Source organism: Haliotis asinina, chromosome 2 (genome assembly GCF_037392515.1).
Source record: "Haliotis asinina isolate JCU_RB_2024 chromosome 2, JCU_Hal_asi_v2, whole genome shotgun sequence".
NCBI classification, from domain to species: Eukaryota; Metazoa; Mollusca; class Gastropoda; order Lepetellida; family Haliotidae; genus Haliotis; species Haliotis asinina.
In genome coordinates, this window is record NC_090281.1 from 5,456,241 (window position 1) to 5,527,423 (window position 71,183).

Below are 71,183 nucleotides of genomic sequence, written 5' to 3' on the forward strand. Positions count from 1 at the left end.
CATTTGGGGGATGATGAAGGAATGTGTGAATCAAAAGGGGTTGACAAAAATTGAAGACGTGAAGAGAGAAGTGGTCCGATACTGGGACAGCATAACTCACGAGACACTAACCTCTCTGATAGGAAGTATGCCTAGCCGTCTTAGACTGTGCCGTGAAGCTCAAGGAGACTTGATAAAATATTAAATTGTTACCTACACAACATGAAAAGGTCAGTTCACTTTTACAATACATTCAATTTTATCTGATTTGTTCTCGTTTAATAATATGAAATGCTTTAGCTATTCTCAATAATTTTGAACCATACTGTATATCTGTTTTGTTTTTGCTGAAGATACATTTATAACTCGCCCCTGGAAGAAACTCCAGTGTAATATTTTTACAGCAATATTACACTAGTGTATTGCGGCTAGACGTATGACGTCACAATGATTCAGTTTTTACATAACGCTAATGCAGCTGTCGCAGTGGTACTAGACCTGGCTTGATTCGCGGAAAGCTGAGAGTCCTCACACTGTAGGCAGAGTAGCCTTAGTTTCTATCAGTGGATGTTGGAGACTAATACACAATACTAAACTCGCTTCCGTGAAATACCAGTTTTATTAAACTCCTGAAAGATTTACCTCTCAAACTCGCTTCACTCGTTTGATACTAGATGATTAACTCGTTTGATAAAAATGGTATTACACGGAAGGTCGTTTAGTATCCTTTATGAGTCCGATACGTTTTTGGAACAGTGTAAAAACTTAAGTCTTTTTGACGTCAATCTGCAGTGTTCAATGTCGACAGTATTCGCTGAATGCATCGAGTTGTTGCTGCAGAGATTCCTTTGTCTGAGCTAGCATAACGGTGTCGTCTGCGTACAGTGGTGCAAACTGAATGAGGTGTTCATTTCTTTATCTTCGTTTATAATCATTCCATCGCAGGACATACTGGGGATATATACTTCGAGGTCATTCGAGGTTTTCAAATGCGCAATATCATTTAGAATGACGAGAGAGTACATCCGCTACCAGCTGAATATCAACGTATGCCAAGCACGAGCAAGCTAGCTGTGCTCACATACTCAACTGATTTTAATTTCGAATGGTAACAAGAGGTAGATGTGTAGCAGTAGTGCCGTTTGTGAATGGCAGCGATTGAACTGAGACAACCGTAGCCTTTGTCTACTTTTGGTCATAGTCAGTCGCAGAATCAGTTCCGGAACTGGCAATTTTTGGACAGATTCTGTGAGGTAGTATTTCCAGAAAACTCTACAATGGGGATAAGCCCGACTTGAGAAGACACTGTCGATGACGGCTTGAAACAAGAAGTGTGGTAGATGAATGCTGTGTTTGAAGCCGGGCTCAGCATCAATGAAGACATCGTATATTCCTGCAGTTTTGTGTAGTATCATTTTGTACAATGAAGCTTGACTCGAATTACACCGCTATCTTACAAATGCCCTGCACCTATAGTACATCATGATAAAAGTATACGCAGCAAAAGGGAGGAGGTTCTAAATATACTTTAATATTCTGACACAAAACAAACGAACAAACTGAAATTATAAAGCATAACAAGGCGACGTCGGTGTATCTGTGAGTGTTGACGTCCACATCTGAATGTGGCGGCGTTGTACTGTGCTGGCGATGTTGTCGTAGTTGAGGAACAGCGTCCTTTCCACTCTAAACCTGTCTGAAGCGAGTCCTTGGGGTAACACTCCTCGGTGTATCCTCACAGATGTGTAGACTTGTGGGGAGATGTCTCTAAAACATGATGCAAAGGACATCACATCCACCTGAACCGGGTTACATATTATTGTTTGCGAATATATGCCGACACGCTGTCGGGTGTATTGTCGATGTATTCAGCAAGCACTTTAAGACAATGTTTAACTTTTAACGATATGCGTTTCTGTCTGAGAGCTAATTCTTGCTCTACACCATTCATCACCCGGCTGCTGAAGGAGCAGGAAGTAACTCTGAATAAAAAGAGGATGTTGTCCACAATAACGCGTCATGTATTAATGACGAAGAAGGCGCCTCAGATGAGGAGATACTATAGCGAATTATTGAAATATAACTACACGAGCTACAACTACCGCGCATAGTGATGAACGTTATAGTTTTCTACTGTGTCAGAGGCTATGAACTAAACTCCAGATTCAACCTGGACACATTCCACAGCAATACTTAGGGATAAACTGAAACAGAGAAATATAACATGAATACTTGGGATATTTCTCTGAATTTCTAGAAGTGGCACAGCAAACATAATATTTTCCAATAATGCTATAGCTACTACCAGCTTGTGACAACACTATATCTCTCTCGTTGTAATTCCATTTAGACTAATGTTACACCCGATAGACTATTTTCACAAATATGACACATGTAACTTAAGTTTTTTTCTTACAGCTGATTTTCTCATAGTAGTTGTACGTTAAAGCATATTTAGTATGTAGTTCAAGACTATTCCTGGTTGATAGGAGTATATGTAGGTAAAGATTTCACCCAACTGTCATCATGGTTTGTATCGATGCTGTTGATGAAGCTTTCTTTGGTTTGCATAAACTGTTAACGCTTGAAAAAAAAATCAATCAAACATCAGTCTCCAATGTATCTGTTAATGTGTTTTAATACCGGCATAGCAGAACACGCACACTCTTAAACATATTTTTACGAACAGTTTGTCTTTTACACTCAGCGGAAAGTGTCGAGGCAGTTTTATGTATAGTTTCTAGCATAGATATCATTTTTGAGTATGTCAAATTACTGGGAGACCAGGAATGCACAAAATTAGGACCGTGTATTAAAACATCCTGATACAAAACGAAATCTGCGAGACCATTATCTAGTAGGATATGTTAAGGTCACAGCTGACGATGGGGTTGCTTTGAACCCCAACATCGCAGAGTTTCTCTGAGACCCTCTTTAGAAGCATCTTTCATGCTGTATGGGAGGAAGTGATGCGCGGTCATGGAACTGCTGCTGTTATAGACGATCTGCTTGTCCGCTTTTGCCGCCATTCCCAAAGCCGAATGAAACGATCCTTGGGAACCATTGTAACACAACAATTCGACCTGGGTTGGTCGCTTCACGTTCGTAACGCGTGGTTGTTGGATGTTTAAGGCCGCAAGCAACAACATTCCAGAAATATGATGGCGGTTTTCAGAAGTCGATCGTGGACCAGACAACTAAATATTTGACCTCAGCAACATCGATCTCCGCATTTAACATGCATCAACCACGTTAGCGAGACTGACTACCCGACTCCTTTAGTAGAAAGATATGTAAGGACCACAGTACCCAATACCAGTGTTTAGCGAGGGTGCTCTGACAGGCACTGAACTCTTGACAGAGCCCATCTTCCATTGTGAGTTGGCCCGTGAACATCCGGGTTAGAAATCCACTTTAGTAACACATGCTTATGGTATGAGGTGACTAACAGGATCGAGTGGTCAGGCCCAGTGACTAAGTTGGCACATGTCACCGTATACCAATTGCGTAGATCGATGTTCATGCTGCTGATCACTGAATTATCCGATAAGAGTCGATTATTTACAGACCGCCGCTATATAGTTGGAATATTAGTTAAAACTGAACTCATTAATCCCTTTATGATTCAGTTATTCGTAATGGGTATACTGTCTGGCACTGAATCTGGTTTCTCGTTTGCTGAGTGCTAAACTAAACTCACTCTGGGGACGTAGCTGAATACTGCACGAAACGGCGTAAACCACGACTCACTTATAAAGAAACTGGTTTAAAATGATGAACGGGTGATGAATATTAACACCATTTACAAAGTAAATAGTGTGATGAACACCCAAGACATTTCCATGGATACAAAACTATTTCATTCAACGAATGCGGCGTAGATGCAGATACTAGCACCGTTTTCAAGCAAGTGATCTGAAACTTTCAAAATAAAGGCGTAAGTATCTAAAACGAAACGTCACGTTCATTATAATATAGAAGTTCTATAGTCACAGAATCATCTCTGTTGAATTGATGATGAAACTCGGTAACCATAGCTACGCATTCCCATGGTGCCTACCTTACTGCTTTATCGTGAAACTTGACATTGCGCCATTTCTCCACCGCCGAAGGGTCGCGGAAGATAACCAAGTTGGCCCAGTCTCCCCCGGGGTTTCTTTCACCACTGCACACTGCTACGATGTCCTCGTGGTTCCTCAGCTGACCCAATAAGCAGTCGTCCATCTCCCACAGATCCCTCAAACTACTCTCAGTAACGTCTTTCCAGCGGTTTCCGATGAAACCGACAAAATACAGGACGTCTTCTCCAGAACGAGAATCCTCCCGCAACTGTTGCACAGCTCTTACTCCTTGCGGCAAGATGAGCTTCGCCTCACAGCCGTTCTGCAGACGCGACAAGTACCCGGGCACGCATCTGCTGTCATAGTGATTCACGTCATCAACTTTCTCTACTTCCTGGTTCAAGAAGTCAAGGCAGAGCTTGAGAAAGCTGAAATCCTCTCTATAAACTTGTACACTGCTCGTCTCAGTCATGGTGTCCAGGAACGGTTCAGTCATCTTCCCCGTGTGTTTATATACCGCTCCGTGCGTGAGAAGGCGCAACGTGTTCTCCTAATAATGTGTAAGAATGGTAATAGCCCGTGGTACCAACAAAGTACAGTGCCAGCTGGTGCCACACATAAATCGAGATGTAATCGAGATGACACCGTGGTTGAAAAATTACTATAGCCATAAACCACATCGATACGGCATACATTACGTTTCGTAATCTATCTATCTATCTATCTATCTATCTATCTATCTATCTATCTATCTATCTATCTATATATATATATATATATAGAGAGAGAGAGAGAGAGAGAGAGAGAGTGAGCGTTGTCAGTCGCGCGGACCAATATTCAGACCAACTCTTACACAATACTAACAAATACTTCCTAATACTTGTATTGCACTTTACCAAAATGATTTGTTGGTTTGACTATGTAATGGGATGCAATTTTCTTGTTGACGTGGTTACAGAAAACGAATGTCACACTGTAGCTTTTGAAAGAAGATCGAATTCCATATGCTTGTTAGAACCTGAGAGTAAGCAGTTGTAATGCAAGTCATCCTTAAATCATCATTTGCAGGACCGGATGCAGAGTGATCCCCTTCTCTCCCGACTATAATTCTCTGAGGAACGTCTCCCCCTGCCTTGGACTTCATGATTTACGTGCAACTACTTTTCCAACATCTTGCGTCCACCCTCATTTTGGGATTATTGGCATGTTTCATACAATCACTACGTTTTCACCGAACCTCTTGCATCATCATGTAGTTTGTGCCAGATCAAGACGACCATGGAGGTCAGTGAGAATGAGGTCAGCTTAAAGTGTCTTTCATCATACGATCTGGAGATGATGAAATCAGACACACTTCTAGTTTCCATGTACTTTCTGGCTATGTGAGTACCACCACAGATGGTGCACCATGTACAAACGATAGTGTAAGGATGGCCCCACTATAGGCTGGACCGGGTGTTTAAATAGCTAACTCGAATATTCCACATCCGGGAGTATTGCATAATATAATGTAGGTGACAGAGTTTACGCACTATGAATGACCTAGGTGTTAAATGATGATAGCGTCAAGTAGGGGGAATGCAGGACGAGTGGTGGAAGTCTGCTTGTGCTCCAAACGTTTACTACGTGCGTCTCCTACCACCCCTCCCACAGAAAGATACAATACAATCGCTTGTCGTAACGAGTCCGTGTAAGATGGTTCAGGTGGTCAGGCTTGGTTCACTGGTTGTCATCGTATTTCAATTGCTTGGACTGAAACTCATGATGTCAATCACTGGATTTGTCGGGCCCCGACTAGACACTTAGAGACCAACTCGATATATTTTGAATATTGACAATTGCGGCGTTAAACAACAATCAAACAAATAAAGAAATACAGCTGTGGACGTATTCTCCGTTGATATGAATGTGCTTCTTGGGAAGGGTAGGTTCAGCTGTTAAGGGTTTTAAAGCGTTCGGTGGTCTTCCGAGAGAACAGGTCCGATTTCAACATGTGGCAATCCATAAACATCCAGTTGTTGGGCCTCCTTCGGTAGTGATGCAATAGTAATAAAATACTTGACCTACAACAAGCTATGAATGGAAAAGACGTGTCAAGGTGTTCGTGTAGTGTTTCATCATCTTGGGTCGAACAGCGGAGGGCGAGCTCACACGCCGAAGTCGCATAAATTAATCTATTGACCTACTGCCCTTCATGCTGTCACGTTCAGGCATATGTATAACAGAACAAGTCAAATGAGGGCTACCATTTACGTGACATCAGAATTAGTCTAGGTATGAATACTGTTCTAACAGGAGTTTAATACAGAGTTGTGTTGCAGGGCAAAATTTAACGCGTGTATTCAGTTTGTATGAAATTGAAGCCACGTACCATTTCGAGTTGAATGTTTACGAGTGAGTGAGTGAATTGTAGTTTTAGTCTGACCACCCGATCCCGAATGTTTACCAAATGCATAGACTGGCAGCAACATATACAGCTCAGTATTTGCTAAGAATTAAGTTTTGTATAATAAACATCAGGCAGCATCACAGAAGAAAACAGTATAGTTTTCATACTTGTGTGTTTATTGCACTATATTAGACCAAACTGACCACGTGATAATATCACATGTGCTATATACACGTTATATACATCTGTTCATGATACACATCATTACACAAGATTTGCTATATACAAGCTATATACACGACAACATACAACACATACATTGTACACGTTAGGTTGCCAATAACAACTGATCATTAACAAACAGACACTCATCACGATATCAACAACAATCTTCATATCTATGGTTCATGGCCGGACATTGAAACATAAGCAATAAAATACGACAAAGACTTAAATATATTATGATTCAAATGACTAGATGGATAAATTGCACTTCTTCGCGTGTTTTACACTTGACTTATGTCCATTTCAACATGGCTTTCTTGACCGACATTTCGCCGCCATGACATGAACCTTGACTCCAACAACGCATGCGCAGTCAAACTCAACAACATTGTCTGCACTATTGGTCACAACCACAATGTGAGTTGTTTTTTCTCTCAAGATGTTTTAACTTGACTTGAACATATCACACAAAAGTCTCTCGATGGGAATACTGCCGATAGTTCGGCGGAAGAATATCTCCTCGATTGTTCTGGAACTAATTGTTCTCAGCGCCGGAAGGAGAAGAAGCAGTTTACCGAACCTCATCTTACTGGCGGGGTGTTGCGTGAAAGTGTACTCGCTCAGCATGAGTGTGGCCTGGTCCTGTAGTGTTTCAACCTGCATGGAATCTCGCAAACCACGAGTCTCTGGAACAGGAAACACGTATAGTTAGTTTCTTGCAAATATAAGAGTGGATTGCTGGTTGAGGTTTATATTTATAAACAATTATACAACAGGTTTCGGTAAAAACTATACATTTTGTCCAGGGGCCCCTTTCAAGAAGCAACCTTTTCAAAGTTTAACTTCAACTCCCATTCTGTAACGTTGTTCTAAGCTTACCTTAGTGACTTACGATCACTTTAGTGCTTTGTGAAAGGATTCCGTGTTCTATATATTCATGACTAGGTATGATTTTACAGCGCTATTGGGAAAAACTTACAGCAATATCACGGGGTAACCAGAATGGAATTCACACATTGTACCTATGTCGGAAGTCGCACTCTGACTTCATCTTTCATGAAAACGCCATATTTAACATAATGCAACTGTGATAACTCTGTGAATTTAATGCATTATATGTTGTCACACATATAAGATGGTGGTAAAATAAAATACGAAACAAAACACTACTCACCACTCTTAAAAAGGACGATTGCTTTAAGACAGGCATATTCTGTAGCATCTACTCGGATGTTGTTGAATCTCGCGATGACGTCCTGTAACAGCCGAATCTGCGCGTACACTGTCGACGACTTGTCCGACGTCTGTGTCTCTGTCGTCATGCCACCGGCAGACAGGAGAGAGGCTGGAAACAAGAACAAGAAACTTGATAATTTCCAATCTCACTTCGGCAATAACATTCTTTCGTCGGATTTGTGATTCTGTATAACTGTCCAAAAGTACTGATAACAAGATTTTGCGAAACAGTGAGTTAGTCCTATTGAAGAAGTATTTGTTGTATTCACCTGCATCTATTGGCAAAGCCCACTGAGCTGCGCTGAGAACAAACAGTTCATTCCATGACTCCTCTAGTAGGATGGCTTGATCCCGGAACGGAAGGTGCAGGAATGATGGGATATTTCGCGCCCACTTTACGGACATGAACAACAGACGAGCGGCAGTTTCGTATGTATTCTCAGCAGCCGCATTAACGTACGCTCCGTGATCAGCGTTCGTTTGAAGAAGATGGAGATGGGAGGGGAACTGTGGTGGAGGGGGAGGGACGGAGCCCCCTGGTGTAGAGGTCTTCATGCTGTAGGGGGCGTGGAAAGAGGAGTTTGACGATGTAGATGAGTTTGGAGTTACCATGGAGACAGAGGGCATGGATGTATCGGATGAACGGTTGGATGATGGTGAATCTGAAATGACAAAAAATCATTGGAGTGCATGCCTAAATCTTATGTAGTCGAAACAAATAAATAGAATTTAAGGTAGCAGTTTTTTTATATTCATATGTGTCCTTCGGGCATCCTTTATGAAATTCACGACTATCGTGGGACTTCATTAGCACAAGCACACCATGACGTGGGTACCAAAGCGTTATATTTGGATATATCATAACGTTTTACAGATTTAAACAGATGAATGTAGCAAAGATGGTTCGGATGATCCTGGCACATGAACGACCGATAAGCGCATATTATTAATACCATTATCATAGTTATTGTTTTATTACCTTTCATACTGTCATCAGAACTTGACTTATTGGGACTGGGTGACCTCCCTTTGCTTATCACGGGTGAAGATGTGTCCTTGACCTTCGAAGACGTTTTCTTGACGTCGTCGTCACTCTCTGTGTGACTGCTGTTACTGCTGCTGATGCTCTCGTTCATGGATGGCATTGGAGGAATGTGTGGAGGAATCCCACTGGCTAGTCCGGTCATGTGTACCATGTTGCCTGGCAGTGTAGGTGGCGTCAGTCCGGCGCCGGCTAATAGGCTGTTCCTTCTCTGCTGTTCTGCCATTTGGAGATGAAGCTGGGAAAAGGCTGGGTAACCATACTCCGGAGCCATTGCAACGGGGGAGCTGTATTGAGGATACTGGGGGTACTCGAATCTGTGAACAATCAATTCTATAGTTAATACACATAATTATGTTTGTTTGGGAGCGGTAATGTATAAAAAAACTGAGGTAGAATGAGGTAGAAAATGACAGAATGAGCTGACAAATTATGAACAACCGAAAGAGGCTCAGGTAAGGGATTCTTCTTGTCATGCCGAGTTCGATTTTCAACTTGGTGTCATGGTTTTCTTCTTAGAGACGTACACCAGTAATAATTAAATCATTTCACAAACTAATTAATTTTTCAGATGAGTGAGTCAAGTACCTGCTGCGGTCCATGAAGTCAGTTAGCGGGGTGTATGCTTGCTTCTCGTCTAATCTGATATTGTCGGGGCTGTCTCTCTTGTACTGATAACATCGGGGGGCACGTTCATGCTGGACAGCTGGAACATAGCCACAATAAGATAACAATACCACAACACAGCTGCGGACACATCTCCATGCATGGCATCGATCTCATACATTCCATTATAACTTTTAAAAAATAATTTAAAAAATCATGCGTTTTAACTCGATGTATTTGCGTTTCGTCCCTGATGGTTGAGCACGGGAAAATGATAGGGCAAGAATATAAGCTGGTTCCAGTCTGGTTTTCTCGAGCTACCGCCGATCAATATCAGCCACAGCCTGTTTAACCGATTAATTATTTATACTCTCATAGACTGTCTTGTTGGTTTTGATTGAGTCTAATTGACTTACAAACGAAATGCAAATGTTCAATATATCAGGTAGCCTAGGAGTTGAAGCAAAAGTTGGAGTGGCCTTTGAGGCGGCTCTGATTTCATATGTTCTTGCGCTATAGTCAGGAAGCTGGCAAGAGAATCAATAGGTTCTTTACAAAACTTGGATCGGGTAGAGAGCGCGGAGTGAGATGAATTGAAAGCAAACAAGACACGCTGTCATGTTCCCAGCTCACAACGACAGGAATGGCGGTCATATGAACGCTGCTCCATGCCTCGATGCAAACATTTCTCTCAGATAAATATCAAACCACCTCTTCATATAATAAACAGCCAAAGGTAATTGACGACGATAATATTCAATAAAATTGAATCATAGTCATTGACGGCCCTTGAAGTTCTCACATAGTTCGTTTCGCTTGCCCCAATCTCTAATTTTCGATATCTGACGGAAGTCACGTGCTGTAAACGCGGTGACAGGAGACTACTCCAAGTATCGTTAGTGAGCGCCGCCTTTGAATCGGAGTAACAGTCCGGATTGATCGACGGGCCGGGAGGAAAAGAGGGCGGGGAGGGGGACTCTTGAGTCCTGCGGCATTTGCCTCTTAACGCCGAGTGTTTGTCTCTCAATTATCCATATTGCCGGTACACGCGACTCCTTTGAATGTGACCGTCTGCAGGTGCGACTCTAAGCCTGAAGAAGGCTACCGTTATAATTTCATCCCAACTCAGTTTAGATGCACAAAGGGAGGTAACTTTAGACGCTAAGTGAATCGACTGAGTTTACCTGTGGGTTGAGGGAAAGTGGTTATGATGCATTAATCTGTCTGGTAAATACAAACGCGTGTAAGTCTCGCATCGGGCGAGAGCAGAACGTGGATGCGCGCGCATGGACGTGTCATATGATTACTGAGTTAAGCGATGAGTTTTGAGACAGGCATAAGCTCCTGACAGGTGTATTTAACACAACAAAGGGAATTACTGGCTTATTCACTTAATCATATTTCCATCATACTTAGAATCAACCAACCGCCGTCTGGAAATTATTCCTAGGTTATGGATGCGAGGTCAATAGTCTAATGATGTTTATTCTGTTTTGAATATAATTATTTGTTTGAATTTCTAATTCATCCACAGACGATAATCGTATAGTGAGAACGAACAGCTATTTGACGTGACTTCACGGAGATCCCGCGAGAGTGTCAAGTCACGTGCAAGATCGAATGGCTCGTGCAAGAGAAATCGGAAACCGGGCCTCCTGAGAATGATCAGGTGACAAAACCGGGGAACTTCATCAAAACTGATACAAAATCGAAAACCAGAACTTGCATTCATATCCAAGAAATGAAAGCAGATGTTTGCATTCCAATTCGTGGTTTTGACCCTCCCAAACATGATTACTGAACTTTGTGACTGAAACCAATCCTCTGTGTTTGGGGCGGCTCAGAAAGACGGACGTGACAATTGTTTAATTGGGATAATGGCTCTCTTAGTTAGATGAACACATAACGTGGAAGTGATTGTTGAAACACAATCATCGATATATTGAACGACGGGCTATTTCCTTAAGATATTGCTATCTCGAGTATCTCTGAACGTCCCGACCGCACGCTCCTCATCGACACATCAGATCTCACGGTGTATCAGCACAACACTTGGAGGAGACATGGTGTCGTCACATTTGAGTTCAAACACAGTGATGTATACATGCACGGCATATAAACACATGCATGCGTGCGTGCGTACATACATACATACATACATACATACATACATACATACATACATACATACATACATACATACATACATACATACATACATACATACATACATACATACATACATACATACATACATACATACATACATACATGTGCAATAAATACCAATTCCTTCAACTGTTACTGTCCATTTTACATAATCCCTCTGTATTACGGGATTTCTAGTTTGAACGTTTGAAAGATAATTACACATAATCCTGTAACCGTTAAGCCACCCAATAAGACGCGAGAATGTGATAATATATTATAAACCAGACGCTTCTTTCCACCTGTGTATTTGAAAGAAGTTTCAGAACAAATCTTCCTCGTTAAATGGACACTGTACCAAACCGGTACATGGGCTATAGAATGTGATATGCATGTTTTCGTAGAAGTTAACGTAATATAAACCCATTAATTTCTCCGAAAAATCACTTTTTTTCGATCAAAACTATTTTAAAGCTCAATTGTCAAAGTTATTTACCATCTCTGTTCATCTTGACCTCCAAGCACTTCTTGAAGCGGCATGCTTGACACTGGTTCCTGCGAGCGACATCTACGATGCAGTTGCCATTTTCTTTGCAGACATAGTCGAGGTTTCTGCGGATGCTGCGTTTGAAGAAACCACGGCAACCGTCGCAACTTTGTACTCCATAGTGTTTACCAGAGGCCTTGTCACCACACACAAGGCACAGGGCGTCGGGCTTCTTCATGCTTAGGCTACTGCTGTCCACTGGTTGAAAAATGATATACATATATGTACGCGATTGTATTTGCTTGGGCGCGGTCTTCAGATTTGTATAGCGTATTTGCTAAAAATATCATGAGATTTTGTGGAAAATGCAGTGAGATTCTACATTAATAAAGGCTATGCTACTGGCACAAAGTTGATAAACATGCAGGCATGATAACTAATAGTCAGCAGAATGTATTTACACTGGACATTTTACTCATGACTCCTTTGTGCGTTACTTCTTCAAAATCAAAACAACCAATCCTCATTCCATACCTCCACAAACATACACGCGCACACGCACACGCACACATAAATCCAGAAACAGAGTCAAAACTTAAGCTAATATTGAAATAGCATCAAAATCAAGACATAGCGTTGAATTTGAATTTGTTTTACAAATTTTACCAAACCGATCCCAGTTACAGCTTTCTCTTCCACCTGTCACCCCTTGGACTGACCCGAGCGGGTCTCAGCTATCCACAAAAGGTTTTGCCTTAATCTCCGTGGGCAGCAGAACGCTGAACAATACCCTTAACTTGCTGTAATCTAGCTATCCTTAGCTAACATTGCGTTCTATTGAGGGCTGATGACTTACATTGTTATAATAAACTGAACCAGTTATTTCTTTTCGTGTCTTGCCGTAACTGATTACTTCAATACAATGTAGAGAAGCCAGACCGGCCGGTACTTAACTTTATCTCATTACGGATTAAGCTGTACCAATTGATTAGTATTCATATTTTTCAATATATGTATAGTAATCTTTGACAACGTGATCCTTTGCTTTTTGAGAGCTGGCCTCATGGGCTTGTAAATACCAATTTATATGTCAAGTCTTTAATCTTGACTACCTGTGTTCTAACACTGTCGCATTCTTACCAGAATTGTCATGTTGAAATACAGATGTGTACATTTTGATATACGTATTCATATACACAGATCAGTTTTCTATGAGGATAAATGTTAAATGCTGTAACGGTTTCAAAAATATATTCAAATCGTATCGTTACTGGATTTCTATAATCATCATTCTGTTACGTGACTATACATATCCTGAAACCTTAAAGCAATTATTAAACTAATTTTTAAAGGCAGATGGTTTGAAATATATTCCATGGACCTAGTTCACAGTTATTGTGCAACCGAATCATACAGAGGTGTAAAGTTTCGCTGAAACGCTAGCCATTTGCTATGTGAATGGACAGTTTAAGTGAAAAGGCACCTGATCGTCATCACAATGTGGAGGATTAAACTTATCACGCCAGGTATCATAAGTACTTGATAGTCACACCTGCACTCACAACATCAAAGACAACGCCGATGTGTTTTCTACCTGAACGCAAGGTGTAAGAGACCTAAATGAAGTAGGTAGCTGTTCTATACCTACATCTGCGGTAAGCCCCCTCGCTTCTTGGGGATATGATGATCTAATCCCGCGGCAATTTACTCAAACAAACACACGTTGCATCCAAAGACTGTTTGATGGAGAGAGTCACTTTCGCTGCTCGGCTGATCGTCAGCTTACATTTCAATTAAGGTTTCAGGGCAGGCTATTGTTTCTCAAGTGGACGTGTGTTTTTTTCTTAATTCGGTTTGTTAATTCGTCGAGCTTATCAACCCCGACCGGGAAAGGGGCGAGAGTGTTTTATTAACTCAACGTTTAGAGAAGCGATTAACCCATTGTTTTAATGATTTTAGTTTCAGGTGTGATAGTAAACACATATGTGCTGATGTTGTTGTACGAGGAGTTGCCTGGTTTTAACAGGTTTAAGGTAGTTAATTATGTCCCAAGTCTACAGAAGCTTTTCCTCAAAACTTTAGACTTAGGACTAAGCATTTAAACATTTTAAAGACACGTATTGTACAAATATAGACCGTATATATTTCATGACACTTTTTTACCATTTCATATTTTACAAAATTCATACTGCATGTACAAGTAGTGGAATACTGACATTTTGAAGTGATTCCCATTACTTCTTACATAAAAATACCGCCTCCCCTAAAAGATATATCGTCTGCATTTGTAGATATAGATTTATAATATACTTCACTGAATTGTCTATGAATATTCAAATAACGTTAGGTTCGGGGAAACATTTCATGCTGACGCCAGAGATTAATCAGTGCCTTTTATCAGACGAAATAAAATAAAATAAAATAAAATAAAATAAAATAAAATAAATAAAAGGTGGTGGTTATTTGGATATATCTGTGGCACTTATTGATGACTAAAAGATATCTGCGAAAACGATGAGTAAACTCTGACTTAAAAGTACTGTATGTTTGATATCACTTAGGAATATCATTTTTGAAAGATTAGTTTTAGAAATTGCATTTTGCAAAATGGTTATGCTTTAAGCCAAATCAAATTAAGGAAACGTATAATTATTCAGCAAATTTCATTTTAAATTAAACTGGAGAAATACCTGCAAACCTAAAAGTATTGCGGGGGGAATATTTTGGGAACAAATTAATTCAGTGGAAATTAAACAGCCCACCTATCTATTAGAATATTCAAAAGTAAAATATCTAACGTTGACATTTACCCATACGTCATTCATAAACGATTTAAGAATATTTAGAAGAGAAGCTAGTTTACGCGCCAACTTAAAAATTGTTATTATTTGAAAAAAAGTGTTAACTTTCTAAATAGCTTGTATTTTTACATTTCCATCACATAAATGATTTTGGTTCATATAGGCCATTAATATGTACAGATTTTAAAAATTAGTTGGTATTTTCTAACCAATAAAATTGAAGTATAAAAGTAAGATGTATTTTGCAGATGAATTGTTTATGAATCAATTAAATGAATAATGCATTCATTTCGCCAACGAATTAAACTTTATAAATTCGTGAAACTATAAGCATCCTTGATATTTTTCAAAGGATATATTAATCAACTTACCTAAACTCTCCGTACCAACAATTGCGCTCATTGCTCAACTTCTCAATCGGTTGGGAAAAAGACGGACAGATTCCGAGCGGATTGTATTTCAGTTTGAATATATCTTTGATCCCAGTAGTAATGTCTTGTCAAGACGCTGACGTTCCAGCCTAGGTTAAGAATGACTGATCATCGCTTCAACCCACCCTTATACCACCAACTCCTGGGAATTTGCAGATGGGGACGACAAAGAAATGGAGCGATCTGATTGGTCGACACGCCCCCAGCAAAGCGGTTTCATTCAGAACCAATTTAAGTTCTTCGCCGTACCACCGGTGTCCAATTGAGGTTCTGTTGGTATAATGCGCAATACCCCGTGACCAAACATCTAGAATGCTCAGTTCACTAACAATAGCACCCTGATTGATAAAGCTGGCCTCGCTTGATCGGCAAGCGAACAATACAATTGGGTATTCGCCGCTATTTTGTGGTCATCAACTCCAAAGCGGGCTTTCAGCTTTTACCCTGTTGTACTTTTAACGCTGATCTTTGTACGGGGATAATGCACAAAAAATATTGCTCTACGGGGTGTTCATTACGGACCAGAAACGCTTGCAGGCGTTAAGGGGTGGGCTTACCGTGCACAAGCGTCAACAAAGTTTTAGAACTTGGCCAAATATTTCATGTCTCATTATTTTGAATTTGAGGGTATACTATGGAAGGTGATTCTAAACAAATCTATTTAATGCCGTTGTGTTTTCCTAAAGCGTGGTCATTGTAATGGGTATATGGCAATAGATTTTTAAAAGGTTTTATGCATTTTATAAGGGTAGGCTGTATTAGCGTTTAGAATTTCGCTTAGTGTACAGAATATTTCACACAAACGATGACTATACGAGATGAAATGCAGTGCTATATTTGAATGGAACTAACATACAAAATGAACAATAGGACAGAGCTGTTATTTGCGCTGTATAAAGACAGTGTACATTTTGTTCATCTCATATCAATTAACGCAATATACTAGCGTCTTTTTATGTAATAAATATAATATTTATTATTCGTCAAACAGTCAAAATACATTCTAGTAATATGAAAAAAGACTATCGCTTATCTTTTTTTCTGATTAGATACATACATAGCGATTCAGAGGGCCACAAACCTATCCACAAGGTTATGTGAAAAGTGTGACAAGTTTCCTTTTATTATGTGTCCTGGACCTTACGTGCAGCGGTCTGGTTGTTGGTGTCTAACTGTGACGTATAGTCGAGCATGCTGTCAGAGAGGTTTATGTCACCATTGCTAAAAATGTGTTTGATGTGTTGATAGGCGTTTTAAAAGTCAGTTGGTAACATTATACATGTACTTTAAGGCATGATGCTTTATCGACGTATCATAAAGAACGTTTCACCAAGATGTATGTTGGTTTTTGGTTGTTTTGATGTGTTGTAAAGTGACAAAAATCACGTCTGATGCAATCTCCCATTTTCATTGTTCATGTGAACAATTTCTTATGACCCTGAAGAGAATCGTGTCGATTTTATCGTTAAGACATACGCACTCTAAATGAGCGACTGGTGTGAAACAGACTTGCCATACTATACCACTGGATCGTAAGTTTAGTGTTTATCCCCGTTTTCTACTATATAACAACATAATACCAGAAATAAATGTATCCTACGAAACTGCTCACAGTCATTCAAACCTGTATCCATGTTGATAGAATTTAATGTTGATATGCACTCAGCAGCGGACTGGAAATACAACTTATACGTCACACCCTACCCATGGAGACATGAATCTGTATCATCAAATGATTTGATTTCTCACTTCTTTATCAGTTGAAATGATGCAAATCGAGGAATACACTTTAGATGCGTACATTTCACCTCATGAGGACCCGTGAAGGTCCCGGGGTAGAATAGGCCTTCAGCAAGCCATGCTTGCCATAAAAGGTGACTATGCTTGTCGTAAGAGGCGACTAACGGGATCGGGTGGTCCGACTAGCTGACTTGGTTGACACATGTCATCGGTTCCCTATTGCGCAGATCGATGCTCATGTTGTTGATCACTGGATTATCTGGTCCAGACTCGATTATTTACAGACCGTCGCCATATAGCTGGAATACTGCTAGGTGCGACGTAAAACTAAACTCACTCACTCACTCACCTCATGAGTGAGTGTAGCAAAACACCATCAGTACGACATTGGGGGACTCAAGAAATGATCTTCATGACATAACAACCATACGGGCATTGAGTAGTTGTGATAATGACAACCCATCAGAGTGGTCACATTGTTTCTAATTCTCAATTATAATTTGCTTAGCGGGACCACAGCACTGGGATATTGTCGGTCATCCGACATGATGGCGTATATTGTAGACCCATTCCTATTCAAGTTCATGCGTACCAGTACATCAGTGAAATAATTAAACAATCTTACTACTACTACTACTACTACTACTACTACTACTACTACTACTACTACTACTACTACTACTACTACTACTACTACTATCAACGCATCGTCACTGACACAAGTACTGTGTACGTGCATCTTGAAGCAGCCACTTAAGCAATCTAAAATAAATGCCCAACGCCCTTTCATAAAACTACCCTAGACATTTGACTTGCCATTCTGCAGACAAAGACGACATTTTGCCGCATTTTCAGCACAGCCTGAACACAGCCTTGACTCGCGGCCGATATGTTTTGACTTCTCTTAGGATCCGATCTGCACTAACGACATTATACTGTTGTCAACATGTAGATAATGATGTACTATGGACAGCTGCTAAATGAAGTGTTGCTGTATCTAACATTGTATATAGAAACATATTTGTAGAAATAGTGGCATCACGTAGAAGTCGATAATACAGGTCCAAAGGGAAATAAAAAATAGCAAATATGTTGATAATAAAACAATGTTGAATTCAACATATATATTTTAACGATGACGCCTCTGGAGTAAGATGACAATGCAGTCATTATTAGCATAGCCATAGAAATTGAAGCACGGTAATGGTGATTAGTATATATTTCATCGCTGAAGTTTTCACACACGAAAGCCGCGAAACCCTACTGTACTTAGTTTCTTGTTTGTTCGTGTTTCCGTGCAATATTTCCCGATAACGGTGACGTCTCATTCATGGTGATAATATTTCGCACACAAAGACCCGTGGCTTGTCAACGGTATGCTAATTCATTAAACGTGCAACTGACATTTCTTAAAGTTTTACCAACGTGAAAAACACCCCAATGACGACAAAATGCTCAGTATTGATGTGTACATATTTAATAGAATGAATCTTTTGTGATTTTACATTTGTTTGGTTCTATTCAATTCATGGCTGTGACTCGTGTCACATGCGGTAGATGTTTTCGTCCTTCCAGGTCGATACTCATATCTCCACATTTACTACCCACTTTCTACAACATAACATCAATTAAGAGGTCGGGACTCAGGTAATTAAGAATAATTAATCCTTTCTGTTGCCTATTCCCTTCATCGGGTGTTTTATGACCCCAAACTAACACTATAACCGCGAAATGCATCACTGTGACTTTTTCTGCTGAGAGGAAAACCACACAGGGCCATTAGCTGAAAACTTAATCTCTCCCGAGGCAGTCTCTACAAAAATAAATGGAATATCGAGCTTGCTGTCGTTGTGACTACGAAGATGTAGCGCTTTGGGAATGTTACTCCTCCAGTGAACACACAGACACACTAAAAAAAAGCAACGGTAACAACACCAATAATAACAACAACAACAAAAATAAATATTAAATAAATAAATAAAAAAATAAATTAAAAACAACCAAAGGACAAATGTCACCCAAAGAGTTGGTAGCAGTTGTACGGCAGAATTTTTACGGCATTTGGAAGCGATACACATAAACGCAAGACCTCATGGATGTCAGATGCTTTACTGTGAAACTGTTTACTAATTCCTTCATTCACCTGATGAAGAAGTAAGAATTTAACCCAAAACGTGGCGTCCAAAAAAGAAGTTGACATCCATAAAAATCAAACCTTTACTTGTATTGTGTAAATAAGCATATCTACAGCCTAAACTATAGGGAAACATACATATATGGAAGACATACCCGATAGTGATGTATCAGAGTTGTGTTTGGATATCAAGGTTGCAGAATTTCTGCAGTAGTAACGTTTTGTAACATTAATTATTTCTTCAAATCCAATCGTGTATACTTTCCTGTGTTCAGTAATTTATTGAATGTTCGAATAATGCCGTTATGTTTCCTTATAAGAATGAATGAGTGTCAAGGGGAATAGCGCTAAAGGTATTAATGAACATTGATCACGCTTCGGCTAATTTTACGCATCAATGTACTGTGATGGTTTTGCTTCAATGCCAATATACCAAACACTTGAAGCATCTTAGACTGACAGTTTATTCCACAGAGTGGATATTCTCAGATGTGTCAGTCAGTGTAATACCTATGATAACTCAATGCCATTTATAAAGTGGTGAAATGTCATGATCGGTGATTAGAACCCATGTGCTGACTACTGAGGGCCTGACTCTGAGGGTGTGTGTTTGAAACCCGGATAGAACTGTATTTTACAGAAAAAAGTAAAAGTGTTATCCCAAATATAAGATATGTTAGTTTAGTACCATTAACCTGTAGTTGCTGCCGATATCCTTTGGAACTACAGAAAATGGTGATCTGAGAAGACTTTGAGAAAATAAGGAATAAAACATTCTGTTTATGACAGTTAAACATGACATGAGATGGCGTTGACTTGCAATATTGTTATACCGTGTGTTTGGCTACGTATGTAGCAAGGTGACAGTGCAATGAGGAATATACTTTTACATATTTTTTTAAACAAAATGTCTCACAGAATTTGACTGTTTCTTTGCACCTACTTGGTATGCTATACAAGCCGTTTCCGCGCATTCACATTTCACACTCATTGTACTGAAACCATTCATGGATAATATAAACTCCTTCCACAGTCTGTGCTGAAAACCTTTTGCATTTCGCCAGAATGAGAAGCGTGGGTTTCCTAATCAACTCAAATCGTTAAGAAACCAGGTATTAGCGAAAATGTAAGCATATCCTGCCAGTACTGTATCTGTAAAATGATAATATTTTCTCTGTAAGTGTGATGCGTTCAAGAATAATTTCATCAAACAACCTGTAATAAACCGAGCTGAACTTTCTTCATCTTCATTAATTGTGCTGAATTAATAATATTTATTTTTCACTTCCTAAAATATATCAAATGCGCGAAAAATACTTAAAGGCATTCGGGATCAAGAGATAAAGTATTTTCCATTCTCTCAGTAAAGACAAGCTTATTACTCGCACCAACGCTCTTTCGCGTTTGAACTCAAAGCTAAACTGAAAACACCAAGTTAAACTATTAACTCTTTCAATTGTGGTCCACTTGACCTTAGGCCATCACATTGCTTGGGTTAATTTAAACGCGCTTTGGGTTTAACTTTATTACCCGTCTTCAGCTGAAACAATCGGCACACGCGCACACGTGGCTTAATCCGTCGTATTATTTCTAAATCCACCCATTTCTTTAGGAAGATGTTAACTACTTCAAATGGTATTTTTTAAAGAGAATATTATATGAAACAGTAGTTTGATTTTTAAGAATGTTTATCTGAAGAAAGGAACTTGGTTTCATTACACAATTCTCCTCCTGGACCACAGCCTTCAAGTATAATTATTTAATATGAAAACATATGACATTAAGATTTGAATCCAAAAGTCTGAGAAAGAAGTCATTCGATTTTTATTCACCACGTTTTAACCACGGTTCCATCAACCCGTAAGTAAATACCTCTTGGTCAAGCTAGAAATGATTGATAGCAAGAGCCCCAGCTCATTAGGAAACACTTACACACGATCCTCGTGAACTGGAGGCAGCCAGAAATGTGTATGAGCAAAAATTAACTAGAAATTAGTATGCACATTCTCTATTATTCACAATATTGTACTTGAAACATGGACATATGTGATGGGGGAGACTTCGATCAGTAGTAACCCTACACCATGCACTCTGTGACGTTCTCATCGCATTTCATGTTCCCTTTGCCACAAAACATCACATTTTAAAAACTGTTGTCCAATCCACTCTTTGTCTCCTGTGGTCAAAAGAATTTGTTTCGACCGAAAATCGATAACTATCTAGGTTTGACGTTTTAACTTATCGATTTTGCCGCGGTTATGTTACATAGAATGGTTTTAACCACAGGGAAATGCTTCATCTGCACGTTTTTGGTGGCTATGCCGTTGACCGTATAACACACGTTGTCATTGATCAATCTCTGTTTGTAGAAGCCGGTGTTTTCAGTTTCATCTCACACCAGATAAACCAGCTCCTGTGATGGTTACAGACGGACGTGAGTGTAATCACATACTGTATCTACACTTATATTTTGTAAAGATTTACTGTATTCTGCGTGCCAAAACGGGTTCTGATCCTGGCTGGTTGCGTGTAGACACTGTCCTATGAATCGCACATACTTTGGGGTCAAAACACATTAAGTGTCAATTCATAAGAAAAACAAGACAGGAAAATGTTTCGTCACAGTGTGAGGCATGAAACCATTAGGTGTAACGTAACAGATGAGCGGTACTTGATATGCGCTTGATGGTGTTACTTGTTTGTATATACCTTTTTATATTTAGGATTACAAACGAAGCAAAACACGTAGGGTAATAACAAAATGTACAGAACGTCATACCAGCGCATTGTGACCTCGTGTATTTAACGAAAATATGTCATGGTGGGAGAGAAATGTGTTCAAAGTATTTGTACTACATACTCAGCAATCCTATGTAATTCTGTGATTCAAATAGATATATTTGTAGACAGTGGAGACACGTGGAGTCCCATACTAAAGCAAGAAAAGTGATGTTTTTGTATCAGGGCCTCCTTTCACAAAGCACTAAATATAAGGTGATCGTAAGTCACCAATGTAACCCTACAGCATCGGTAAGGAATGTGTCTTAACATTGGCTAACTTTAGCCCCAGTAAAGGTTTCATCGTGAACAAGCCATACTGCAAATACACACAACACTTTGCCGCATTTTCTGCACAGCCTTAACACAGTCGTGACTCGCGGTCGATATGTTCTGACTTCTCCTAAGATCAGGTCATCACTAAAGACATTATAATGTCGTCAACATGCAGATAATGATATACTATTGATAGTTACTACATGGAGTGTTATTGTATAATTTGATATTGTATGTCAAAACATATTTGTAGAAATAGTGGCATCATTTATCAGGTGATTACACATTTCCAAAGTATCAACAACAATCAACACTGTTCAGTTCAACACATTTTACTCATATTTGTATGACATGGTTTTAAAATAGAACTACACAGGTATCAATATGTCACACCAATCTTAATAACCCCCTTTTTATAGCGTTTTAAAACATTGTCCTCCATTCAACTGAATACAATCTCTTGGAAAAATACATGCATATGACACAGTCTAAGGTCCTCTCTCTGTAACGTGGTTGGTCTTGGCTGGTGGTTGATACCGCGAGCAACGACCCTCGACGTAAGTTGAAATACGATCAAATTATAGGCATCCAAATTGAAGTACAGTGTCTATTTCATCGCTTAATTTTACACCAACGACTGCCTCGAGATGTTTTCTTTACATCCTTACTTTAGTTCCATCTCGCTCATATTTCTGTTTAACAGTTCCCGATAACATATGTGTCTCATCGAGGCTGATAATATTTCGCACAAAACCAAACGTAGTTAGTCAACGAATTACAATTCTATCAACGATGACTGTCCTTGCTTAAAGGTTCGTCGACTTTAAAAAATTCCTTACTGGCGGTTGAGTGTAGTGTCGATATATACACTCTTTGAATAACGTCAACCTTTTATGATTTGACATGTTTTGTTACATTCAACTGGTGACTAAAACCCGTTTCACGTGGAATAGACGGATACTCAACTCTACACGTTTACTGCCCACTTTCTACAACCTAACATCAACTAAGAGGTCGGGACCTAGGTAATTAAGAATAATTAATCCTTTCTGTTGCCTATCCCATTCATCGGGTGTTTTATGACCCCAAACCAACACTATAACCGCGAAATGCATCATTGTGCGGTCTTCATCTGTGTGGAAAGCCACATATTAGTTGAAACCTTAGTCTGTCCCGAGGCAATCTCTTCAAATTTAAATCGAATAATGAACCTTCTTAAAGTCGTTGCGGCTACGATGAAGTAGCGATTTGGCGATGTTACTGTCATATGTTAAATGGTTGCATGTTACCCCTCCATTCGAGATTTAACCATTAGTTGTGTTACTGTACACATGTCCAAGTTCAGTTTCTTAACAGCAGTGTTTCATGAAGTCAGACTTCTACAAACACCCCGTCTTTACACATCAGGAACTATATAATATTCTTCTTTGAGTGGCATGTTAAAAAAATGGTGAATCAGATAAGGACAACCTTTATGGATGAACGCCTTTATTCAGGTGAAGCGACGCTTCGATTCAGATTTGTGTATTGATAATCTGTATCGAAACGTCGTTTCACCGGAGTGTAGAAGTTGTTTATCCATAACGTTTATCCTTATCTTTATAATTGTTATTTCATTTATGTATGTCACGGCAAAGTTGAAACATGTGAACAGCTTCAAATGTTTATAATGTTCATGCCAGTGGGGCTTGCTGTGCCTTTTTTATTCTAGCCAGCAACAAAAATTCACTAGCCGGAAATTTGAATTCAATGTAGACACTTGTTTTATCATTAAGCTGCTAAAATGATGAACACAATATTGCATGATTTAAATTGTATTAAGTTAACAAGAGATATATAGATAGATAGATAGATAGATAGAGAGAGAGAGAGAGAGAGAGAGAGAGAGAGAGAGAGAAAAATTTACAAACTGGCCTTAAGACAGTTCACAAGAAATTCGGGCCAGTTACAGTGAAGATTTACTGTCCCGACTGATATGTTACTAGCTATGGGGTAGCGGCCTAATTGATATTTCGGACACTGGCCATAAACCCAATATCACGTGTCGTTGAGTACTTATGGACTAAAACATCTCAGTCTGGTAGACACAAACATCTCCTCTCACTGGAATGGTATTGTTCATGGCTAACGTATACGCATGCGCAGACACGCACTCACGAGCGCATGCACACACACATACATATATGAGCTAGGTCGTCATGATGGGTGTGACGTTACAGTTAGTGACAAATGTCGGGACAAATGTAAAACGTGGTCATGGGTGACGGTAGGGTTACCTTTGTGACGTCAGCATATTTTTGACGTCATGTTAGAAACAATGCTGGTATACATTATGATTTCGAAGTGTCATTCGGAAGCATACACATTTATACTTTTGAATTGAGACTAGGTTTTAAAAGTCTTATGAACATTTGTTCTTCCATTTGTAATTGCTTATCATTGTTATACATTTGATCGAACGGAAAGACAGGAAACTGCCCAATACCGCATTTATCAGTGTTCGCTTACATCTATACGACCCGTGAAGGTCCGGGGTAGAATAGGTCTTCAACAACCTATGCTTGCTGACTTGGTTGACACATGTCATCGGTTTCCAATTGCGCAGATCGATGCTCATGTTGTTGATCACTGGAATGTCTGGTCCAGACTCGATTATTTACAGACCGCCGCCTATAGCTTGAATATTGCTGAGTGCGGCATAAAACTCACCTCACTCACATCTATACATCGCACATTAGGATCTCTGTGTACAGTGTTTTGGTCTTTCCGTTCTCCAATATACCGTCCGCGACATCCCTCACATGTTAAAACGTATTTGCTGCAGTATTTCATGTTGGTTTTGATAGTAAATAGTTTGTTCTAACAAAATGTATATTTGCATCGAGCTGTGTGACATTTTGTTACGCTGACAGTGTGAAGATTTTCATGGACAAATAAATCTTTGTTTCAGATTTTTGGATTGCCAAGTGCTACTTATCGGGTAACCCGTTTTCATAGTATCACTTTTATACAAAATTGGAAGATTCGCTTTTATAACGGGAATTGTACAGTTATTGGGATTGTAAGTACAAACAAATGGAAGAATGTCCATCTCTGTATTTGTTTCTATTGTTTTCAAAAGTGTCTTTCTCGGAATTTTTACCACTTTATGGACCCGTGAAGGCCCCGGGGTAGAATAGGCCTTCAGCAACCCATGCTTGCCATAACAGGTGACTATGCTTGTCGTAAGAGGCGACTAACGGGATCGGGTGGTCCGACTAGCTGACTTGGTTGACACATGTCATCGGTTCCCAATTGCGCAGATCGATGCTCATGTTGTTGATCACTGGATTGTCTGGTCCAGACTCGATTATTTACAGACCGTCGCCATATAGCTGGAATATTGCTAAGTGCGACGTAAAACTAAACTCACTCACTCACTCACTACTACTTTATGAAAAACATTTTCAGCTATCCCTCGTGGATATCATAGTAACTTGAAAATATGTCAAGTCTTCCAATCTTACATTTCTTGTTTCCTCATTTAAAAGAATAGTACACACTCTTCATGCCATTGCATATGGAATATTTACTTTTGTGTGCCACGGGTGACACGAATTGTACTGCAGTTAGTGATGCGTGTCCGCCGACTTGTAGTAAATATCCGTTTTCATTTGGTCTCCCTGCTTCACATTTCTTACGTCCAAAAATGAAATCTCATTCTGTCCAAATTCCACGGTGAAAGATTGATAGAATGAAGAATATTCCAAAAACCAATTCAGCTCTTCCACAGTTGAAATCCAAATCAGAAAACATTCGTCCAGATATCTTCTCCATGCTTCAAGAAAATGCATGTTTTGCTGTATTCTCATCCATCGAATTTTCTGCTTTGGAATATGACAATTTTTCTACATATCCCATCACCCGAGTAGCGTATGTAGCTAGCTAGCTAGCTAGCTAGCTAGATAGATAGATTATCAAATGTGCGAAAACATTCTTGAAGGTATTTGGGATCAAGAGATAAAGTATTTTTTTTATTTTCTCGGTGAAGTCAAGCTGATTAGGCGCATCGGCGATCTTATCCGTTTGTACTGAAAACGGTTAGTTAAACAACTGACCCTTTCAGTTGTGATCCACTTGACCTTAGGCCATCACACTTCTTGGTCAAAGAAACAGTGCGCTTTGGGTTTAACTTTATTGCCCTTTCTTCACCCAGGACAATGGTCGCACGCGCATAAGTGTCTTGAAAAAGTAATGCTTCGAATTGTTTCTCAATACACACATATCTCGGTGAAAATGTTGGCCACTTTAAAGTAAAGGTTTTTAAAACAGGTTATAATTGTTTAATAAAATGTATATCTTATCTGATATTTATGTTTTGAAAAAAATCGCTGAAGACAGATTTTGATTTCAGGTTCGAATGCAATATAATAAATATTAGCAGTAACTGACAGTATGTTACGTGCGCCACACACATCACTGCCCAAACAACCTGTACATAAATGATTCTGTAAAATCCCTGTTTGAAAACAACTGATCTCGCGAATTTGTTGACGGTAAAATGTCAGATGGATTCAGAGTAAATACTGGCGTAAAACATTGTTGTATCTTGTCGCCAACACTATTCTCTGAATTTGTGAAATACGAAAAAAACCGAGTTGTATAAAGATGGATACTAATATGTTGAGTCTTCTTCTGTGTGCAGATGATATTGCATTGGTAGCGTGTGATGAATCGTACTGCAACATGTGATTGATTGTGTGAGTGATTGGTGTTGGAAATGGCGCATTCTAATTAACACCAAGAGGACAAAATTGTACACTATTGTGAAAAGTAGACTGCACAGTCATGTTCCAATTTTACATCTGGACCTGAGCGTATCGAAGTATCTAATTCTTATTAATATTTGGGTATTTGAGAAACGCTTAGACCTGAATTATACTGCTAAATCAACTCTACATGATCACGTCGTTCAACTCACTATATATTACATAGCCGGTATCTGAGATACGAGGGAGTTGGCGGCGAGAGGGGATATCGGGTGGATATCTAATTCAGCGAAACATCGCATCGAGTGAGTTAGTGAGTTTAGTTTTACGCCGCACTCGGCAATATTCCAGCTATATGGAGGCGGTCTGTAAATAATCGAGTCTGGACCAGACACTCCAGTGATCAACAACATGAACATCGATCTGCGCAACTGGGAATCGATGACATGTGTCAACCAAGTCAGCGAGCCTGACCTCGCGATCCCGTTAGTCGCCTCTTACGACAAGCACATACGCCTTTTATGGCAAGCATGGGTTGCTGAAGGCCTATTCTACCCCGGGACCTTGACGGGTCACCGGGAATATGCCGTGTTAGTGAAAATAGATTACCTTTTCTTATTCACAGACGGCCGTTGTTGGTGCCTAAAGCATGTGACTGTACAGTGAAACTATTTCAAAGACTTAACCTACCTTTTACATCTCTTTTTGACGTTTTAAAACGTAACCTTGTCGATATCGATACAAATAACTGGCCCTTAAATCCCTGGGACGGATGGGGGGCAAGTTAATGGGAATAAGTTAAGAACGCACCGTCTCTATAAAACTGCTTCTTGTACTTCGGACAATGTGAAATCACTAAATGAAAGAGTAGACAGTAGCTAGTTAGCAAAATTTAGAAGTGGCACACTCTACACCTTTCACAAAACCTGAAATCCCCCTTTAGAACCGTCGATGCAAGTTTTGTAGTTCTAACGTTGTTGAAGACGGGGTTCATTTTTTGACAACATGCAGTATATGTTCAGCCGTAAGAAGCCCGCTTTGGAATCATGCGCGCCTCGTCTTTAGCCCCAAATCTTCCCCATCAACCCGTATTTCTAATGAAACAACCAAACCTTGTCAACTCCGTCGGCGCTTTAATTTTAAATATGTTAAGATTTAGACTGAAACTGTGACCTAAAATGTGTGTGCATTTTGATGCAGTACAGTCACTGTTGCTCATTTTTATTGTTATCGTTAAGACCATATGGTGCTTTTATATGTACATTTTAAGACAAGTTTGTAGGGATTGAGTTTTCTATGGCAAATGGGCCCATTCCAAAATTAGTTCCATTTCATATATATATGTAATCTTTATGTCGTGACTTGTCAATCGTTTCAGACATGTTTTCCTAGTTCACTCATATCACAACAGTCATATATTTTCAACAAATGATGAACCTCTGTTTGGAATTACAGTCTTATGGTACAGTACACATTTGTGTGTTTTTGTTGGCCTCTTTCCGGAAATACAGCCATCAGACAAAGTCAGCGATATAAAGGGTTCGGCCACCGGGGCTTCCACTACAGCCCTGCTACATTTGACTTTCTGATAGGCATTGTGCTTTTTATAATCCCTTTGCTTATGCTTCCTTAGCCCAAAGAAGGAACGATAATACAGAGGAATGACAGTTCTTGCCTTTAAAACGGGAGATAATAATATGTTACAAAGAACGACAGCGAGAGTTGTATAAATAAAGTCTGATAGGAAGTTTTATTAATATCTCTGTCAGCATGGTCTCTGACAGCAAAATCAAATGAATGTGACAAATTACATGCTGCATATGTGCATTATCTAATTCACAGGTCACACAAAATTAATTTTCGCCGATGTTTTCATATCTGCCAGGCATATTGTAGTTACAGTCTGCGTGCCTGATACGATTTTCCTCACACAATTTAAACATAGCTGGTCAATTTCGGACTGATTTTCCAGGCCCCAGAGCGTGTGAAGACGCCGTTATGAAGTAGCGAGGCGTACGTTTCACTCTCCATTTAAGGAGAGTTTAACAAGGGGGACAACCCTTCTATTCAGCAACCGCTAGTTAACTAGCCATTTACGCAACTTTCCTTTTGTTAATAGTGCGAAGAAATATGGCGAACGTCGGATCATGCAGATACAATTAATTTTACTGGAATGTTCTTTAATTGGACAATACAACAATCCATCCGCTCGGTGACTTGGAGAAGAAGCCCCCGGTACGTAGACTGGAGGATATCGGACGTGGTTTGTGCTGCCTTTGGGGTAATTAATAAAAGCCAACCCTCACCTTAAGTGTTGATTGCGGTTTTAATTGGAAAGAATTGACAAATCGCTTGGCGTGGAATTGTCATTACTGTTTGGTGAAGCTGGCAAAAAGGATAATTTGGTCTTTAATAAAGCTCCGAGATGAATACTCCTACTAGACGCATTAATTGCTTCACATTGAAGCCTATGTGAACGACCACACTTGTCGTCTTTGCTTTAGAAACTACAAACGACTCTTTGCCGCCCCTTGTCCTAGGTCTGCTCGGGGCGCGGGTAAGTACCGGAGGGTGAGCTATGTTCTGGCGTGCCGTGACGTCAGTGTCCTTGACAACGTCGTTAAACAAGAACACGGGGTGAAAAGACTCGCCGTCGTTTGTGTTCGGCACGTGGCATGAGGTGTTAATCGTTCGTGCGGTTCAGAGAGCTGCAGACCGTCATTGTGGAGCACTTCAGCCGCTCAGTCGTGTTACACGCGCGCTCTTTACCAGTCCCTCAGAAATTCAACAGATTCACACGCGAGTCTTTTGGCTGTCACTATTTAATTGTTTGTATAGGATGTTAACACGGCGGTATGAGTGTGCCGGCAACGAGAGATGGGCTCTCACCGCAATGAATAATGACAGAACAGAGACCCAAAACCAGTACAAAGATTGTATATTGATCTTCCAATCAATGGCGCGTCTATCAGAGAAACACCGTCTTCAAATCCCAAGCCCCCAACCTCACCAGTAAGGGTCAGGTTTTAATTGGAGAGGGTTTTTTTACGACATGTCAGCCAAGAGCCCTTTACACATGAGCGGGAGGTTGGATGAACGTTCAAACACGCGGATAGGGGGCGCTGTGTCGCTGAGGAGCAGACGAGAGATGATGAGAGGCAAACGACTTCCCCTTAGCTCCCACAATGTATTGTGGGAGAGATAATTCATCCGGCGAGTGGTGCACTTGACAATTTGCTAGTGACAGAGGCAAGTTAAGCTCCATTGCTATGCGCATGACGGCAAATTAACGTCGCGCTAAAGGAAAAGCCAAACGAAGCCAACTATTAGATCAGTTTGACAAGCGGAGGTGTCTCAAAATGTTTTTGCACGAAAAATTCATGTCAAGATTTCTATCTAAAAACTATCACGGCAAGTTTCTGTGATTTGGTAGAATCTTCCGATTCCCAAAGGACAAGATGTCAGGGTCCCAGTGTATGAAATAAAACGTATCTATTTACTTTGTTGTTGCTTCGCCATACCTGCCAGCTCTCATGTATGTGACCTGAGAGTCACATTATGTATTACCCATGTCACGCTGCTATGGAAAAACCGGTACATCTCACGCCAAACCGGGTTCACATAAACAGGTCCGTTAAAAATCACACAAACAGAATACGTCGTTTTTAGTAACATTTTTGTGAAAGGAATTGACAAGTTTGGTTTCAGTGGGGCTTCAGGACTGGGAAGAAGCACTGCTTTACGTGTAGAAGAACGACCACATTACTGTTTGCATTTATAATAGCCTCACTCTGTTATATGGTGCCATCGTCCTCAAGACCACTTTGCCTATTTGAAAATACGAAATGTCTGTACGCAGCCACCACCATATATATAGTGTTTGATATCAGTATGCGCATGAAAATATAATGACAAAAAAGTACGCATGTTATAAAAATGTGTCTTGAAAAAGTCCCCAGCGAGTAAATATGATTTCCAAGACACGTCCATGATGCCCGTATCGAGTACATCACGATTAACTAATATTTCTCTCAGTTTTAGAAACCCTCAAATGTGGGCACAAAATGTCACGTCTGAATCTCCTATTGACCTATTGATAGATGCTTATTTGCGGAAAATGTAGGCCTACTGCCTATGTTTATACAGGTGGTCAGTCTGTATATGGCCATATTGTTCATCAACATGAGCCCTATTGCACCAATCTGCGCAAAAGATGTACATTTGCAGGCTTCAAATCACATATACACCCGTTGATGTCAAAAGCATGCTAGACACGTCCAGGATATGATATAAAATTACATAGGTAGGTATGTACTTCTCACGCAGTGTTTTATACCGGACACAAACCATCAGCAAATAATATTTATATTGGAGGTAGCCATCATTACACACAGTGCACAGCCATGTATCATATGCGATATTGAAATATCTGCCTGTTTCTATTTCAAGACCATGGGCCCTCCAACAACATTGCGCTAAGGCCACGCGGAATCGCTACCGCTAATTGTTTGAGGTATAATTCCGTTCCAAAGGTAACTTTAAGTGCAACTTCTAGTTTTAGAAATGTTGAAAAGAGAGGAGGCCCATTACTGTTCAAACGAACATTTGATATTACCATAATCTCCCGGATGAAAGATACTTTACTATGTACTGTTTGTAACTCCCAGACATACACTTGCTGAACAACAATTACTTCAGTTTGAAAACCCAGTTATTTTTGCCATAATGTACTGCTTGTAAAATACGTTATAACACTTTTACCTATAGAGTCTTGTTCCAGCTTTAGCTACAGAGAGTTAATCCGGCTTTAGCTATAGAGTGCTGTTCCAGCTTTAGCTATAGAGAGTTGTTCCAGCTTTAGCTATAGATCATTGTACGGCTTTAGCTATAGAGTGTTGTTCCGGCCTTAGCTACAGACTGTTGATCCAGCTTTAGCTATAGAATGTTGTTCCGCCTTTAGCTATAGACTGTTGTTCCGGATTTAGCTATAGAGTGTTGTTCCGGATTTAGCTATAGAGAGTTGTTCCGGCCTTAGCTATAGAGTGTTGTTCCCGATTTAGCTATAGAGTGTTGATCCAGCTTTAGCTGTAGATTGTTGTTCCGGTCTTAGCTTTAGACTGTTGATTCAGCTTTAGCTATAGAATGTTGTTCCGCCTTTAGCTATAGACCGTTGTTCGGGAGTTAGCTATAGAGGGTTGCACGGCTTTAGCTATAGAGTGTTGATCCAGCTTAAGCTATAGAGCATTGTACGGCTTTAGCTATAGATTGTTGTTCCGGCTTTAGATATAAAGTTGTACGGCTTTAGCTGTAGAGCGTTGTTCCAGCTTTACCTATAAAGTGTTGTTAAGACTTTAGCTATAGAGTGTTGTTCCAGCTTAAGCTATAGAGTGTTGTTCCAGCTTTAGCTATAGAGAGTTGCTCCAGCTTTAGCTATAGAGCATTGTACGGTTTTAGCTATAGAGTGTTGTTCTGGCTTTAGCTATAGATTGTTGTTCCGGTCTTAGCTTTAGACTGTTGATCCAGCTTTAGCTATAGAATGTTGTTCCGCCTTTAGCTATAGACCGTTGTTCCGGATTTAGCTATAGAGTGTTGATCCAGCTTTAGCTATAGAGCATTGTACGGCTTTAGCTATAGAGTGTTGTTCCGACTTAGCTATAGTGTGTTGTTCCGGCTTTAGTTACAGAGCGTTGTTCCAGCTTTAGCTATGGAGTATTGTTCCGGCTTTAGCTATAGGGTATTGTTCCGGCTTTAGCTATAGGGTGTTGTTCCGACTTTAGCTACGGAGGGTTGTTATGGTATAAGGTACGGTATGTTGTCACGGTTTAAGCCACGCAGTGTTGTTCCAGCTTTAGCTATAGAATGTTGTTCCGGCTTTAGCTATAGAGCGTTGATCCAGCTTTGGCTATAGAGTATTGTTCCGGCTTTAGCTATAGAGAGTTGTTACGACCAAAGCTACGGGGTGTTGTTCCTGATTTAGCTACGGAGGGTTGTTATGGTATAAGGTACGGCACGTTGTCACGGTTTTAGCCACGCAGTGTTGTTATGGCAGTTGTTACGGAGTGTTGTACTACTTTAGCGACAGGGTGTTGTTCCAGCTTTAGCTTTAGCCACGGAGCGTTGTTACGACTTTACCTACAGAGCGTTGTTCCGGCTTTAGCTCTAGAGATTTGTTCTGGCTTTAGCTACATAGTTCCAGCTTTAGCATTAACCACAGTGTGTTGTTGCGACTCCGAAAGCGAGCTGAATTCGACATTCTGGTGATTTCAACGATCGCATTGCTCGCACTATATCGGTGTAGTACCTTTGCGATCGGAGTGCTCAAGAAGATCGATCGGTAGGGTGGATGTCTAGTCACTGTTGTGAGAGGGTTTGTTGACAGTAGAGATCTGGATCTGGAAGTTAAGTTATGTAAAAAGCAAACGAACATAAATATTATTTACCCGAAGCAGCTAATAAAACCTCAGATGCAAAATCAATTGTCTATATAACAAAAAATAGTAATCGAAATTTCAGTGAGAGCATTCGTCTACTAGTGACAAGCAAGCTGCAGTCCGTTTGAGTCAGAAACGGACCGATGAATTGCACATTTTATTATTGTACACAATTGCCACAGAAGTATGTATGGTACACATGTTTATAATTTACTAATATCCAACAGCTTTCTTATATTTGTACATTTTCCGGACTCCACCAAAAACAGGCGTTTAAGAAACTATCATCATTGAAAACGCTAAACTTGTTATCAGTCGCGGAGGGGTGAAACCGCAGAAAGGGAACAGCCACTATCTCGTCGTGCACGGGATACACATGCCTGATGAAAAAATGAAGTTGAATGATGACGTGAAACAGCTGATGATTAAAGTGTACGATTTTTTCCGTGCTGAAGACGAAACGGGAAAACCATTTTATGTCATCAATAAATTCCGTGAGCGGGCATCAAAAGCTGTAGGAGTATGAGCAAGGGTACTGACAAATTCTTCTGACTTAAGTATGGCGACGTGGAGAACCGCAACAGTTTCGCAGATAGGATGTCATCAGCGCTATTTTTGTAGGAACCACTTGGTATTTGTGTGTGAAATAGACGTGTGTACGTGTTTTCACTCAAGGTTAGTAAAATAAAAACTTTAATTGACATTAAAGATAAAAATTACCTTTTCGCCTTACATTGTCGAAAACCACTGACAACGTGGGCCTGGTTCGGTTTTAGCTACGGGATGTTGTTCCGGTTTCAGCTGTGGCTTGCTGCGTGACTTTAGCTGTCGGTTGTTGCGTGACTTTAGCTACAGGCTGTGGTCACTTAGCTACAGGCCTTGGTGACGTTATCTACAGGCTGTGGTGACTTTAGCCACAGGCTGTGGCGACTTTAGATACAGGTTGTGGTGACTTAGCTACAGGCTGTGGTGACTTTAGCTACAGGTTGTGGTGACTTAGCTACAGGCTGTGGTGACTCAGCTAGAGGCTGTGGTGACTTAGCTACAGGCTGTGGTGACTTAGTTACAGGCTGTAGTGACTTTAGCTACAGGCTGTGGCGACTTAGCTACAGGTTGTGGGGACTTAGCTACAGGCTGTGGTGACTTAGTTACAGGCTGTTGCGACTTTAGCTACAGGTTGTGGTGACTTTAGCTACAGGCTGTGGTGACTTTAGATACAGGTTGTGGTGACTTAGCTACAGGCTGTGGTGACTTAGCTACAGGCTGTGGTGACTTTAGCTACAGGCTGTGGTGACTTAGCTACAGGCTGTGGGGACTTAGCTACAGGCTGTGGGGACTTTAGCTACAGGCTGTGGGGACTTTAGCTGCAGGTTGTGGTGACTTAGCTACAGGCTGTGGGGACTTTAGCTACAGGCTGTGGGGACTTAGCTACAGGTTGTGGTTACTTTAGCTAGAGGCTGTGGTGACTTTAGCTACAGGCTGTGGTGACTTAAGCTACAGGTTGTGGTGACGTAGCTACAGGCTGTTGGGACTTTAGCTACAGGTTGTGGTGACTTTAGGTACAGGTTGTGGTGACTTAGCTACAGGTTGTGGTGACTTTAGCCAGAGGCTCTGGTGACTTTAGCTACAAGATGTGGTTACTTTAGCTAGAGGCTCTGGTGACCTAGCTACAGGCTGTGGTTACTTTAGCTACAGGTTGTGGTGACTTAGTTACAGGTTGTGGTGACTTTAGCTACAGGCTGTGGTGACTTTAGCTACAGGCTGTGGTGACTTAACTACAGGCTGTGGTGACTTAGCCACGGGTTGTTGTGGATTTGGTAAGATTTGCACGTCTTATTGTTCGGTAATGCATCTTGCTTCATTATGTGTACGTTTGTAAACTGCAATTTAGAACAGTGTTCTTCCTCGTTCTCCTTTTGAGGAAAGGAAAAAAAAAACAAAAACAAAAACAAAACAGAAACAAAACAACAACCCCGATTTACATATGCAGTCGCCCGTAACCGTGGCTGCCTGATGGTGAAATGGAGACACAAAAAGTATGGTTCAGATTACCTGTTGTCGGACGTTTTGTTGAAGCCACGGTGGTTGATTGACTTAGGTCGCTGACTTCCTGTGCTGGGGATTAGATGCCTTACTAGGGTTGGAACATGAACGAACACGCACTATAATCTTTTTTTTTCAGTAATCCGCTTTTTGCCATATTCCAGTAATATCACGTCGGTTGGACACCAGAAAGGGACTTCACATATTGTATTAATGTGGGGAATCGGAGCCGTGTCTTCAGAGAGATTTAACTACTAGGCTGTCTGCTGCCTCTATTTTACTAAGATAGTGTAGTCCCCATATAACATACGTTAAGTACAGACTTGATTGTGCAGTGGAGAGAAGATGTCCAGAGTGCTTTAGGCAAGTGACTTGATCACCGATCGCGTCATACCAAAAAAACGTTAAAATATGGAAATTGTTGTTATCATGCCTGGTGCTCCATGGGAATGCAATAGACCTGGCGTTGATGCTAAAATGCTTACTCATTGCCCTGGCACTATATGTAGTGTCGCATTTCGGTGTACGAATGAAACAATTTTGATGACAGTTCACCTCACGTCATTGCACTCCAGGCACCTATGAATTTCAGTGTCAGTTCTGTTTGATGATGACACATTTGCAACTGGCATATCCCGAATCTGACTATCACACGAAGAATAAATTGTAGTAAACGATCCTGACTAATCAACGAAATATCACAAACACTGTGTGTGATCCGCATCCGTTAGAGGAAGGTGTGTATTGGATGTCCGCTAGCATATATTACAAGTAAATCATTTCTGGCATCTAACTGAGGTCTGCATATATTGGATGCCCGACTCCAGTTTTGGGTCTGCGTCTATTAAATTCGGTGTCATATACGGGCCTGCGTGTATTGGAATTTCAAGTCATGTTGGAATAATCGTTTTGTAGGAAACTCGGCAAGAATTAGAGACAACATTGAAAACTTTGACATATATATTGCGGCATGGTTGAAAAAAAATATTTGGCGATTCTGAAAGCACACTCATGTTACGGGTACTCATATTGGTATGTTGGATTCCTTTCGTTGAACCCTTGGCTGGCTCTGTACGGGATCGGTTCACCGAAGGAATACACACTGTCAAGCCTGTTTTACCTCAACCTTGATATTGGTGGATTACTGTTTCAAGGATAACACGTGACATCTCCCAGTCAGTGACACTTTATTGTATACATGACTATAGCCATCTTAGTGTACATATTTATCTGCATGTGTGGACCTGGGTTTAGTGCTAAGGCACTGCTATATGAAAGTGTCATATCGTTCAGAGGCGTGTTCAACAGAATGAATATTCGTTTAGCAAATTACGCGCATGCACGCGAACGGCTGCTGAACGGTAACTGCCCTCGCCTTTACTTTCCTCGCGATAACATAGTGACATGTAGCTTAGGGACCACAGGCTGTATTAGGTAATACCTACTGTACTTGTTATGCTGTCTATTACACCAACATTGTTTTGTCATCAAAGCACAGTTATATACTTTTACAAATGCACCAGTGAAATGAATAAAGATATTGAAAACATTTACAGAGGCACCAGTAATAATTGAAATATCACCTAGCTACACTGGATGCCATGTTATATTCCTTGGCGTGACTGCTCTCAAGTGGTCACTCGTGGATTCGCTTATGCGCGAGACTTCGTTTTCGTATTCGCGAGTATTCGTTCTGTTGAACACGCCCCTGGTGTAATAATTGTTTCAACTACACTGATCGGAATGAAACAACAAACGTGATTAAGGATGAATTTTTGACAGGAATTGAAATGCGATCAGTTTACATTGTAGACATCTGAAAATGCGATCAGGAACAATATACAACAGTCAAGAGGGTTTTGTTTGTTCTTCTTTTAACGCCGTAGCATTCCAGCTATACTGCGTCCCTACGTAAATAATTGAATCAGTCCAGACTAACTAGACAATCCAGTCACAGTCATCATGGGCATCGATGTAAGCAAATATGACACCAGTCAGCGACCCTGTCAGCTGCCCAGTCAGCGACCCAGTCAGCGACCCTGTCAGCGACTCTGTCAGCGACCCTGGCCATCTCATCCCGTTAGTCGCCAATCATGTGTTTGTACCAAAAAGGGTCTGGTCAGATCCATAGTTCTCCTCAGATGATGTCACCAGCCCTTCAGTTAATGAGTGTTGGGAGTTATTAGTGTTAGTTTTCCAGTATACCACGACGGGCGAGGAAGGTCCGAAGGGCGTTATCATATGCAGTGGGCACTGGTCTTCAATTGCCCAACTTGTAAAGTCTTTGTCAGTCATTGTATCTGTATTTCGTGCGAAGGACAATCTTTTAGGGTCCTGTAAACGGTTGATCTCGTAGAGATATTTATGTACTGGTAGGCAGTTCAGCCTTTTTTGTATGGCCTTCAGCATAACACTTTTGGAAAGATCCAGTGCGTTCATGGGCTGGAAGTCCGAAACGTTCAATCAATGAAAAAAACAGCACAGCAGTTTTTAGGAAAAGTTAATTGTTTTCACCTCTTATACGAGCTTGATAGTCAAAGGTTTCATATACCTACCGGCAAATGCATTGATTCCCCAGTTTATTTGTTTGGCTTGTTTTTTCAGTATTTGATGATTTCCTTTCCATTTGAAGTTTATCAAGTTCATCGAACATGTTGCTATCAGTTTCATGAATTTGGGCCTTTTCGACCACAAGCGAATCATTAGGTTCATGAAGCGCTCCTACAATCTCTTGTAGCGACTCAGCCACGCCCTCACAGTCGGACGCCATGCTCCTTTCCCAGCGTTCGGTGCATCAAAATGATCCTCACGGACCAACCGCTGTGATGTCATTTGAGAACAGAATTGGTAATGACTTATCGTTAAGGATTCAGCGGACCTTTGTCATTTGCAGCGGCCTGCGCACTTCTGATATTAACCGGGGCAGGCTCCATGATTATGCAATCCATTTTAGTTATGATACTTAATAGCCGCTTACCTCTTTACTGAGACCCTGGGACACGGGTATCGTGCTGATGAACCTGGAAATATAGTCGGGACTCGAACCTATAATCAAGTGTTAGCGTGTCTAAGGGGCGCAACTCTGAACAAAGACTTGGTGTGCGTTAGACGACAGTGCGACCTGTCTTCCCTTAAGTTTACATACTTGCATATTTCTGTTCATTGTACAATCAACATACTCAACGCTGTTGCCAAATCGCTAACGTTACCTGTCTGATTTGGCACGTCGTCCTATTTAATCCGGTGAAGTTTCAGGCCAAGGCACAAAGGAGTTTCCACAGACAAGTTCCACAAACGAGTTCCAATTTTCACAGACGAATCGAGAGACATGAATTTTAAAACGATCAAACAATTTAAGTTCCCAAATCGACATCAGTTTTGACATTCATGTTAAACAAACAGTTAGTATGCACAAACTTGTTGCATGTGCCCAATGATGTCAGGACACGTAGCGCATGCATGATTGTCCAACTTGCATTTCCTTACATGCTTGCCCCTACTATGACAGGCTAACAGTCAGTGACATATTTTGCGTCACAGAGAGGTAAACCTCTAGTCCCCTTCCAGAAAGTTGTTTACAGTAGGAATAACAGAAGATAATCTTTCAAATATTGGACAAGAGACTACATGAATACTTATGGACTTTTTGAAAGTGGTCAAATCTAACATATGTTGTATTTGGGATAGGGCTTTCACTGTAAGGTACATATTCTAAACTGAAAAGCAAAAGAAAGTATACAAGGTTTTCAAGAGGTCAATATCATTGCCCCAGACTACCTAGTCCCACAAACGTTATGCAGTGGTGTTATCAACATCTTTACTCAAACCGAACTAAAAATCACACGCATACTACATAAACACCTTGCGTCAGACATGCAAGGTAACTTGGGGTCCTGAAGATCAGAATTCAGTCACACAGAGCGTAAGGAGGTCTGCGTTACACACGGTTAATGTTCACTACCACATCCTGTATGTCCACCCAGTTCATCAGTATAGGCATACCGCTTCCTTCTAGTCTTAAGGCGTCAAATATCGGACAAGGTCACATGGTATGCGACGCCATTCGTCCTGGAGGGCTGTTGCAGGTTGCTGTCTGTTCTGTGTTGGGTTAGCTCGTTGTCGTTTCTTGAGCATCCCACACGTGCTCGATCAGGTGCGTGTCTGGGGAAAGTGCGGCTACTGTAGAACGTTCATGTTGTTTCTCTTGTAGCTGGCAACGTCTATGAAGTTTGTGTCCTTTGAAAGGTCTGCAGGCTCTGATACCTGCTGCCCGTAGACGCCTGTCCACGGTGTACAAATATATCTACTGACACGGTGATCAAGGGATCACCGTCAGGAAACGGTTTTTCAGGTCCGGATATGGCGGTCTTCAGCTGGTGTTGTTACTCGCGGTCTCCCGTTTATTGGTCTGTCCTGTGTCTAGCCCGTCTGACTGTAACGTTGAAGCAGTCTAGAGACGGCTACACGGATTCAGCCGAGGGTTCTTTCGAAGTTGGCGACTCCATGTGGAACATTGTGTTTTTTAAAACTCTGACAGAAGCCCGCAAATCATGGTTCGTACAATTGACCACTCTGATGTTTCATTTACGTCAGTTTCACTGCTGGTATCAAATTACTACGTTCGGACGACCTGTTTCAATGTGTAATTTACCTACAAAATGTTTCTATAAAACTTGATAAATTATGGCTGTTGGTGTACGTTATTTTGCTGGTCAGTTTAGTACTTTTATTAGGTTTAGTCACATTCGGATTTCGAACCCACTCTCTCAGCGTCAGGCTTCTAAACGTTAGCACTCTAAGTCAGCGATCTAACCCCCTCAGTCACATCAGCCATGTTCCTTCTGACGGGTTCCTTGTCTTCTTGTTGCTGTAGTACGGGTTATGACGACTAGTGTCGACTGGTGGATAACGACTTCTCGTTTCCCCTTGGGATGCAAGTGCATGGGATGTCATTCTCGATTTTGATGGTCAATATGTCACTGACGATCATTAGTTTGCATGTGTTTGCACCCATTTTGTTTTGTGTGAAAGTGAAACTCATGAAACTGATGCTTTTAAAGCTGATTTCGCCGTATACAGATTGTTTTATAACAACAAGTTCTTGTCTTTTTCGACAGCATATAACATTTTTATGGTAACGTTGCACCTATTTTATTGTACGCATCGGAAATATTGAGCTTTCAGTATTATTACTGTATTGAAAAAGTGCAAAAATCCTATTTCAAACGTTTCTTGTGTTTTGGGAAATTCGCAGCGAATAAGACAATATTTGGCGAAACTGGTCGTACCGATATATTTGTTTTAAGTAACTACAGAGGTGTTAAATATTAGATTAAATTGGCTAGAATGAGTGTAAACAGATATCCAATCCATGTTCTAACATGTTGAAAGATCTAGATGACAAGGGTAACATTACCTGGGTCTCTTACTGTTTACTTGTGGGTATTCTCACGTATGTGTATACCAAATGGTTGGGGACGAAATATTGTTCTTTCAAATGTTTAAGCAAAGAATAATGGTTATTTATATCCAAACTTGGCAAGGCAATGTACAAGCTTCACATTTGTTGTGTAATTATAGTCTTGTAAAATTAGGACACTGAAGTGTATATCACTTACTGTTTCATGATAAGACGTTATTGAAGGTATTTTGTAAATTTCGAATTTCCCTGCATAGTTTGAATGTGAATGCAACCACACGAAACAAGGATGCTGAAAGACAGCACACTTCGTGAAACCATTGTAACCCAGGACAACGCTAGGATGAATTTCATATTTTACTACAATGTCCAGAGTTTAATGATTTGAGAATACAGTATTTAACAACAATTGTAACATGGGCCAGTTGACCAATATTACTGAACAAAATACGTCTCTCTGTATGTCTGCTATTCGTTGCGATTGTGAACAGCAATGCCAGTGAGTATGGTTTCATTCGGTAAATATAAACAAGTAAAAAGTGGGCACTGCTGACTCACAACCCCGCTGCCCGGTTTGATAGTGAACAGCAATGTAACAAAAATACTTGGGTTGGTTACATATCCCATAATGATATACAGTTTTTATACAACCAGGCTTTTAGTAATCGTTTTGCAAAGTTAATATGCAATCGCTGAACCGTGTCTGCTTGTATTTTGTGTGAACATCGAGGTGCTATAGTGAGTCGTTGGTAGTGGTGATTGGAGCGTATCTTTTTTATTTAGTAGCTAGCTGCTTGCTTTCCTTTGACCTGAATCCGATCTGTGTGCCTGTCAAAGGGAGAATCTGACCCAAGCCTTCTCGGATAAATAATATATCGGTTGATTAATGCCATGTTGCGTTATCGCATAAAGTGTCGTGATACCCCTATTACGTATTTGCCTGTATCGCTCTATCGCAATATCGTGTCGCGATATTTCAATATCGTGTTGTACTAGCGACAGTTAGATTTTTCAGGGCGATAAAGCGATAGCTGATGAACTCTGTCAGCCAAGACTCCCTATCCCGTCAGTCGCCTCTAACGACAAACATGGGTCACTGACGACTAATTATAACCGGATCTTCACGGGTAGACAAACATGGGTCACTGACGACTAATTATAACCGGATCTTCATGGGTAGACAAACATGGGTCACTGACGACTAATTATAACCGGATCTTCACGGGTAGACAAACATGGGTCACTGACGACTAATTATAACCGGATCTTCACGGGTAGACAAACATGGGTTACTGAAGACCAGTTCTAACCCGGATCTTGCAAAAAGGAGCAACATTCATATACGGAGTGTTTGATTGCATTATTCCCTATCACAAATTATTTCTGAAAATATACTCGTGTGTAACTTGTCATAAATGTTATAAGACGGTATACTGATATAGATCACATCATTTCAGTTTGGGTTTGGGATTTGGTTTTTAGTTAACATGACTTTGGATTTTAACAAGAAAACGTCTACGTTTGCGTATATTTTGTTTGGTAAGTTTTTCATATATCTATTGAAAACGCTATCCCCGATCCAATTTCCACTTTAGAAATGCACCGCGTGTCCCTGTTGTTAGTTTGCTACAGGTGAATGGCTGGCTTGTCGTTCAATGCATCTGTGTCGGTGGGACAGGTTGAATAACCGTTCGCGAGCTCCCTTTGACATTCCTCTTTGTTAGTGATGCATGTACATAAGATTCAACAGCGTTTACTCAACATGTATTTGTTACAGAACTATGGCAAACGCCTTGTCGGTTGTGTTGTCATTATGGTTGTACTCACGTCACATCAAATTTAGCATAAGCCGTCAGGACAATGTAGCATGTACAATTACTGAACTTTGACCTTGTGTTAAGCTATATGACTACGTTTTGGTCGGCTATTTCCGGTACAGAAACCTGTTATGAAAAAGTGTAAGATAAGCTTTTGATCATTTTAGAAAATAAATTTGTATCTCTGTGTGCAGAGACTTTTTCATAGCGGTTCTGCTTCATGTAGGACAAGAAAACCGACACAAGCATTATCCCTTATTTCATGGACAGGTCACGTCACATTCGCTTCAGAAGATATGTGTCCACAGTCCAGTTCACAAACGGTATCTGACACACTTATTGGATGGGTAAGTTTAAAAACGTTTAAGGTTGGTTCTAAGCTTCACCCCCAGGTGTCAAAAAAGCTGGATTCGCGTAGAAGCACAGGAAATTTGACATTCGTGCACAAGTACACTACTGCCTAAACGTTCATTCCCCTTACTGACGCGTGCAACACGTCACGCAACGTTTTTTCTTTCCTTTGTAAAACTAGTCACAGTATGGCAATACCAACATTGAGATTGTTCTAATTTGTCTATTACATTTGGTGGAAGCCGATGTTGCCAGTATAAATGAGTAACGTTAACGTACATGCGTGTTCTGCCGCATCAGATTAAATCTTATAGAACACTATCGGTACGCTCGGTACCAGTCTATTTCGTAACGAAGCCTTTCACTTTCTTCCCATTGAAAGATAAATTGATAAAACACTCAACGGACAGAACAGGCTGAACAAGTGAACAAAGCCAATTACCAGATTTTATGTTTTTCTCTATTTATGTTTATTTTGTACCACACGTTGAGACATAACTCAAGGGGTATTTTGCATTCTGTTTAGTAACACCAGTCTCCATTGATGCACATAAATATTTTTGAATTTGGAAATTGGTAGGAGAAACTGAATGGCGGTTTTGTTGGTATTATTTTTATGGTGTGTCTTTTTAGGTTATGTGGTTTGGATATATTTTACATCATCCTGGTTTTTTCCCTTTTTTTCAATGAACTTTGATCAGAAGGATGGAATGAAGCATTTCGCATTACGCTGTCCTAAAACGTACCAATAATGTTTTAAAGTGTCATGATAGTTACATTGATACATGTAAACCTAAGCAAATATATTTTGGATCTCCGCCAACTTCGGACTGACATTTGTTACAGTGTTTCAAAAGTAAATAATCTCCTCAGTGGACGAGATACTTTACTAATTAAGTCAACATGCTGCAAATTTTGTTTGATGATACTAATGAACCTAATTTCATATTTGTACTACCTCCAAAACATTCTCGCCCATAGACGAACAAGTTTACATTGTATTAGCCTCATGCCTTTACTCTCTGGAAGTTGTGCCGTAGTTGTTTAAGGTGAATGTACACAAACATTTCCTGCAAGATGGCATCTAATTGTCCTCAAACCTTTCCTGACAGCATCTAAATCAGGTAATTTAAAACTGATCTCTCTGTTAAGGCTGCAATTTTAGGATAAAAGGTTGTTCTCTCCGAAATGCGTGTATCACAGGTTGCACACGAGTAACCAGGGCGACTCACACCCGTGTGGAACGTGTCAAATGAGTAACCAAGGCGACCCACACCCATGTGTCACACATGTGACTAACACGACTCACACCAGTATGGAACGTGTCACACGACTAACCAGCGTCTAAAAATACTTCGTGCCGTACTTGATTAAGGTGAATGTACACAAACATTTCCTGCAAGATGGCATCTAAATGTCCACAAACCTTTCCTGATAGCATCTAAATCAGGTAATCTAAAATTGACCTATCTGTTAAGGCTGCAATTTTAGGTTAAACGTTTGTTCCCTCCGACATGCGTGTATCACAGGTTGCACACGAGTAACCAACGGGACTCACACCCGTGTGAAATGTGTGTCACACGAGTAAGTAAGGCTACTCATATCGTGTGGATTGTTTCATAGAGTAACCAACGGGACTCACACCCGTGTGGAACGTGTCACACGCGAAACCAACGGGAAACCGTTGATATGGCGTTTGCTTCAGTTGTGAAAATAGAGATGTTAACCGGTAATCTAGAAGATATTGTCCTGGATCCAATGACAGTGTCACAAGCTACTGCACCACCATCCACCATTCATTAGCTTCTGAGTGTTTAAATATGGTTAGTGTTAGGTCAACATGTGGTCTAACCGTTTGCCAAGGAGGCGGAGAAAGAAGACGGGAAGGAGATATATTTTTCTGGTCAATGCCAGTCGATCAAGTAAAGGGTTTAACAAGATGACTTCTTGTATAGATCCTCATACAGGGGCAGGGGTAGATTCATTAGAGTATAATTTGGTAATGTATTGTAAAGACAATTTGTATACGGCGTTGTGCAAGAGATGGTTTATCGGCCCCAACGCAGAGACTGTCAACGCGGAGAGGTTCTAATAGACCCAAGACAAAGTCTTGGACCTTTGTGGTGGACAGAATCTAATATGTAGTTGTAGGTTGTTGCTGCAGGCTCCACCATTGACGATGGGCCCATAATCAAGTTTTGAACGGACCAGTGATCGATATACAATGTATACTCATAAACAAATGTAGGGGATAATGAACTTTCACTTTGGATAGGAAGTAAACGTTAACAAACGTTGCAAGGACAGACATCTTTTGAACGCACCGAAACCCCGAAACATAACGCATGACATGCACGTGCAGAACGCAGTAGCCCCATACACGTGCATAGGGTCCCATTCTTGATGTTGACGTTTTTTCAAGAAGGTCGAGAAACTTAGACCATTAAACTTTGACACTCATCTTGCATCACACATCTGTTAGTGTTTGGTTCTAGGTCTTTGTTTTAAAATGAAAATCGTATATATGCAAATTACATGCCATTCACCAATCATCTTTCAAAAGCATCTACATTCCAAATAATGCAAAAGGTGATGCACTCCCAAAACTTTCAATAAGATCATATGAACACTGATTGACACCGATAAATCTCCTAAATAGTTTTAATCGTGATTCAAAAAAGATGAAGATCCCCTACTTTTTTAAGTGTATAGATGGAGGAGGGTTGCTTGATCACCTTCCCATTTAGAATTTGAAACCAATTTCAACAAGTGAAGTGCCTTCAAGCATTTAGTTTTAAGGGATTTAATATGAGGGAGAAACTTTAAGTGTACGTCAAAAATTAATCCCAAGAACCTGGCATGCTTGACAACGTTGATGGTAGTGCCATTTAGAGAGATTTCAGGGTTTTATTTGGTTTGTATTTACGACAAACATGTTTGCAATTAGTTTTCGATTTAGAAAAGTTAAAGCCATTTTCAAAACATCACTTATTTTTCTTGTTTAAACACAACTGCAGTTGCCCTTTCAATAGTATCCATATTTTTCCCAAGACAAGAAATATTAAAATCATCCACAAATAACAATCCATCAATTGAATCGTTTACAACCTTCAATAAACTGTTGATCTTGATACTAAGTAAGAGTGACAGACACGATACTGCCTTGAGGAACACCCTGATCCTGATTGTAATAATCAGACAGGGTAGAACCCATGGGGACTTGAAATTTTCTGTCAGTTAAAAAGTTGGCTATATATTGAGGCAAACGGTCTCGCAATCCGAAGCCATTTAAATCTCTTAAAATACCATAATTCCACGTAGTGTCATATGCCTTTTCAAGATAAAAAGAGATAGACACAACGTGCTGTTTATTAATTAGAGCGTTCTTAACAAATGATTCCAAACGCACTAAGTGGTCGACAGTACTTCTGTTTTCATGAAAACCACTTTGGATATCTGTTATAAGGTTATTGGTTTCCAAGTACGAAACATGTCGATTATGTATCATGCGTTCCACGGTCGTGCAAACACAGCTAGTTAGGGAAATGGCTCGATAATTGGACGGATCCTTATGATCACGTCCAGGTTTAGGTATAAGTATTATTATATCGTTCGCCCTGCGAAAATTATCGCATGTCCAAATATCATAAAAATATTTTTAAAAGTTTCTAGGCAGAATTCTGCTAAGTTTTCAGAAACTGATAATGTATGTAGCAATGGCAGTATCGTCAGCTTCATCAGAAACAGTATAGAACTCATGAATAGAAAATAGCTATAGTTCATTATAGTCTTCTTTAACAGTTTTCTTTTCTTGTTGTGTTTGATAGTGTTGGAAAGTAGGCACGTAATTACCAGAGGAAGAGTGTTTAACGAGAGTTTCACTAAGTTAATTTGCAATATCCGATTAATAGGTAAGTATTTGATCGCCATGTTTAAGATGATGGGCGCTCGGTTTGAAACCTTTACATTTCATTTTCTGGACCTTGTTCCATACCTTGGACTTAGGCGTTCATGAATTTATTTTGGCTACATAAGCTACATAATTTTTCCAAGATTGGTGTTTATTCTGTTTAAAGGTAGTCGAGATTTAGCATGTAATTTTAAATCTCTTTAAATTATGCACCTTCGAATGACGACGGAAATAATGTTCATCTACCTTCCTAGCTAGTTTGCACTCATCTATCACCATGGTTTTCGTATGTGTGGAATTGCAGAGGATTTTGGGATACACTCATCAGCTAAATAATTGAGTTCACCAGAGAACTACTTTACGGCAGCAGGGCCCCCTATAAATTGATCAGCTTTAAGTCTGTTACTACAGAGAGTATGATATAAGTTCCTGTTAGCTTTTTTAAAGTTCCAGCTCGAGGATGAGGTACTATCATATGGGTTCACGGGTTCTAATACTGTTGGAAAATGGTCACTTCTTCTGGCGTTTGAGTAGATTTTGTAGGTGAAACAATCAGAAGCGTCAATTTAGTTTGACAGCTTGCGGATGATTTTGTTACACTTGTTGCTTCCAATGGTGCTTTGGTCATGGAAGCACAGCTGTCTTTTGGCATCTGCAAAACTAGTGTTTCGAGTGAATTTTAGTTTGTTGATCTACATTTGGTGCCTCCAGACAGGACATTATATAGAAAATGATGAGTTTGTATATTAATTAACATCACCGGCAATGCCTTTTATAGGGACGGCAAAAGGATTTTACTCCAAAGGTGCTTTGTCAATCGTCTCAAGGACAAGAAAACGTGCCCAGTAATCTATTGAACTGGACAGCGTGTGGTCGGTTAAACGGGATCAGCGTCAACTTGACGCATTGTCTTTTCTTGAGGGGTTTCGTAAGCCATGTTTAGTTAGTTAGCTTTCATCTTCTGATCTCCCCACTGACCACTGAGTATCACAAGGACAATGGTAAAAATAAGTGGCCTGCGACATGTAGCACCAAGGATACTCTGATGATATACTCCAGATTAGCCCATGAGAAACCGCCTTCTGTACACAGGACTCTAGGCAAAGTTCATATTATAGTTCAAAATCCAAAACATTTTAGAGTAACAAGAGTACCAAGACCGAAATTCAAACAATTCCAAATTGAAGTCAGGGCCAAAGTAGTGTGTTGGGCAATGTGAACAAGGTTCCAGACCCTCAACCACCAGGATCCGTTCTCCACCGACACAGGGCCGCAAACTAAACGTGTTGGTGGACCAAATTTACCCCCGGATCCACAACGTGGGGTTGGCGAGCCCTTAGCGTTACCTAGCACCCACCTCGAGGAGGTGGCTAGCCATGTCGCTTTGAGCAATATTCCAGTAATATCACGGCGGTGAAACCAGAATTAGGCTTCACATATTTCACCCATGTGAGGAATTGAACCCAGATCTTCGTGACGATCAACGCACAAGGCTAACTCACCGCCCATATACAGAGATGACCTCGCAGTGATCGCTCCTGATGAGAACTGCGTACAACAAATGTTAGATTGGGTACTAACTGTTCACGGGGTCGACCGTCGGTAAGCTTGGAGAAAACCCAAGTGGTCTATTTCTGGCCAAGTTAACATGACGTGTCAGAGATTGATTTTACTGCTAGAGACGATAACGTAATCATTCACGCCAGCAAGTATCCTGGCACAAGGTTTCAGGAACATCTAAATTTCACATTAGGCGAAATAGCCAAATCTGCTAATCATGCCTTGGAATGCTCGCCACTTCTGTAAATATTTGGGTTTATGGTTTACAATTTAACTGCATCAGCATAGCACCAAACAAAGTATGTCTCTTGTTAATGTTGTCTCTTAACCTAGCTGTGCGCGAGGATATGAAGTTGAAATCCACCTTTTCTATGCAATAACTACAGATTCTACGATTGTGACGTGTGAATTGTAGTGTAATGATCGAATTACCCATAAAATCAACACTGGGTCTCAAAAGCATCACAAATCATGAACTAATGTTTAAAAAGGTAACAATAACTGTTTTAACTATAATTAATGTAAATGTATTATATGACAGCTATCTGGCTAATCTTTTCGATCACCATCTGAAAAGGTGGTGCGGCCACTTGGAACGTCAGACGGTATTGTACGGTATTGGTATTATATCAGTCACAATGAACGTTACGAAAATACTCTCGTAGACGCAAAGAACACATAACAGGTGTAAACAGCGAGTCAGATAAATTTTGGACCACTGTACATGTCTGTGACGTCTTAATTCGTATAATAATAAACCTCGTCATATAATAAAGAAATACAATTTGTTTAAAGTTAAAAAATACCAATCCACCATACCATAATACCATATCGTTTCATTGTCTGAACTGGCTAATCAGACTGATGTTTCGGTTTGGGGGTAATGGTGCACGTGCGAGGACACAGCTGTTGGACTGTTGAGAGCCATGATGTTCGGAGTATCTCGTAGGCCTATAGTCTGGATGTTACTTTTGCCACGCTTTCATATTTTAAGGGTTTTAGCTCTAATATGGCACACTTTTATAAAATGTTTTCTTCTTCTTCTTCAACACTGCCTACCCAGACAATCATTGTTTGAGACTTGAATCTGTCATGCTGTTAGTTTACTGGAGTACGAACTCATCGAACCGTTTCATCGTCGTGTCGATGTTCGCGGAGTTTGCCATGTCCACGCTCTAGTAAACCAACACAATGTGAGATTTACTTCCAACAAATTTTGAAAATCATGGAATGTTAATTTCACTGTGACGCATTTAGGTTACCAGTGTGTCTCAGCATCTTTGATCACGTGTTGCGATGATGTGATTTATACACTGTGAGAACCCCATTGTCCCTAGTAAGGGGATCTACTTTCACTTTAGTTGCTAGTGCTGTATACCCCATATGCATATTGTATTGTCTTGCATTATAGTCTAAGGTTTTAGCTACCTGCTAGTTTTATACCTCTCTCTGTGGTTCCGTAGTAGTCTTACTGTTTATCGTAAACAGTTTTATAGGTTCTAATATTATTGACATTCATTGATATTTTATTGATAATTAGGTTGTTAAATGTATCAATCGGGATGTGTGTGTCTGTGACTGTGCACTGGGTGAGGATGGTGGGGGTTGTTGGAAGTAGGTTGTGGATAGGGAAGAGGTGAGGGTGGTGGGGGTTGTTACAAGTGGGCGGTGGATAAGGAAAGGGTGAGGGAGGTGGGGGTTGTTGGAAGTGGGTTGTGGATAAGGAAGGGGTGAGGGTTGGGGGGCTTGTTGGAAGTGGGTTGTGGATAAGGAAGGGGTGAGGATGGTGGGGGTTGTTGGAAGTGGGTTGTGTATGAGGAAGAGGGGGGTTGTTAAAACTGTGTTGTGGATAAGGAAGGGGTGAGGGTGGTTGGGGGTTGTTGGAAGTGGGTTGTGGATAAGGAAGACGTGAGGATGGTGTTGGTTTTTGTAAGTAGATTGTGGATAAGGAAGGGGTGAAGGTGGTGGCGGTTGTTGGAAGTGGGTTGTAGATAAGGAAGGGGTGATGATGGTGGGAGTTTTTGGAAGTTTGTTGTGGATAAAGAAGGGGTGAGGGTGGTGGGGGTCGTTGAAAGTGGGTTGTGGATAAGGAAGGGTGAGGGTGATGAGAGTTGTTGGTGGTGGGTACTGGATACTTAAGATTTAAGGATGGTGGGGTTTTTTCGAAGTGGGTTGTGCACAAGGAAGGGGTGAGGGTGATGAGGGTTGTTGGAAGTGGGTATTGAAAAAGGAAGGGGTGAGGATTGTGTTGGTTTTTGTAAGTAGATTGTGGATAAGGAAGGGGTGAAGGTGGTGGCGGTTCTTGGAAGTGGGTTGTAGATAAGGAAGGGGTGATGATGGTGGGAGTTTTTGGAAGTTTGTTGTGGATAAGGAAGGGGTGAGGGTGGTGGGGGTTGTTAAAAGTGGGTTGTGGCGGGTTGTTGAAAGTGAGTTGAAAGTGAGTTTTGGATAAGGAAGAAAGGGGTTGTTAAAACTGGGTTTTGGATAAGGAAGGGGTGAGGGTGGTGAGGGTTTTTGGAAGTGGGTTCTGGATAAGGAAGAGGTGAGGATGGTGGGGTTTTTTGGAAGTGGGTTGTGGATAAGGACGAGGTGAGGGTGGTGGGGGTTGTTGGAAGTGGGTTTTGGATAAGGAAGAGGGGGGTTGTTGAAAGTGAGTTGTGCATAAGGAAGAGGTGAGGGTGGTGGGGGTTGCTGGAAGTGGGTTGTGGATTAGGAAGAGGTGGGGTGTGTGTTAAAACTGGGTTGTGGATAGGGAAGGGATGAAGGTGGTGGCGGTTGTTGGAAGTGGATTGTAGATAAGGAAGGGGTGATGATGGTGGGAGTTTTTGGAAGTTTGTTGTGGATAGGGAAGGGGTGAGGGTGGTGGGGGTCGTTGAAAGTGGGTTGTGGATAAGGAAGATTTGAGGGTGGTGGGGCTTGTTGGAAGCGGGTTATGAAGAAGGAAGGGTGAGGGTGATGAGGGTTGTTGGAGGTGGGTATTGGATAATTAAGAGGTAAGGATGGTGGGGTTTTTTCGAAGTGGGTTGTGCACAAGGAAGGGGTCGGGGTGATGAGGGTTGTTGGAAGTGGGTATTGAATAAGGAAGGGGTGAGGATGGTGGGGTTTTTTGAAAGTGGGTTGTGGATAAGGACGAGGTGAAGGTGGTGAGGGTTGTTGGAAGTGGGTTGTGGATAAGGAAGAGGGGGGTTGTTGAAAGTGAGTTGTGGATAAGGAAGAAGGAGGTTGTTAAAACTGGGTTTTGGATAAGGAAAGGGTGAGGGTGGTGGGGCTTATTGGAAGTGGGTTGTGGATAAGGAAGGGGTGAGGGTGGTGTGGGTTGTTTGAAATCGGGTTTGGATTAGGAAGAGGGGGTTTCCTAAAACTGGGTTGTGGATAAATAAGGGGTGAGGGTGGTGGGGGTTGTTGGAAGTGGGTTGTGGATAAGGAAGGTGTGTGGGTGATGAGGGTTGTTGGAAGTGGGTTGTGGATAAGGAAGGGGTGAGGATGATGGGGTTTTCTGGAAGTGGGTTGTGGATAAGGAAGGGGTGAGGGTGGTGGGGGCTGCTGGAAATGGGTTTTGGATAAGGACGAGGTGAAGGTGGTGGGGGTTGTTGGAAGTGGGTTGTGGATAAGGAAGTAATGAGTGTGGTCGGGAACTGTTTGAAATGGTTTGTGAATAAGGAACGGGTGAGATTGGTGGGGTTTGTTGGAAGTGAGTTGTGGATAAGGAAGGGATAAGGGTGGTGGGAGTTGTTGGAAATGGTTTGTGGATAAAGAAGGTGTGATGGTGCTGCGTCTTGTTGGAAGTGGGTTGTGGGTAATGAAGGAATGCGGGTGGTTAGTGTTGTTGGAAGTGAGTTGTGGATAAGGAAGAGGTGAGGATGGTGGGGGTTGTTGGAAGTGGGCTGTGGATAAAGAAGGGGATTTTTGGAGTTTGTTGGAAGTGTCTTGTGGATGAGGAAATGATGAGGATGGTGGGGGTTGCTGGAAGTGGGTTGTGGATAAGGACGACGTGAGGGTTGTGGGGGTTGTTGAAAGTGGGTTGTGGATAGGGAAGGGGGGGCTTGTTAAAACTGGGTTGTGGATAAGGAAAGGGTGAGGGTGGTTGGCGTTGTTGGAAGGGGGTTGTCGATAAGGAAGGGGTGATGATGGTGGTAGTTTTTGGAAGTTTGTTGTGCATAAGGAAGGGGTGAGGATGGTGGGGGTTGTTGAATGTGGGTTGTGGATAAGGAAGAGGTGAGGGTGGCGTGGCTTGTTGGAAGTGGATTGTGGATAAGGACTGGGTGAGGGTGGTGGGGTATTTTTGGAAGTGGGTTGTGGATAAGGAAGGGGTGAGGGTGATGAGGGTTGTTGGAAGTGGGTGTTGCATAAGGAAGAGGTGAGGATGGTGGGGTTTTTTGGAAGTGGGTTGTGGATAAGGAAGGGGTGATGATGGTGGGAGTTTTTGGAAGTTTGTTGTGGATAGGGAAGGGGTGAGGGTGGTGTGGGTTGTTGGAAGTGGGTTGTGGATAAGTAAGGGGTAAGGCTTTTTGGAGTTTGTTGAATGTGGGTTGTTGATAAGGAAGAGGTGAGGGTGGCGTGGCTTGTTGGAAGTGGATTGTGGATAAGGACTGGGTGAGGGTGGTGGGGCTTGTTGGAAGTGGGTTGTGGATAAGGAAGGGGTGAGGGTGATGAGGGTTGTTGGAAGTGGGTGTTGCATAAGGAAGAGGTGAGGATGGTGGGGTTTTTTGGAAGTGGGTTGTGGATAAGGAAGGGGTGATGATGGTGGGAGTTTTTGGAAGTTTGTTGTGGATAGGGAAGGGGTGAGGGTGGTGGGGGTCGTTGAAAGTGGCTTGTAGATAAGGACGACGTATTGTGGTGGGGCTTGTTGGAAGCGGGTTGTGAATAAGGAAGGGGTGAGGGTGGCGGGGGTTGTTGGAAGTGGGTTGTGGATAAGGAAGGGGTAAGGGTTTTTGGAGTTTGTTGGAAGCGGGTTGTGAATAAGGAAGGGTGAGGGTGATGAGGGTTGTTGGAGGTGGGTATTGGATAATTGAGAGGTAAGGATGGTTGGGTTTTTTCGAAGTGGTTTGTGCACAAGGAAGGGGTGGGGGTGATGAGGGTTGTTGGAAGTGGGTATTGAATGAGGAAGGGGTGAGGATGGTGGGGTTTTTTGGAAGTGGGTTGTGGATGAGGAAGGGGTGAGGATGGTGGAGGTTGTTGGAAGTGGGTTGTAGATCAGGACGAGGTGAGGGTGGTGGGGGTTGTTGGAAGTTTGTTGTGGATAAGGAAGCGGGGGGTTGTAGAAAGTGAGTTGTGGATAAGGAAGAAGGGGGTTGTTAAAACTGGGTTTTGGATAAGGAAAGGATGAGGGTGGCGGGGCTTATTGGAAGTGGGTTGTGGATAAGGAAGGGGTGAGGGTGGTGTGGGTTGTTTGAAATGGATTTTGGATAAGGAAGAGGGGTTTCCTAAAACTGGGTTGTAGATAAATAAGGGGCGAGGGTCGTGAGGGTTGTTGGAAGTGGGTTGTGGATAAGGAAGGTGTAAAGGTGGTGGGTTTTGTTGGCAGTGGGTTCTGGATAAGGAAGAGATTAAGGAGGTGGGGCTTGTTGGAAGTGGGTTGTGGATAAGGAAGAGGTGAGGGTGGTGGGGGTTGTTTGAAGTGGGTTGTGGATATGGAAGAGGTGAGGATATGAAACGTAGTTGGGCTGGGAGTCAGAGTTTGTCTGTGTGTGTCTGGAAGGTGTGAGAGGTGTGTATTGTTTCTTGCGTCATCGCCAGTTATGGATACCTGATGCTATGATTGTTGTTGCTTGAGCAGAGGGAAATGGGACACCTGTTGATGGTTATGACATGCATGAGACGTATGGTAGTCGCCATGCTCGAGGCACTTGTTCTCTCTTGTGCACGGCTTTGTGGTTACTCTTCACCTACTTGTCACCCTTATGATACGACATATCAACGACATTGAGCTGATCCCCATGATCGTAGTAAGCAGCGAAGACACTAGAGACATTGTCACACTCGGGTTAGGAACGCATGTGAGTTTCTGTATCACTGACTATAGCATACTCCCAAACCTGAGTCTGTATGGGGTCAACACAACAATAATAATTTTTGGACAAATGAAATGTATAATCTCATCCATGTATTTTAGAGACGTGAATATATATAGAAGTGTTATATCATCTTAAACTGTAATGCCTGATTCCATGCAATGTCCAACGTGTAAATCACATACCAAAACATATTCAGCATTACAACCATTATCCCACAAAGAACTTTTGCAGTATTCCATATTGATATGATACAGGGTATATCACTGGCATTATACAAATACTGAAATGAGCTCGTGCGTTGATGTCAGCACCGAAACATTAAAACCGCTTTTCGTCTGTAGTTATAAAGTCTTTTCATTGGATGTTAATAGAGATATGAGTCACATACACTAAAACCACACCGCTGAATATAGCATTCGCATGGATGCATTTGACAGATGCAGCGGCTGAATGCCGGTATTCTTTGGATACGTACATCACTTTTCGAAAGAGACGTTTTGACGATAACATTCGTTGTACAGTGATTCCCCTAAAAGTAAGTATTTGTCTTGATGAAACCTTCACATGATTACAGCCAAGTTAAGCAGTCTTCGTGTCATGCCAGTGAGTATGACTTACTGTGCCATATTTGCCGGTTATACGTGTAGGCAGTATGTGGGTTTCTGGGTTATACGGTTGACATGAGATGAGAAAAAGTGTTTTAATTTTTTAAGCTCCAGGGTGCCGGAGTTCTTAAAATCTGAACGTTGTCACGAGGTCTACATTCGGCTATGAAACACATTGGTAAAAGACATATAGAGGACACTAAAAGACCTTCCGTGAATACCATATTTACTATCAACGGAGCGGGTTTAATAAATATGGTGTTACACGGAGGGGATTTTAGTATTCTGTTTATTACTCGCATTAATCAAGCGAAATCGCAGAAAAACAACCTACCAGTGTGCAGACACTTTCAGGGAGATGCGAATAAATATATAGCTTCAGTGACATCATGGGATATCTATCTGCATATAGTTCGAAAACAAAACACAACTGAACAAATCAGCATTTTATACTTTAAAACATTTCAGTCGATAACTCAACAACTGGAGTGAGTGAGTGAGTTAAGTTTTACGTCGCACTTAGCAATATTCCAGCTATATGGCGACGGTCTGTAAATAATCGAGTCTGGACCAGACAATCCAGTGATCAACAACATGAGCATCCATCTGCGCAATTGGAAATCGATGACATGTGTCAACCAAGTCAGCTAGTCTGACCACCCGATCCCGTTAGTCGCCTCTTACGACAAGCATAGTCACCTTTTATGGCAAGCATGGGTTGCTGAAGGCCTATTCTACCCCAGGACCTTCACGGGTCCTCAACAACTGGAATTATAATGCCTTTGAAATGATAGGTACAGTCTCTCTGGGTAACCAATAACAGCATATTTTAACCTGATGCGCCGGAAAACTGGGATTTGAAGGAGTGTCAGTTTATTTGTTCTGTCTACAGTAGATTCAGGTTGATTACTGAATTATTCACGGTACCTGCAAAGGTTGGTGTCAGAGATTGTGAACTTGAATTTGTGACATTTATTGTTTGAACTCGATCCTGAGACGCATCATTGAAGCCTGACGGTTTTCTTGCGTGCAAAGTCCCATGTGTGAGTTACTGTATAATATTTTGTTGATAGTTTTGTGTTGATCTTCTGAGATGTGCAACAGTTATTGATGCTTTACAAGTTTTCATGTCAATCTGCGTTGGAGGCACATTTTTTGTTAGTGTTTGAACAAGATACTTTCGTGCAGGATGGTTTGTGAGGCGTTTAGTCGGCCCACGCTTAGCATTAAATGCCATACGGTTCATAATAGAAGCGAGTTTATTCATACCTACTGGTTGTCGTGTAAACCAGGGTTTGTCACCAACTGGTGCGGATTTCAAATTGGTCGCCAAATATAATGGCATTGAACCCAAGAGGTCTGAGTCCAGTACACATCTTGTAGGCTAACTGACGGGATCGGGTGGTCAGGCTCGCTGCCTTGGGTCACACATGTCATCGGTTCCCAACTGCTAAGATCGATGCTCATGCTATTGATTATTGGACTGACTGGTCCGGAATCGATTATTTATAGACCTCCGCCATATAGATGGAATATTGCTGAGTGCGGAGTAAATCTAAACTCACTCACTATTCAAAATAGATTCAGAATTACACTTAAATAAATGAAACGAGATCTCACACACCTGCAGATCGTAACTTGTGCTTGTCCAACGCAATCTAACGGTCAATCGATACATCGACCAGATTCTATGTCCGCACGTCCTTCACCTTGTTGACCGTCAACGGCAGCTCTTCCAACAGGACAACGCCAGGCCCCACACCGCACGTGCCACTAGCTCGCCAATAACTACAGCAATACCCTCCCCTGGCACTCCAGATCCTCGGATCTAAACCCAATGGAACACCTTTGGGATCAGATCGATAGACGGGTACGTCGACGTCGTAATCCACCACAGAATCTTCAACAGTTGTTCCACATGCTGCAGGATGAATGGAGAACGATCCCACAACAAACCATCCAACGACTGATTCGATCTGTACCCAGTGGTAGCAGCTGGAGGTGGTCATACGAGGTACTGACTTCAACACCACCTGGTGGACAGCAATAATGACTGTGATGACTGTTATTCTCATGAAATACGGACAGGATAGCAATGCATTGCTCCACAAAATTCCATTCATGTATCTTGTATTTTTGCTTTCTGCTGATCCACATTTTCATTGATATTAATTTCTTGCGTTTCTTTATTTTTAAGAGTGTATTTAGCCTAAACTCGCCGGAATCCCATAACGTCTCTGTGTCGACATCGCTGAGAGTCCGCTTGGGTAGGTTCCTTAATCCATCTTGTTTCAGCAGTTTCTTTCTGGCTTCTAGAACATCTTCCAGATTATTGATATCTAACAAGGTCGATTTCCTGTAAGATCTAGAACGAAGATATCGATCGATACGCGACAATATCCTCTTCAGGGTATTCGGCTGGCAGTTCGAGCCATCGCCTTTCTTGACCGCCATCACGGCGTGACGCTTACAGTTTCAGAAAGTTATTGTAACCTGTAACGTGCAACCTGTTCACTGCATCCATCTTCACATGAAAAGTTCCGAAAAGTTGTACAATGTTCATTACTCTTCCTCGCACACAACTGTCATTTTTCACACAGTCATGAACTATAATTGTATCTATTTTGATTGTTTCGTGAATGCATCGTCTACAATGAATTGTGATAAGTTTTAGATTGTAGTGATCAATAATGGTAATATCAAAATAAATAGCTGCCAATTTGTTTCACTGTTCCTTAAAAAATATCTAATACCAATGTGTTACTGATGTTTTCGAAAAGACTATAAACTTTGACAGAAGTCATGTGATACATCACGTCTTTGAAAGTAGTTCCATAAGAATTGTTTCACGTGTGGCGGTACTACACGAGTTAGATATTGTATAAATTACACATTGCATTATCTTCCACGCACGAGTAATACAATTTTATATCTGATGGTGTAAGTTGTTCTTAGATAAACATATTATCCTACTTATGTTTATGTGTTTTAAATAATGCTGCACAGTTCTTAATGAAGTAAAATATAATCTTACTACTGAAAACATAGTACTGTTTCAGTGGACGCCAAGGCTTGTTTTATGTCTTTGACAACCTCGTAGAAAGAAACGTGGAAAAGAGCTTGTTTTTTCAGTCAGTACTTAGTGCACAGTAATAAATGAAATTCCTGTTCTTTTCATTTGAATCTCATTAGATGGTGAATGAGGCACACGCCCATGTTTCAATACATTCATTCTTACAGGGGTGCCACATGGATAATTCAGCAGACTTCTATACATCAGCAATATTCTGAGAATATGATGCTATATACATGTCACACAATCAGGAAGTTATTTCTTTTCTTAAGGAGTATAAAAGAAAACTTGGCTTGGCAATTTGGAGTAAATCTGTTATTAGAAGTACGCGGTTGAAGAGAACTTATTCTCCGAGGGATATTTCCAATAGTTTGGTGAGAGAATATTACTTCTTAGATGGTAAGAGAACGGGAATACAAGGCAAACATGTAGTTCTGCTTTAACACGGGCACTACATGAAAAGGGCAAAATCTTTCTGATGTTGGTGTACCTAGCCATCTCCCTTGTGACATCATAGGTTACTGCACCATGCATATTCTAAACGTGCTGCGCCCGTGCAAGTGACGATTGGACGAATGGATTTTACCAAATTTGAGAAAATGCTACTTAGTGTAAAATCTCAATTTTTCTGTTTACATTTCAAACAAGTGATATCAAGCAGACATTTTGCATTTTTCACAAATTCTAATATGTATCAGGAATTTAGCGTAGCATCTTTGTGTGAAATATATGTGCTGCAATAGGCAAATAATGAACGGCCTTCCTGAAATGTGATTTTGTAAACACTATCCAATGTGGCGGAATGCTTGCTTTGTTTTATGCGTAATTTCCAAAAGCCTCCAGACTGATTTGAATTTTACAGAACGTTTCTGATGTATCATTGAGGAATTGAGGACAAACAGATATCAGTGATCACCAATTTGCTATTTTGGAACATATCCTCAATATAATGGTTTTAATGCCATGTCGTACGCGATTGAAAAAAGTTGAAAGAAAGTTGAAAACGCATTCCTCTTAATCTAAGTATTTTCCCGAAAATTTGTTATCGAGAATTCTCGTCAGGTTCTGCAGCGAAAATATTTTGTAGAGAACAATGGTTGATTTGGCAGGTCGACCGCTTACCAATTATTTTTTGTAGTCCAATTTCTAATCTCGGCTTAGTGAAATGCAATTGACGAATGCGCATTGTGACCTTATTAATTAGTTTTTTTAGAGACTGGAACATGACAAAAACAGACACAAGAAGGTGTCTGGACTTCCTTTACTTACATTTTGTACTTTCTTCTGTTTGCGTAGTGTAATACATATAAACATAAGTACCTTCTAATAACATCTTACTGAACCCCACTGAATGAATGTCATACACATTCGCAGTCCAACACAGTCTAGTCCATGACTTCGGTTTTACCGTGCTGTAGTCCCTACTTTTCTCCGCGAAAGCGCTGGTCAGGTTCAAAGAAGCGGTTGCAGTGTTTAACAGTCGCCATTTTGCCATGTGCGAAGTGATCCACATTTGACGTGCATTTATATATGAAGACATACTTAAAATCAGTTTACTCCTCTCAAAGTTCTATTACTGAGATGGAAAACAATAGAAGATAGCTTTATCATATTACAGGAAAGAAGTTGAGTTCTGTGCAAAATCCCCATACTCGTCTGAGAACCCTTTGCCCATGTAGGAAAACATGCAGCCTAATCCACTTCAAGCCAACCCTTCATTAATGAACGTAGCTTCAGAAAGTGTGTTACCACAGTCTGGTGCTCGTCGAGAGTCGACCAGTTAGCACACAGTCACTCAAGCATTCGTCGATTGTTCAAGAGTCGACGAATTAGACCGTAATCATGCATGTCACGTCTTGAGTCAGCGACCTTCAATATGATTTCAGGTATCAGGTATTCATTCTACAAACATCAAATACATATTAATCTGAGTTCGCTGTAATCTAATTAGAAATTAATTAAAGCTAGCATGGAAAGTTAAAACTAATATCACTATTCGGACAATACAATATAAAAACAGGCCATAGATTGCCAACAACTGAAGGTAGATCACCATACTAGGGACCAGGGGGACTTACAGTACCTTTTCTACCTGCATGGACCCTAGTTGGATTTACATCATCTCCTCAGCTGTCAGCAATTTAGACACATCTGGCCACAAATTAAAAAATACACATATGCTACGACTAGGAACAGTGGGAAGTTTAAATTTACTGTGAATGTTTTTGGACTTACCTACCCTCTCAGGGGGACAATAATTTTACACTACTTTGAGGGTGCAGCCACTAACAATTCAAGTTACTAATCTAAACTACCAATCATTAAAATGCAACTATCTACAGACCATAATAATCAAAATTCAGTCATGAAATCAATTTCTTTTAAAAATCTAATAATTAAATGACTTACTGTGTCATAAAGGTCCTTAATTGTTTTAAATGTAAAATACTTATCCCCTATGATGGAGAATTCGACACAGTCAAGCAGGATATAATTGACCGTGACTTTCTCATCACAAGGGATACAAAACCGAGGATCCTCACCTTTCAAAAGGTATACGCGAGTATATCGTGTATGGCCAATACGACATCGTCGTAAAATAACTTCTGCAAATCTAGACTGACAGCCCAAGTAGGTGTAACCAATATACGGTTTTATTTCATGTAATTTATTTGTACCTACTTGGATGTCCCATTTCTTCTGCATCAGATCACGGATGTAAGTTCTAATGCTAGCTTTGTAATCTGAGTATGGAATAAGAAGTGGTGTCACAGATTTGTTGAGTGCTGCCTTGGCAGCAAGATCGGCCATTGTGTTACCAGAAATGCCTACGTGGCTGGGTAACCAACAGAAGACGATGTCAGTAGCAAAAGTATTATACAATTCAGTTTACAAGAAATATTGTTAAAAGCCTGAAGGCAAGAAAGAGAGCCTGAAAAGAGTATATACTGTTTATGTTTAGGGTGTCTTTGAATATATTTAAGAGCCGTCAATATGGCGTTAGCTTCAGCTGTAAAAATAGAACTGTTGTCTGTAAATCTAGACTGTATTGTTCTCGATCCAATGACAGTGGTATAAGCTACTGTACCACCGTCTTTAGAAGCATCTGTAAATAAGGGTTTGTAATTGCTATATTTAGTTTTTAATTGATTATATTCTTGTTTATATTGTAATTCATTAGTTTCTAATTTTTTAAATGAAGGTAATGTTAGGTATACTTGGGGTCTACCCAACTGCCAGGGAGGACAAGAAAGAAGACGGGAGGGAGCTATGTTTTCCAGTTCAACGCCGGCCGAAGAAAGAAAGGGTTTTATTCTTTGTCCTAGAGGCTGAACAAGAGAACACTTCTTGTCGTACAAATCCTCTTAAAGAGAACTGAACACACAGTTATATGCAGGGTTAGATTCATTAGAGTATAATTTAGTAATGTATTGTAAGGATAATTTTATACGACGTTTAAGAAAGGCAATGGGAACTGTCTCTGACATTCCGTCAGGATTCCGTCACGGTGGGCATGATTAATATTCAGTGAGACAAGAACGTTTTAATCTGCTGTTCTTAGAACAGTTTGTTGACAGTTGTCTCCATGCACACCCCAGCTAGGATTGAGCACTCTGGAAGGCACACGAAATTCTTTTCATCACCACACTACCTTCAGTGTCCTTGGATATAGAGAAAAGGTCTAATTTTAGAGTGTCTCCGCGGCAGCAGCCATGACAGTTCTCTGTGGACAAGAATCTTTGACGGCAGGAAATACATCATCATCAGATGACAAAGCCTCAACGTGTCGACGTTTGTTGTGTTTTGCCGATCCAGCAGATTTGTTTGGGGACATATTAGTAATGATATGGTTCAGCACCCTTGTTCCCCACTAACCATCAAGTGTCGACAGGGGTGGTGTCACAGAGGACGTCACACTTCGCCTACAGTTATACCACAGTATCGAGACACGGAAAGCTTTAGTCACTGAAAGAAGAAATGTCAGGCTCGTTCATGTTTTCCATACACATGGTACGGCGCGATCAACCAACTGATAGAACCGTGCCCATGTTACCACCAGTCTGGGTGGAGTAAGGGTCGGAGTGGTTTGTTGCACAAAAGGAACAATAGCTATGGTTCTGGTTTACCCACCAGAGTCCCATCCTTCACTAACACAGGGGCGCAAACCACAGCAAACAGGTGGTCCCTTTTATATGTTAGCCGTGGCATAATTTCGTTGGTTTGCTGTCAGCTTAAATGTGTGGCCACCGATCTGCTGCCTTTTCATACCAGCATTTTGCAAACTCTACAAGATACATGTTTTGCCATTTTCGCAAATTCACGTTCTACACCGCCAGTATGCTGCGTTTGGGCGCATACTTGGTCAGAGTGTGGGCAAACCGTTTCAGCCTAAAAGGATTTTTGTAACTTGAACTTTGCCAAAAAATCAAATAAAAATTGTTCTCTTTATTTCGCCCATGAGGTTAGATATAAAAACCTCTAAGAGCCGGCAGAAATGTGTATCGGTATTGATTGAAGTATTCGTACGTTTTACATTCCTATTTCATTTAACGACGTAACCTTGCTCCGTAACTTTCACTTGCTGCTTGTCTGTGTCTTTATGCGATTAACTAGCGATAAAGGTATTATTATGCGCGTTTGTGGTTCATGATTGATCACTATTATCATGTGTATATGTTGGATTGATTAACTGTATGATGTTTGATAAAAGATTCATCAACCAACTTAACATTTGGCCCACATCGGCCCGAGTTTAGGCCATCTCCACGAGATGACTCATCACGAGTGCCGGTCTGGAACGAAGAAATTGCTGCACGCTGGCGGTTTGGTGTGGTCTGGGCATTTCCGCGACTCACGAAAAGTGTGTTAAAATTATTCCAGACTCTAGTGGGCGCTGCAGGAGTAACACGAGTACGCAAATGACGAAGCGACATTTCAGTGTCTTATGTCACCCCGTTTCCTAGGGTTGTGAATGGTCTTCCACAATGGACTGGTCAGTCTGTGACATGTCTATTGAATGTCCATGTTCAGTATTTGTAAGGCGTGACGTGTGAATTGTTTATTGCTCGAATTGTTAACGCGTTTTGTTTCTAATCATCAGCTAATTTTGCTCACGTGTGGCCTGTTAGGCGCTTGAAATTGTGGTCACGTGCAAACTGCAGGTCAGTTTAGGCTCATATGAACTATGTACCTTGTTCTACCCATTTTCAAGATTTCAAATTCAAGTTTCCAAGTGGGAAGTATATTTTGTTTGTTCAGGATAGTTGTAAACTGGCAACCAGTAAGTATATGTAGATGCAATGTAATACCGGTGTACATAATCTTAATTAGATTAATCACAATGTTAAACAAACAGCATGAATTCTACTAACGAGGTCATAAACGGAGTCTGATTGTTGACAGTTAAACACAGCACTGGTTGTAAGTGCTATACGTAACGTTCATGTATTGAATGTTAAAACTTTATTTTGTAGGAGCTGCCCGTCCTTGCAATGACATTACTCCGGAAGATAACAAGATGCACCACCTTCAACAAACGATGGCACCTCTGCCTGATATTATCTGTGGCTTGCTTTAGTTGGCCGCTCATGTTGTTATCCTTTCGTAGACACAATTCGCATACAGGTGAGTGAGCTGGTGTGTTGTTCGGGCATACCTTGATGATGATGATTTTGAATTTAAATGTACGCTTCCCATGATCACCGACTAATGCAATACAATCACCACAGTCATTGGATTAAAGTTCACACGACTCATTCTCAGTGTACAATTTCATGAGTATTTTAAAGTACAATATTCTTAGAAATTATTGAGAAGGTTGTGTCGGCAATTATCTAATGCATGTATATATAAGACGTTTTACTTAAATAAATATGTTAAGATATGATTCTCTTTCAGTCGAAGAGTTTCTGTTCAGTTCTTGTGAGACCTCCGTACCCAGCAATACATGATGGAATACGCCTAGGTTCACTACCGATCAAAGTTTGTAGGAAATCGTGTGACAACGTATTCCAATATTTGACCACTTCATACCCTGTACTAAGTTCCCTTGGTTTATTCTGTCTTTCATTATTTCCACACTCATAGGCAGTAGGGTTAAGATCTGGGCTGTAGCTGGGCAACCACCGGTGTGTGTGCCCTGCAGTGTGTTTTGCGTCGTTATCATGCTGGAAAATCCAATTTAACTTCATACAGTGTTTGGGCCGTGTGAAGGAGGTGACCATTTCAGATTTAAACATAGCGTTCCTTCATCAAGTTTCGAGTGAAAATATACGGCGCTACTCCACGTGATGGTATCTCACCCAGGGTCTGAAATTTCGCATTATGTTTTTGGGCATTGGTATATAGGTTTCACGATATCTTGCGTCAACATTTTCACACAGTTCGGAAAAAACTCAGACAGAACAAAGAAAACATTATCCAATCTTGATTTCATTGAGCCCTGCACCAGTGTTTCCATTTGTGTATCCTTCGTAAATGGTCAGGGAATTCCACGCTTTTTCACCTGCTATTTCGCAGTATTACCATTCAGTTATTACTGCCAGCTTGAAATCAGACCATACACAGTTTCGGTTTCCGCCACATGCTCCATTTATTTCATCCGGGCATTATACAAAAACACATTCAGTTATTACTGCCAGCTTGAAATTAGACCATACACAGTTTCGGTTTCCGCCACATGCTCCATTTATTTCATCCGGGCATTATACAAAAACATCAACTCGGATGCGGAACGAGATATTCACAATACACGACACGACATCCCTCTCCTATCGGAGGAATGCAGTTCTCACTTGCCCAAACAAGTGTTAACATAAACTGTCATTTCTGCAGAACCATAAAGTCTGAACAAGTCTAACCAGATGACCAAGCATATCACCAATACTCTGCTTTACAAAATCTGGCTCTCATGTCTCAGTCATTATGAACACAATCACACTGAAGCTGAACATTGTGAACCACTGAACCAGGTTCACATAACATGAATACTTTAATATCCATGAAACTGAAGTCTCAGTCTTGGCTGAATAAAACTATCAACTTAACAATAGTTATCCAATCAGATTTCCAATCAGTCAAACATAAGAAAGTCATCAAACTTCTTTGGACCAGACTTCTGTCTGTCAGACCTCCTGAGAGTAATACACCGATCAATATCCACAGTCTCTGATTGTTTAGATTTATTGTCATCAACTTGTGATTCTGTCAGATTGTTCAGTTGTGACTTATATGGCTTCACATGTGAAGTATTGCGCCTAAACTGAGCACCATCCTCGCTTTGCACAGTCACCGTATTTCCCGTCTTAGCAACAAGTTCAACAGGTGTTGGAAAATCAGGCGTATCTACTTTACTCAAGTGTTCCCTTTTAAGCAACACCTTGTCTCCAGGAACAATTTGAGTCTGTGGCATGGCGGTATTCATCGGCATACAATTTTGATGAACCCTTCTTTTCGGCGTCTCAGTCTAGCTTTACTAGAGACTGATTCTCTCCACCTCACCGTTAGCTTGAGGCCAACGAGGGGTTACTCGATGGTGTTCAATACCATTGTCCTTCAGATAATCTCTCATCACCTCAGATATGAACTGAGGTCCGTTGTCAGAGTAGACTGACACAGGCAAGCCATGTCTTGAGAACATCTCTTTTAGAACATCTACAGTTCATCACCTTGTATTCATAGTAGCGACTATAATAGTCAATCACCATAAGAATCGATTCACCTGATGGTAACGGACCAAGGAAATCCATTGCAAGGTTTTTCCAAGCTTTTGATGGCAGTTCTGTTGTCTGAATAGGTTCTGGTGGACTTGGCTTGCTGACCAGCTGACAACCATGACATGTTTTGCAGAACCTTTCCGCATCCTTATCCATATTTGGCCACCATATCTTGGATCTCAGGTTCTGCTTTGTACCGACAAACTCCAAGGTGCCCTTCATGTGCAAGTGACAGAACTCTTGGTCGTAAACACTTGGGAGTCACAATGCGACTACCTCGCAAGACCAACTTCCCTATTTTGCACAATTCAGAACTCACAATCACATATTGCCTCAATTCACAATGATTCCAATCACTAGAATCAATACACTAGCACACAATTTCCAATTCATCATCACTTGCAGAAACTCTCGAGACTTCTCGAGTTGTTACAGCCTGAGGAGTTGCATTCACTGCTACAAATCTCACATACTCTTCAGCACTACTTGGCACCGCTACAGGTTTCACTAACTGTTCTCTTGACAACCTGGACAATGGATCAGCTATGTTGCTCTTTCCTGGCGCATACACAACCTTAAAATCGTACTGTTGAAGACGCAAAACCCAGCGTTCTATTCTAGCACAGGGTTTGGACTTTGGTGAGTATAATGCTTCTAGGGGTTTGTGGTCTGTAACCAACTCAAATGATAACCCATATATGTACGGGTGAAACTTCTCACATGCCCAAACTAAGGCAAGAGCCTCTTTTTCAGCTTGTGAGTACCTACGTTCCACATCACTGAGCGAACGACTTGCATATGAGATGACGTATCGCCTCTATCCAAGCTTTCCAACGGAAACTCACTGCGCTCGCATCACCAGAGAGGTCGAATGGCGGCATCGCACGCACATCGCTAAATTCAGCCATTTTCCCGATTTGTCACAGAACAAAGTTGCTATTTACCCTTTTTCGGCTTCCTTGTGAGTTTGCTATCCTCGTCGCCAATGTTATTTTGCAGTATTACCATTCAGTTATTACTGTCAGCTTGAAATTAGACCACACACAGTTTCGGTTTCCGCCACATGCTCCATTTATTTCATCCGCGCATTATACAAAAACATCAACTTGGATGCGGAACGAAATATTCACAATACACGACACGACATCACCCAGTTCAGTCTTTGAAATTCTTGTCAATGGAGTTTATTACATACCTGCGGACTTCCTCTATTTTAATAATCTCTTTTCTGATATTCTCAACCCGTATCGCTCTTCCTCTACTCACAATCTGAACTTCGTTAACCCCCTTCCTACGTTCTGTGCTAAAACCCAACACCTAACTGATGAGGTCGGTATACTGTAGACCGAGGAACGCCATGTCCACCAGACGTTTGAATTAGTCACAACCATTTCAAAATCAACAAGAACCAGCCTTCTCTCTTCCGATGTCAAATCTACCATGTCAACAAAGGAAGCCATCTGGTACACCAGGGGAGACAACTCTTATTGTAGTAAAGTGCATTCTTAAGCCAACAACAGTTGCCTCCCATACTGAGTACCTTACTACATAATTGAAGACCCATAATGTTCACAATTTGCTAAGGATCAAATCATGGTTTCAACAGTAAACTGTGATGTTGAGTCAAATTTGGTTTAAATACCTAAGCCTATTCTAAGCATGGGTTTTCAGCATGCCATTGCGTCTTGTGCACTCCACACCTGCTGTTGTCAGATGTTAATTTGTCAATGACTCGTTTCAATTTCGCAAAATGGTTGACTGCTGCCATGAAATCCACTTTTATGGTTACGTATTTATCAGCTGCATAAGGTTAGAATAAAAGGGCTGAAAGTGGGGTTTCCATAGTAGTTTTTTTCAAATTTTGAATGGATAGTTTCAAATTATGTATGTACGATTAAGTACTAGTGTGTGAGTAGTATATTTCAAAATTCTGTCATCAGTGTTAGGAGGTTTTCAGTTTTTCTCAAGTCTCAATACTTTCTGGGACTGCTGTGTAAAATGCTTTGTAGGGAAAGAGACAGCCCCTCAGCGAAACCTCATTGAAGGGGACGGTGGGGTAGGCCATGGCGCTGAAGACCCGGTTCGATTCTATACATGGGTACCATATGTGACGCTTTATGGCGTTGCACGCTGTGTTATTGCTGGAACACTGCTGTCGGTATACTCAGTCGGTATCACCAGGACAGAAAACCTAGAAACTGTCAAGAGTCCAGTTTTCGACCTGCAGACCTCACCACGGGTAAAGGTGGTGATATTAATCGGTTTCTGATGGGTCATCGCATCAAATGACGAGATTTCACATCTCCAAATAAGTGTATCTGAAAGCCATGTACGTCCTACCCCCACCGTAGCATTGTCTGAACATTACCCATTACGGTGTAAAACCATATTTCATTCTCTTTCTAATAGCTAATCAGTACAACCTAACCTTGATTGTAACGTGTCTATGTTTTAGAACTGTTTGAAAATGGACATTTGATGGTGCTGAAACAGTTTGGAAATTCAGTGAGTATAATTGGTTTCTGTTGTAATGGATGGGCTGTGGTATTTAGAGAGATACGGTACTTATCACCGAGCTAACTCGGCGACACAAAACACTTTTCAAAGCTACTAGCTACTATCATCCTTGCCTGGCCCTAAACATCGTTGTGAGGCGAACAACGGGGTATGGTAGTAAGCTCGGTAGTGCTTGACACTAATACATCCAGTCTAACCCATGCAAGTCTACAATGTTGCAGAAAATAAAGAAAAGCCTCACAACACATTTTCAGTATATTTATTGTTTCATTATGAGCTGATGCTTTTTCTGTAAAATATGTTCATTACCGAGACCAAGTGACCGATACCAGTCACTGAATACAAAATTGTAGATTGATACTCAAGATGTCCAATCACCGGATTGTCTGATCGGATTCTATACAGACCGCCGTCATATAGCTGGATTATTGCTGTGTGACGTTAAACAACATAACCACGTAAATCATGCCTACACAGAACACCAGGAACACCACAGTAAAAAGCCAACAGTTGACATATAGGAACACCACAGTAAAAAGCCAACAGTTGATATATAGGAACACCACAGTAAACAAGCCAACTGTGAACATACAAGAACACCACAGTAAAAAACCAACAGCTGACATATAGGAACACGACAGTAAACAAGCCAATTGTTGTCATACAGGAAAATCACAGAAAACAAGTCAACTCTGGACATACAAGAACACCACAGTAAACACGCCATACATACAGGAACATCACACTAAACAAGCCAGCAGTTGACATGCGGGACCACCACAGTAAACAGTCAAACAGTTGACATACAAGAACACCACGAAAAACATACATTAGCACCACGGTAAACGCACAGCTGACATAAAAGAACACCATGGTAAACAAGCCAACAGTTGACACATACGAACACCACTGTAAACTATCAACCAGTTGACATGCAGGAACACCACGGTAAACAAGTCAAAGCTCAAGAACGACATGCTTCACACAGCAGTTCACAGGAAAACTACGCTGACCATGTCAGCAGACTGGAACACCACTCTAGACAAGCCAATATAGGGCCGCACTAAAACATATATTGCAACAAACCTGAACGCCACACCAGACAAGCCAACACGGGTAACCACCACTGTGCACATGGCCACATACAGGTAGAGCAAAGTACACAAGCAAGCATGTAGTACGACCACAGTGCCCATATCGACTCGAGTTTAACGAAGCCAACATTCAAACAAAAATCATGCAGCACACATGGACCTGGAAGTATTTTTCAATTTTCTAGGACCCCGAATATTCCGAGTGGAAAGAGGCCATCCATATTCCAGGGAGAGAAAGATCTTCAAGTGGTAAGTCACGTGTAGATAGCTATAATACAGAGAGAGACGTTCAATATGAAAATTGGCCTTACCTGTCCCAGCTGAGCGATTTCGAATTTTGATGATTGTACAGGTTTTTATATAGTTTCCTTTACCAGAAATGAAATATAATCCCTAAATGTATTCATCCGTCCGCATCCCTAGCTGGAGAACCCGACAATGGACCAAATGGGTTCTCCAAGTGGGTGCATTTCAAAGCTATTCACGTTCTACCCCAGCTGTAACGCAGCTGGAACATTGCTCATCACGTGTGAAAACCATACACATATAGCCAAAGAATGCAACTTAATCTTGATGGTAACGTGTCTATGTTTCAGAACTGCTTGAAAACGGACATTTGACGGCGCCGAAACGCTTTGAAAATTCAGTGAGTATAACTGGTTTGTGTTTTAATACGTGGGTTGGAGTTTGGGTTGTGGTTTGGGATGGCGTATTCAGGGAGATGCTTGTTACTAAGTCATTTACTATCGAGCGACACCTGTTTCGATCGTACAGAAGGTTTTCCCAGCTACTACGGCCCTTACTTGATCTTAGACATTGCTGTTATTATGTTATGAACATTTTAGAGATGCCAACATTTACAGTCAGTAGTCATTAGGTAGACGCCAGTACTGGTTCTTCAGCAAACAATACCTATAGTGAAAGGTGAATAACGAGGTAAGCTCGACAGTCTGTCATACAGACCCTGGAACAAATATACCCAACAAAAGCCCATCATACAAGTCTAGAATAATTTTAGATATCCAGTTACAAGAAAATGAAGAAAGTCTCAGGGCCCCTTTTCATGTATTGTAAACTTTTGTTCGTAGTGAGTGAGTGAGTTTGGTTTTACGCCGCTTTCAGCAATATTCCAGCGATATCACGGCGGGGGACACCAGAAAATGGGTCTCACACATTGTACCCATGTGGGGGGAATCGAACCCGGGTCTGACGAGCGAACGCTTTAACCACTAGGCTACCCCACCGCCCCACTTTTGTTTGTAAAATATATTCATTTCAGTGATTTGTTAGTCTTCAAGCTCGGTTAACACCTCAGTGAAAAGTCAACATCTGGGATTTCAGCAATACAATACACAAGAGGACAAAAACAAAACAGATATGAGCTGTGCGAATGTTTTCAATGTCCAAAGCGACTTATTTAGAACAGATTTTCGATGATATTGTATCATTAAGGGCACTTCTGAAATGTCAATTTTTAAATTGGACTTAACTTCATTATAAACGACAGCTGTCGTAAAAAGTGATAACTTTCATGCTAAAATTATTGCTGAGGA

The 71,183-nt window shown here is 41.0% G+C and overlaps 3 protein-coding genes across 3 annotated transcripts in view; 1 reads left to right on the plus strand and 2 right to left on the minus strand.

The window, feature by feature from the left end:
- Window positions 1-1,544: 1,544 nt before the first annotated feature.
- LOC137274759 (uncharacterized) lies at window positions 1,545-4,512 on the minus strand. Its single transcript, XM_067808095.1, has 2 exons — window positions 4,040-4,512; window positions 1,545-1,746 (listed from the first exon to the last, which is right to left on the minus strand). Exons 1-2 carry the CDS (start codon window positions 4,510-4,512, stop codon window positions 1,545-1,547), a joined length of 675 nt encoding a protein of 224 aa, XP_067664196.1.
- A 2,586-nt stretch (window positions 4,513-7,098) lies between these two features.
- On the minus strand, window positions 7,099-15,376 carry LOC137272217 (nuclear receptor subfamily 2 group E member 1-like). The gene is made up of 7 exons (XM_067804577.1): window positions 15,346-15,376; window positions 12,183-12,431; window positions 9,521-9,638; window positions 8,870-9,249; window positions 8,160-8,552; window positions 7,829-7,999; window positions 7,099-7,340 (listed from the first exon to the last, which is right to left on the minus strand). Exons 1-7 carry the CDS (start codon window positions 15,374-15,376, stop codon window positions 7,099-7,101), a joined length of 1,584 nt encoding a protein of 527 aa, XP_067660678.1.
- A 55,101-nt stretch (window positions 15,377-70,477) lies between these two features.
- The window catches only part of LOC137274760 (alpha-1,3-mannosyl-glycoprotein 4-beta-N-acetylglucosaminyltransferase C-like), a 6,812-nt gene continuing 6,106 nt past the window's right edge, over window positions 70,478-71,183 (plus strand). The window contains exon 1 of the mRNA XM_067808096.1: window positions 70,478-70,492. Within this exon, the coding sequence (XP_067664197.1) occupies window positions 70,478-70,492 (15 nt within the window). The remainder of the gene's footprint in view (window positions 70,493-71,183) is intronic.

What these genes read in the sequence shown, in the direction of transcription:
- LOC137272217 (XM_067804577.1), bottom strand. Translation starts at nt 15,376, where the DNA reads ATGAGCGCAATTGTTGGTACGGAGAGTTTAG. An exon ending in GGTCAAGATGAACAGAGATG is followed by an intron (nt 9,639 to 12,182) that starts GTAAATAACTTT and finishes GCTATGTTCCAG; the next exon opens with CTGTCCAGCATGAACGTGCC. An exon ending in GACTTCATGGACCGCAGCAG is followed by an intron (nt 9,250 to 9,520) that starts GTACTTGACTCA and finishes GATTGTTCACAG; the next exon opens with ATTCGAGTACCCCCAGTATC.
- LOC137274759 (XM_067808095.1), bottom strand. Translation starts at nt 4,512, where the DNA reads ATGACTGAGACGAGCAGTGTACAAGTTTATAGAGAGGATTTCAGCTTT. An exon ending in TTTCACGATAAAGCAGTAAG is followed by an intron (nt 1,747 to 4,039) that starts GTAGGCACCATG and finishes ATCATGTTTTAG; the next exon opens with AGACATCTCCCCACAAGTCT.